The 72,089-nt window shown below is 30.7% G+C and overlaps 8 protein-coding genes across 10 annotated transcripts; 4 read left to right on the top strand and 4 right to left on the bottom strand.

The window, feature by feature from the left end:
• Positions 1-17,226: 17,226 nt before the first annotated feature.
• Positions 17,227-24,920, top strand: LOC107965127. Its single transcript, XM_016914641.2, has 3 exons — positions 17,227-17,452; positions 17,512-17,577; positions 24,772-24,920. The coding sequence occupies exons 1-3, from the start codon at positions 17,297-17,299 to the stop codon at positions 24,862-24,864; spliced, it is 315 nt and encodes a 104-aa protein (XP_016770130.1). The 5' UTR covers positions 17,227-17,296; the 3' UTR covers positions 24,865-24,920.
• Positions 17,732-19,260, bottom strand: LOC102654242 (shematrin-like protein 1). The gene is made up of 3 exons (XM_026443345.1): positions 18,886-19,260; positions 18,526-18,737; positions 17,732-18,117 (listed from the first exon to the last, which is right to left on the bottom strand). The coding sequence occupies exons 1-3, from the start codon at positions 18,895-18,897 to the stop codon at positions 17,982-17,984; spliced, it is 360 nt and encodes a 119-aa protein (XP_026299130.1). The 5' UTR covers positions 18,898-19,260; the 3' UTR covers positions 17,732-17,981.
• Positions 19,381-24,254, top strand: LOC102654286 (trichohyalin-like). The gene has a single exon (XM_016914640.2). It carries the CDS (start codon positions 21,413-21,415, stop codon positions 24,194-24,196), a length of 2,784 nt encoding a protein of 927 aa, XP_016770129.1. The 5' UTR covers positions 19,381-21,412; the 3' UTR covers positions 24,197-24,254.
• Positions 24,921-25,272: 352 nt separating the features above from the next.
• Positions 25,273-26,826, top strand: LOC100576565 (zinc finger protein 511). Its single transcript, XM_006560435.3, has 3 exons — positions 25,273-25,624; positions 25,793-25,994; positions 26,058-26,826. Exons 1-3 carry the CDS (start codon positions 25,485-25,487, stop codon positions 26,499-26,501), a joined length of 786 nt encoding a protein of 261 aa, XP_006560498.1. The 5' UTR covers positions 25,273-25,484; the 3' UTR covers positions 26,502-26,826.
• Positions 26,827-26,927: 101 nt separating this feature from the next.
• Positions 26,928-30,759, bottom strand: LOC725191 (protein giant). 3 transcript variants are annotated; one of them, XM_006560436.3, is made up of 2 exons: positions 30,551-30,759; positions 26,928-28,132 (listed from the first exon to the last, which is right to left on the bottom strand). In XM_006560436.3, exons 1-2 carry the CDS (start codon positions 30,652-30,654, stop codon positions 27,181-27,183), a joined length of 1,056 nt encoding a protein of 351 aa, XP_006560499.1. In that variant the 5' UTR covers positions 30,655-30,759; the 3' UTR covers positions 26,928-27,180. The 3 variants fall into 3 exon arrangements, with proteins under 3 accessions (XP_006560499.1, XP_003249690.1, XP_001121066.2); XM_003249642.4 differs by lacking the exon at positions 30,551-30,759 and adding an exon at positions 28,446-29,147 and having other exon boundaries at positions 26,939-28,132; XM_001121066.5 differs by lacking the exon at positions 30,551-30,759 and adding an exon at positions 28,637-29,146 and having other exon boundaries at positions 26,941-28,132.
• Positions 30,760-36,316: 5,557 nt separating this feature from the next.
• LOC409723 (40S ribosomal protein S12, mitochondrial) lies at positions 36,317-41,023 on the bottom strand. The gene is made up of 5 exons (XM_006560434.3): positions 40,867-41,023; positions 40,488-40,535; positions 40,359-40,406; positions 36,742-36,963; positions 36,317-36,628 (listed from the first exon to the last, which is right to left on the bottom strand). The coding sequence occupies exons 1-5, from the start codon at positions 40,928-40,930 to the stop codon at positions 36,495-36,497; spliced, it is 516 nt and encodes a 171-aa protein (XP_006560497.1). The 5' UTR covers positions 40,931-41,023; the 3' UTR covers positions 36,317-36,494.
• Positions 41,024-41,481: 458 nt separating this feature from the next.
• LOC102653988 (cuticle protein 64-like) lies at positions 41,482-42,516 on the bottom strand. Its single transcript, XM_006560433.2, has 3 exons — positions 42,407-42,516; positions 41,972-42,089; positions 41,482-41,682 (listed from the first exon to the last, which is right to left on the bottom strand). Exons 1-3 carry the CDS (start codon positions 42,491-42,493, stop codon positions 41,555-41,557), a joined length of 333 nt encoding a protein of 110 aa, XP_006560496.2. The 5' UTR covers positions 42,494-42,516; the 3' UTR covers positions 41,482-41,554.
• A 2,587-nt stretch (positions 42,517-45,103) lies between these two features.
• On the top strand, positions 45,104-46,607 carry LOC725107 (mitochondrial genome maintenance exonuclease 1). Its single transcript, XM_006560432.3, has 4 exons — positions 45,104-45,799; positions 45,877-46,084; positions 46,235-46,367; positions 46,438-46,607. Exons 1-4 carry the CDS (start codon positions 45,259-45,261, stop codon positions 46,582-46,584), a joined length of 1,029 nt encoding a protein of 342 aa, XP_006560495.3. The 5' UTR covers positions 45,104-45,258; the 3' UTR covers positions 46,585-46,607.
• The last annotated feature ends 25,482 nt before the right edge of the window (positions 46,608-72,089 follow it).

Raw genomic sequence — 72,089 nt, 5'->3', positions numbered from 1 at the left:
AGTCGACTGATAATTAATTAAATTCCAACAAAACTAAACAGAATATTAAAAAAATAATTAAAAGAAAAATAATGTAAAATTAAAAAAAGGATTAAAGAAAATTTTCGAGAAATAATATTTATACAAAAGATTACTTTCAACGATTTCCAAAGAAGAAAGAAGGACAGAAAGAGGCAACGAGAGTAACGAGAGTTCCGAGTAGCCGTTCTCGAGCAAACTTTCGCTTGAAACGACTTGTCTACAAGGGTCCAAGAAGGACTTTGTCGAACAACGGCTTAACGAAACACGTTCCGATGACAGAATTTTTTTCCTCCTTTCCTTTTCCCTATAACACGGTCCACGGAAAATACGACACGGTCTAACTCGAGCCACTAATGCCAAAGTATATTCAGCCGGTCTAAGTCCAAAGGCTATTTGCATAGGCGATATTATATCTTCGCCCGGGAACTCTCCTCGGCCACCCCCACCTCAGTCCCTCCCTTCCTCTCCCTCCCACGCTTTCCCTCCCCTTTCTCTCACTCGTTTCACCCTCTGTCTATACATCGCCTACACCCCCTCCCCCACGTCTCTTTCTCTTTCGTCCACCACCCGCCCACCCACGGCCAGAACGTCTTGAGATCTCTGGAATTGGATTAGTAGTGGTTCACCCGAGTAAGACTTGGACTATACTCAATTTGAACTAAGATCGCGCCACTACGGAATGGGCAAATTGCTAAATCAGTTTTACGTGATCACCTATTCAGAAAGTTATCCGTGATCGAATGGAGGATACGTTCCACGCCAAGGCGAAGAGGACCATCGGCCATCGGCGATGGATTTAACGAGCAGGGTATAGAAAGAGGGGAGGGAAATAGGGGAACTGGCCGATTTCCGCCGATTGATAGGGATTTTCGGCCACTTAGGATTACACACGGGGTAGCAAGATATCTCGACGAGTCGGAGAGCTTCGTGGAATCGTCAAACAATTTCATCCGTCTTTCCGGGGGGGAGGGTGTCTTATATAATTGATCGTGACCGGAGGGGAAAGAGAAGAAATTGAGATATCGTTCTTGAATTTGGAATCGTTCTGTCTCCCCGATAAAGATATAGATGTTGGTAGAAGTTCCAACTTTGTAATAAAATATAAAGTCGAATTAATTGGAAAATTTAAAAAGAAAATGAAGATTTTGCACTGTATCTTATCGATTGGTAATATTAAAAAATTGTTTTACGATTTTTAGACGTGAAATAGAACACATATTTTTCATTTAGTGTTCTGTTATTTGGAAATGGATTAAAGGACCCCAGATTTATCAAGCTTTTATCAACCTCGATCGAACCTTGGCCAGTTCTCGTCTCCTTCTCTTTAAAACGTCTCGAACAAAGATTTTGCAAACATTAGCGATTCGATTAAGCCGGTGCCGAGAGCCGTCTTGGACGTTCGCCTTTAAAGTCTCGTCGCGTGGAAGTTTCCTAGTGAAATCGTTACTTAAGTTTCTCGCATTATGCACTTTCACCGCCTTCGAAAAAGTTCACGGCGAAGTCTCGAGGCCGGAAACGCGAAACCAGACCGCCGTGTAACGAAATAATTAAAGTTAAACGAGTCGAGAGATGAACGCAAACATTTTTTCGCCTCGTTCTCGAGGATTTCATCCCTTATTCACGCGTTTCCTTTCTCTTTTCACTCCGTTATTTCTTTAACGAATTATTCCACGAATTATTATAATAAAATATAACGAATAAAATTTTGAAAATAGACGGATTACCGTTTCTTTTAACTTTCTATGCGATAGATTTGATTACACATCGAAAAATAATTTCCCATATATACATAATTTAAACGTATCGTATTAAATAATATACGATAAAATTCGTAATAAAATTCTCCAAGGATTAATCAAGCGTTGGAAACGAGAAGCTAAAAGGAGCCCGGAACCGTTGGACGGGAGTAAAAAGGGTGGCCAAAAGGGACGAGCAGTTTACGTAGAAAAATACAGCGTAAAATGGCCGGTCGTAGGTCGAGGAAAGCGTAAAGAATTCCGGGGTCCCGATCTAACGCAGTTAATTTGGCGAATGGGGCTGTCCCTCCACCCCTAACATGGCTACTGCCATCGCGTATACGGGCACACATTCACACGAGTATACCGGGTGATCCTGGCGGAGTCTAATAAAAAGCATCCCCGTGAGCCGTGGGATGGTTGGGTCAGAAGTCCATTCGGAAAATGGAGGGACCCGGTCGTCCAACTAAATCTACCCGATAACGTTCACGTATTGTCCATATCGGTATTCGTTTGAAAATCGTTTGCGTTCCCGTATCGGACGAATTAAGAAAGGAAATCCGGGTTAAAAAATCCATTGGAATACAATTTGCTCGGATACGCGAGGAAAATTGTGACAGATCTGTCGGTTAATTTTAAAGGATTTTTTGTTCGAACGAGAAACGAGACGAAACCTATCCGGTCTGTTAGCAAGACGTATGGGATACGGCTAGTCCTGGCCAGGGTTCGACTCGACTTCCGACTTTCCCTAGCAGAAAACATTGAGTCTGAGGGGTGGCCGCCTCATCCCTACCCGCCGGGATCGCAAAAGACGCTATAAATTCTGGCCATCCTATCCCCCCTTGTCGACTTCCGAGGATAGTGGCCAAAAGTAAGAAGAGTAGCTATATCGATACTTTCTCCCTTGGAAGTCGCAGTTCTTCGGCACACAAAGTGCTGCCGTGACGCTTTCATCCTTGTTGAGACGATAGTTCGTACAGTAAACCGGATTGATTCATGGGAAATGATAGAAAGAATAATTCAATGTGATCTCAATTGTTCGAGTTAAAATTCTACGCTTAATTGAGAGGATTGAAAATTCAATTTCGTTTCCTTTTTTCTTTTTTTAAATATCTTATTAATTTTATACATTCGTAAAAATATTTTTCAAAAAATTCGAAAATTGATGTAATATGGTTTTGAAAAAAATAATTAATAAAAAATTATTTAAACGAAACGAAATGGAAGGAAAGAGAAAAGGTGATGGTGCAATGGAAAACCATGGACAAACCCATCTTACTGTCTCTTCCGGACAGGAAATCTGCTCCCGCCACGGACCGTCAACCAATCGAATCTCACAGGGAATTTAACACCCTTCTAGATGGACGGAAAAAAGCCGAAATTTCCAATTTTATCGAATCTCCGGTCGTCTGTCTCTTAAACAAATATTACCGCGGATGCTGACTGATCGACGGGAAATCGGAATAAAATTTATTACATTTTCGATTCTATCACGCGATAGTTATGTTAACAAAAAAAAAAAAAAGTAATCGATTTTTTCAATATTCCGATTGAAAGAAAAATTATACGCTATCTAATATATAATATAAACTATCTTCTTATTTGTTTAATTTTTCTATAGAAATATAACGATCGTTATTTTTAAACGATTATGCAATTCTCTCCGTTCAAAATTGACTCCTCGAAAATGAAGGGACACTGCTTTTACATAATGAAAAGAAACAAGAGAATATTTTTCAATATCCAATGAATCTTTTCATTATTTCGTTTCTATTTTTAAATATCTATCTTTAAAGATAGTAGTTAGGAATAATTTTTGCAAGAGAAATTTCAGGATAATAGATAATTCTATTATCCTACTATGCGATCGTAATATTTATCAAATAAATTCCATACCTTCGAGACGTATATTATTTTTATAGACATGTTTCTACTCATCGAATTCACTGGAGTTAAAGTTTCGTTTTATGCTTCAAGAAAGATCAACCCACGAGCCACGGACTTCGTTATAGTCAGCCATCGCGCGAGAATCGGAAGAAAAAGCCTGCAGAAAAAGAAGAAGAAAATGCAACAAAAGAATAAGAAGAATATCCATCCATCGGTGCAGGCGCAGCATCTGCGTGAACGACCTTATCGGAAAGACATAAATGCCTGAAATCCTGGCCGTAAATTAGGATCGACAGAGTGCTGGACTCTTCTTTCGTGTCCTTCTTTCGTTCTATCCCTCTCTCCTTCTCTCCTCTCTTTAAGATTTTTACATCTCTCTCGATATACATCATCTTCAAATTAGAGAATTCTTGTAATTAATTCCAAAAAGAATCAAATGATCTTTTCCTATCGTTTCGAGATCCGTCAAGTTTGTTCGAAATCGAGGGAACATCTTTACTCTCCTTGTCGCGTGACCATTACAGAACTCAAGAATTTTTACGACCGGGATAAGGATGGAAGGGTGGATGACGATCCTTCTGTCGATCCTGGTGATTCTAGCGCCGAGGAAAGAAGAGAGGCAGCGGGATGTGCAGAGGGAGGGAGGGTGATGGTGGTGTAGAGTCTATGCCATAACAAGGGTGGCACGATTTCAAGAATGCGGAGCACGTTCTCAACCAATGCCGGCAGCCAGGCAGTAAAACAAATACGCCCTCCCTATATACGGGGTGTTCTGGCAATACCGCGTACGTCTACACGAATACACCTGGTACTCCAACGAAATCCAGCGCCGTAGGTGGAGGCCTCGTTACCGATACGAATGGGGGTAATGCAGCGTGTACCTACGTAGCGAAACCTTTTCATACCCTCCTTGGAGGGGGGGACATACGTCTTTGCAGAGACGAAAGACAAATTAACTCGAGAAGGAGAGGCGAAGAGTGTGCAAGTATTCGTTTCTACGTGAAATCTTCCTTCTTCCTCTTCATTCTTGATAAGAATTGCTTCACTGTTTGTATTCGTTGTTTTATCTACTTCATTTTATCTACTCGAATATTAGCAGAGTTTCATCGATCGTTCGATAAATTAAAAGGAAATCCAGGTGACTTGAACGTGTAATCCTTTTATAATGGTGGTAATTTTTGAGTGATGGATCTCTTGAATCTTTTTCATTGAAGAATAATTATTTCTTTTTAATTTATTTCTTTTTTCTCATCAACTTTTACATTGTAAAATCTTTGAAAGATGTTAAAAAGATCATAATTTTGTTCATAATTAACATAATTGTTCATAATAAATTGAAATTTTTCCACTATCGAATCTTTATTTTCTATTTATTATCTCTTGTCAAATCGCCCAATATATTCGTAACATCGATTCGTATTAGGGCAAGGCATTTACCTCGTTCGTTTTCGATTCGAAATATTGAACTACGACTATCGCGCGATTACGCATCGTAGCTCGGGTCTGGAATCCGGAATAAAGCAGTCAATTACGATGGTAGGCTCCCTTTTCAAGTATTCCCCACGAGGAGCACACGAAATCCCCGGTAGAACGCGAAACGGCCGATAAAAGCGCACAATGACTGGTACGAGCACGGAAACGCAAATGTCCTCTTTCAGCGGTGGAGACGTCCTCTTTAGAGGGCAGTAACGAATGATGGACAGGTGAAAGAAGTGGCCAATGTGGGCTGGTTTCGGCGTCTCATGTGACACACACGTCACCGGCCTTTGTTTTTTTTTCACTTTTGATCGAGTGCTCTGGTTCCTTTGTCCGAACCCCCCTCATCTCTCTTTTTTTTAACCAGTTCGTTTAGTACCGACAAGAATTTTCTTTGGGGCAACCCGCGGAAATTGATCGAGACAAAGTCTAGAGAAGAACGGGATAAGAGATATAAACTTAGGTTTGTAAAGTGAAAAACAAAAGATCTGAAAGATAAGATAAGAATTTAATCTGAAAATTAAAAAAATTAGAAATTAGGAAGAAGGGACAACATAAAAGGAGGATTTAGCAGAAATATTGTCTAATCAGGGAAAACATTTATATAAAAGAATTTAAATTTTCTTTTTAATCTTTTTCCAAATTCAATTGACAATTAACAATTAATTTATGTTAAATTCATTTTTGGATCTTTGAAAATTTAGATTTTTTTTTAAGTTTGAGGTTAAATTCTTTTCTTAAGTTTCAATTCATTTTTATTTTATAATAGTTAATTTTTTAGATACATTCTATTCTTATGTTCTTATATTTGTTCATTATTTATATATTGCAATATTTAATCTTTATCTTTTTTTTATATTGCAACATATAAATTGCATAATAAATTAATTGAATTACAAATGTGCAACATATAAATAAAAGAAATTTTCAATATAGTTATATAATACAAAATTAATAAAAAAAAGAGGATATACTATAAATGAAATAAAATTGAAAGATAAGAGAAGAATTTAATCTCAAAAGTTAAAAAATCTGAAAGAAATATAACATAAAAAAAAAATTAAACAGAAATATTATACAAGTCAAGAAAACATTTAAATAAAACATCTAAATTAACAAATTAAAATGTTAATATTTTTCTATGTAAATTTTTTTTAAATTTAACTTACATTGAGATTTTCTTTGTTCATTTAGATTTTTAGGTTTAGATTCTTTTTTAAGTTTGAGATTAAATTCTTTTCTTTTCTTAAGTTTCAAATCATTTTTTTTTGTAATAGTTAACCTTTTTGTTACATTCTCTTCTTATGTTCTTATATTTGTTCATTACTCATATATTGCAACATTTTGTTCTTTTTTATATGTTGCAACATAACTAATTAATTAATTGAATGTAATAAAGCTGCAGCATATAAAAAAACAAATTTAACATTATGATATTATCATAAATAATGACTAAAACATAGAAAGAGAATATAAAACTTAAGTGTTGTAAAGTGGAAAACAAAAGATCTGAAAGATAAGATAAGAATTTAATCTGAAAATTAAAAAAATTAGAAAATTAGGAAGAAGGGACAACATAAAAGGAGGATTTAGCAGAAATATTGTCTAAATCAGGGAAAACATTTACATAAAAGAATTTAAATTTCCTTTTTAATTTAATTTTTCCAAATTCAATTGTCAATTAACAATTAATTTATGTTAAATTCATTTTTGGATCTTTGAAGACTTAGATTTTTTTTTAAAGTTTCAGATTAAATTCTTTTCTTAAGTTTCAATTCGTTTTTATTTTGTAATAGTTAACCTTTTTGTTACATTCTCTTCTTATGTTCTTATGTTTGTTCATTATTCATATATTGCAACATTTTGTTCTTTTTTATATGTTGCAACATAACTAATTAATTAATTGAATGTAATAAAGCTGCAGCATATAAAAAAACAAATTTAACATTATGACATTATCACAAATAATGACTAAAATGACATAAAAAGACAATGACTAAATAATGACATAAAAAGAGAATATAAAACTTAAGTATTGTAAAGTGAAAAACAAAAGATCTGAAAGATAAGATAAGAATTTAATCAGAAAATTTAATAATCAGAAAGAAGGGATAACATAAAAGAAGGATTTAGCAGAAATATTGTCTAAATCAGGGAAAACATTTACATAAAAGAATTTAAATTCAACAAATTTGGAATGATAAATTCTCTTTTTAGTCTAATCTTTCCTAATTCAATTGACAAGTAACAATTAATTTATGTTAAATTCATTTTTTGATCATTTAGATTTTTTTTTTAAGTTTGAGATTAAATTCTTTTCTTAAGTTTCAATTTATTTTTATTTTGTAATAGTTAACCTTTCTGATACATTCTCTTCTCAACATTTTATTCTTCTTTATATGTTGCAACATATAAATTGCATAATAAATTGATTGAATCTAGCAAATATGTCACATTTAAAAAAATAAATTTTCAACATGGTTATATAATACAAAATTAATAAAAAAAAAAGAGGATATATTGTAAGTGAAATAAAATTGAAAGATAGGAGAAAAATTTAATCTTAAAGTTAAAAAAATCTGAAGTAAATATAATATAAAACAAGGATCTAACAGAAATAATAAAAATATAAAATCTAATATTAGTAAAACTAAATCATGAGAGATATTTAAACAAAACAACTAGATTAGCAAATTTGTGTTATGTTGTTAAATTTCTTGTTATAAATATATTTCAAATTCAATTGATTAAAGTTAAATTGTTTCTTTGTTCTTTTTTAGATTATTAGATTTAGATTTTTTTCAACTTTGAGATTAAATTTTTATCTTATGTTTCAATACTTTATTATTTTATAGAAGTTAACCTTTATGTTATTTTCTCTTTTTGTGTTTTTATGTTTGTTCAATAGTTATATATATATATTGCAACATTTTATACTTTTTTGTTGCAACATAACTAATTTAATTAATTAAATGTAATAAAGCTGCAACATATGAAAAAAGGAATTCAACATTGTTATATATAAATAATGAATAAAACATAAAAAGTGAATATAATATAAGAGTTAAATATTTATAAAATAACATAAGTTTGAAAGATAGAAGAAATATCTTTAATCTCAATGTTAAAAAACTCAAAAAGAACTGAAACATAGGAGAAAGATTTAACAGATTTAACATATTATATAAATCAAAGAAAACATTTAAAGAAAACAAGTAAATTTAGCAAATTGTCAATGTTAAATTTTTTTATTTTTATATTTAATTTTCCAATTCAATCAGTAAATAAATGTATTAAATATTATTTATGTTATTTAAATTTGTTTATCTTTATATCATGCCTCCTTGATATTTGAATTCTGTTCAAATTTTGTTCATCTTAATATAAAATATCTTACTTAGGTTTCAATCTTTCAAATTATTATGTTAAATATCCTTTTGTGTTTTAGTTTTTTTCTATTTTGTTGATTTTTATATTTTTATATTTTGTTTTCTTATATTTTCTTAATTTGATCTCTTAATTTTATTTATTTTAAAATTAAATTCAATTCATGTGTTTTAATCATATTAAATTAAATTATTTTTATTTTCTTTTTTTATTCTATCATTCTTTTTATAAATTTATTTATTTTTTTTTATTAAATTTTTCTTTTGTGTTTTATTTTTATTTAAATTTCATTTAAACGAAATATAATTTTATTTAAATCTTTATATTAAAATCTTTCTTTATGGAATTATCTGTTTTATTTAATTTAATAATTTATCTTGTTGAATTAATAATTTTCTTATTATTATGTTTTTAATAAGTTAATATTTTTGCAGGATTCCAACAATATACATACATAATATTTTAATTTTTCGCGCGTTTTTGAATGGAAAAATAAGCATTATACGCCAGCCAATCAGAACGTCTGTTTAATTTTTGGCGCGAGACGAACCAGTGCGCATCACACTGCGCATCGTTCTGCGCATGGCGTCAGTCTACAGTTGAAAATTGTGTGGAGTGGACGTGTCGTCGCCGAATTGGGATTATTCGGTAAGTTATTTTACTCTTATTATTACGAAATTTATCAATCATTGCTAATTTAAGTTTCTAAATAATCCATTCAGTGTAGTGAAAACGAAATTAATCAGTCTTTTGTGTTTCTTTGCGTTTTTTCCTTCGATTGTTCATTTTGCGTTTATTGCGTCGTTAGCGTCTCGTCGAAATATCGAAATATTTCGAAAGAGAATTTGAAATGGTATATTGGTCTGTTTTTAATATAATTTTAATTAAATTCTTGATCTTTATTTCATATTATTTTAGTCGTATTAAAATAAAATAAATTTTTCATAGTTCGTTCGTATTATTCGAGTGTCGCATATATTTTCGATCGTACATATATATATGTATATATTGTGTGTAACGTCTCACGTTTCTGTTTGTTTACTTTTTTTGGTCGTTTATATCTTGCTCGAGGCTAGAAACAATCCTTATAACATTGTGTTTCCAAGAAATTGGATTCGTGTCCAAACATGTTTCGGCTTGTCGAATTGTCGAGCGTTATCCCCCTCTCCATGTTGTTATTCGATGCGCGAAATCGAAGCGCAGTGACATTCGTTGATTCGTCGTGAGAAATTAGACGTTTGAAATTTTCTCGAGACTTGTGTTCTATTTAATGCGTAATAATTTAATACTATTTTTCTTTTTTATAATTTGTGCGCGTTTTATTTAATTAATACATCTTTGCTCAATATTTTATACAAAATTATTAGAATCGATAATTCTTTGACAATTAAATCATTTTGAGTTCATTTCTCATTCTTCGTATAAATGGAGTGTCGAATTTAATAAGATAGCTTATATCGAGAATTTTTATTTGATTTGATTGTTGTGATACTTTATTGACATAATCTAATTTCTAATTTTTTATTTAATTGATTTATTTAGAAATTTTGATTTTTTTTCTGCGCAGGTGTAATTGGTAGCGTCATGGTGGTAGCTCTGTGATGGAAAGGCGGGAAAAATTCCAATATGGACGCCTTTCTTGATGTGGTAAAATTTTATATTTCGTATGTATAAATTTTTATTCTGTTTTATAGGATTGTTAGTGATTGTTGTTAAGCAATTCATAATAAAATTACGTTTTAATTAAAAGAAAGTGAAAAAATTAGAAATTTATGAAGCACTTTCATGATTTATACATAATTCGTAATTTTTACAATATTTTCAGGACAAATGTACGATAGAAAGAAGAAGAAAAATATCAAAAAGATATTGTTTCTTCTTTTATCTCTTTCCCATGCCACTAATTTAATATTAATTTCAGAAAATATATTTGTGACCGCGCGCAATGCGGTTAATAGAATCAGTGTTTGCTTCGTCATAGTATTTTTAATATTTTTTAGAGCACAATAGCTCTGATTAAATTTAATTAGAATAATGAAACGCGAAGGTAGAATCAGTGTTTGTTCGCCGATTATAATTTATACGGACGCGTTATTAGTTTGTTATTTTTATTTTTTTCTTTTTATAAATATTCGTTTTCGGTACAGAGTAGAGTCAGTGCTTCTCTCAAGAGAATACGGCGATCATCCATCACGCGAAGAGGTAAGAGAAATCATTAGATTCTCATTTTTTAGATTTTAATCTTTTATATTTTTATTATTATTAAAATTTATTAGAAACTTAACTTTTTATATCAAACTATTTTTATGTTTATTAAAGTTTTAAGTAGTTGAACATAGTTATATTTTTTGCTATTCCAAGATTTTAAATAACGAATATTATATTTTTAAGAAAAAAATTACATAGAATATTTTATATTTGATTGCAGATGCTGATGAAAGTTTTTCTTGGACTTTAATCTTAAAAAATATTTGCGACCACGCGCAATGTGGTTAAGTAGAATCAGTGTTTGCTTCGTCATAATATTTTTAATATTTTTTAAAGCACAATAGCTCTGATTAAATTTAATTAGAATAATGAAACGCGAAATTAGAATCAGTGCTTGTTCGCCGATTACAGAATATGTACGAACGCGTTAATAGTTTGTTATTTTTATTTTTTTATTTTGAATATTCGTTTTCGGTACAGGGTAGAATCAGTGCTTCTTTGAAGAAAATAAGGCGATCATCCATCACGCGAAGAGGTAATTATCTTTTTTTCTATCTAAATGTTTTATTCTTTTAAACAGAAATCAATCATAATTTCAATACGTATCATTATTACATATTGCAAATTTAATAGTTTCATATTTCAATTTGTTTGAATAACGAGAACCGTGTTTTAAATTGATGACGTTTTGTCACAGATTTCTTCCATCCTCCTACCTGATGACAGGCTTCTTCTCGATGACTTCTGGGGCTACAACACAGTGAAGGCGTTCGTCGCATCGTATGGTGAGTCGCATGCTTTTTGGTTCCTCCGGTCATTCAATCATGTCGTAGGATGAAAGATCCGAATCGACACGGATGACTGGTTGTATACGTAGAATTTTGCACGAGCACAATGACCGCGGATATTTGTTTATAATATCCGTGAGTAGTAACAATTATTTCTTTTGTGTTTTATTTATTAGTTCAGGCTAGGATCTTCTTGCGTTTCGCGTTTTTGATTAATATAAAATGTTTAGTAATTTTCTAATGTCAGTAATGCGTATAATAATTATTGTATTAATATAATACAATAATTAATTTGAATTTTTATTATTCAAAATTCTTGAGAATAACATTTTAAGTTATTGGATCAAATATATTTTATATATTTTATATATAATTTGATTATTGTGATATGATAAATAATAAATTTTATATAATAATAACTTTAATATGACTTACAACATTTGTAGACAGTAAAGTTGAAATTTTCTTCGTTTCGTAATTCAGAAATATGAATTAAATTTTGTGCAAGAAGATATTTCGCGACAGATAGATTTTAGAATCAGAGCAATAAGTTTTGAATACTATTTTTATGAAAATATAAAAAATATGCTCTGATGAAGGAATCGCCTGAGGATATTTCTATTAATATTTATGTTAAATTACAATGAATAATTCTAATTCTTTTTTAAATTCAATATTAAGAATTAAAATTTCAATAACTTGTTCAATTAATGAAATATATAAATATAGAGTAGAGTCACAAATATAATTATTTGAAATATAATAAGAATATAATGCAAAGTGAAAGAATATTAAGAATTAAAATTTCAATAACTTGTTCAATTAATAAAATAAAATAATATAAAGTAGAATCACAAATAATTTGAAATATAATAAGAATATAATGCAAAGTGAAAGAATATTAGCCCGTTAGATACAAAACTGGATATATTAATATTTCTTTTTAGCTCAGGATTTTCAGATTTAACCCTTTCCGTGTTCACTGCCAGGAACTCACTCACGTGCCCAGGTGTTACTTGAGTGAGGGAGAGGCAATGGGTATGATGACCTAGTTCATAAGTTAATACAAATTTTTTAGCGACTGGCGATGCGTTAGTGTATCGTGCACGAGGTAGTTTCCACATTGTGTGTGTGTGGTTAGGCTGTGGAATTGCGTCGTTTCAATTATTATTTCTTGCACTGTTCAATCCCTTTTTAGAATCACATTCGCAATTAATGAATTAAATATTGCGAATAATTAATAAATAACAAGATTATTAATCTTTATTCTCAATTTACAATAATGGTACAATTTTGATTCACAATAATGATACCGTTTAGTCTGGTGACTAGTATTTTAGTAGAAAATATTACATATTTATAAATATTCAGAATTAAAATGTAGATTTCTTACACGCATTTTTGTCGCGTTTCACGCAATGGTCGCTAGCCATCGTCAGTCGATTTCAGGAAAATGGTACGTAAAGTTAGAGTGTGCGAGTAGTGTGCCAAGCCCGGGTGTCGGAGGCGTCCCGGGACGTTTTCCCTAGTGTAGGCTTTTGCGCCCGGGTGTTATGCGTGAGAATCGTGGAATGAGTGTGTTGGTGTGCCTGTTTTGCCATTTTTTAAATATAGGGTTAGGTAGGATAGGTAGTATACTTCTGGCATGTCTGTTAATTATAAGTAGGTAGGGCCGGGCAGGTTGTCACAGTCTCTGATCGGGTAGGCGCGTTTTTCGCGTGACAACCTGTTTCAGGAAATAAAATTTGATAAATCGAGGGAAAAGCTGCGATAAATGGACGATTATGCCATTCGTCTCTGGCTTTGCTCATCGATTTTTCGAATTTCGCGGTCGCGGTCGTGATTTGCTTTCGAAACGAACGTTGCGCTCGAGATTCTGTGCATGTACGGAGAATGATCATTGCGATCGTTGGTCGTCCATGTGCACTTAGCTTCCGCGACTTAGTCCCTTTTTTTTTCCTTTTTTTCTTTGATTTGCGATTAGTGAATCTCGAGCCTAGATTTAAGTTTCAGCGGGCATTGCGCCCGAAGGAGGAAGACCGAAGAGGCCTCGACAAACTGTCACGAAGAGGGGCTGCAACGAATGGTTTCTCATTTTTTGGATCTTGTCTGGGTCCAAAGAATGGGAAGTCATTGTTACTACTTTGTCATTGTGCTCGTTTAGTAATACGTAGTATATGTTGTATCGTCTTGGCCAATTTGCATGCTGGCCCATCGTTCATCCAGTCATCATGGGCAAATCGCGGGCAAATTTGCATTAGTGTTGCGATTGATTAATAACGGGTTGAATTAGAGTTGCGTTGAAAAAATTATCGCGATTGCTTTTAATTATTTTCATTATGAATTAGTTTATTTTTTATTTATTTATTTATTTATTTATTTATTTTTTTGAATATTTGAACTTGAATTTATTCTTTCTTATTATATCAATTTATGATATCGTGATATTTCAAATAGCTTTTTAGATTTATAGAATAATAATATTAAATTCATTAAATTTTGTTTATTAATTAAATTCATTTGAAGAATTAGTGTTGCGTTGATGAATGATCGCGTTTTTTATAGTAGTGTTGCGTTTATTTGTCCAAATTGCCCATATTTCTTCCACTTGGATTGTGGAAATACGTTCCAGCTCGTTCCTGAATCACCTATTACAGTCAAAAAGGCTGTACAAAGGGTGATTGTACGACGGCAGTCTCTGAGTATGGCTGCAATCTTCCGCATTTAGTGTTGCGTCTACAATAAAATAATGAGTGCATAAATTATTTTATCAGAGTTTCGTATATGTTTTCGCGAATTTTTTATCTTTCTTTCTTTCTTTCTTTTTTTTTATCTTTCTTTTCTTGATAAAGAATTGCATTTGAAGTATAATAAAGCACTCTTCGCGTTTTCTTTTGAGATTTTAGTATAATAGTGTTGCGAAATAAAAAGAAAATTCCACTCACGGTTTGTTCGGGTTCACATTGAGTGGATAATTATTTTGGTAACCCTTCTGGTTACCTTTTCGTCGTTTTTCTCTTTTCAGCGCCCCCTTATCAAGTGCGTTTGTTATTGAAAATACTGTTAAAAATTGCATTTCTTTCTTATCAATAAATATCTTTCATTTAAAATCATGAATTGCTTAACAACATTTTGATAATTTGATTTTTTTTTTTTAATTAATAATTATTTTTTAATTACTAATCTGGTAATTGAGTTTGTTACAGGTATGAATTGAAGAAAATAAACAGGAAAAAATAGATAGGAAATAACGTGTGATCTCTTCATTTGTTGAAAATTAATTATTTTTGTTGTTTGAGTTTCACTAATTCTGTTGTATAGTCTGTTTCAGGTATCCTCCTCACTTTTCAACGAAATGGATTACATCTCATCATCAAATAAATATTCTAATTTTTATATTAGGTAGGGTAGGTTATAAAAAATATAGGATTTGTAAACCGTGTTTTGTTCTTCTTTTTATTAAAAAAGGCAATTTCGCCTTTCCTACTCTGTTTCGTTTTCCAAACCAATAGTTTTCCTATTTTTCAAGGCAATATGATCATCCTGTCATCCTTAACTTCCTCGTTATAAGCAAATATTTGATACTTGATAGCTACGTGACTTTGTTCACTAACTATCATTGATATATCCTGATTTGTATTTTCCTCTTGCCACATGTGGTTTATCTCGTATCAAATTTTTTGAAAATTGTGTGTCGTCAGTGTGAATGTAGATATGGTTATGAAGAGAATTTGTTAGATTTTCAATAAACAGAATTACAAACAAAATGTTTAACTAGGAAAGAGAGGGAGAAAAGCTTTTTAGAATAAGTAAAATGTTAATGTTATACTTTTAATTTAAATTTGTTTCAGGATTTTTTTACAAGGGAAAAAGATTTTGTTGAAAATGATATTGATTAAAGAAAACGTTTTTAAAATTAAGTACATGTACAATCAAGATACTACTTTATTAAATAAAGTAGTATATTGTAGAAAAGTAGATACTGTAGATAAGTAGATGGGTGTAGTGCTTTCTGGGATGCTTATTTCGCTTGTTTTTTCTTTTTCTTTTTTTTTTGCCTGCCCTTTTTCTATCAATCATTTTTCATTTTCATGTCGATGGAAATGTAAAATATTGATAGAAATTCTCTTGATTTAAATTTTATTTTCAGGTTTAGTCTTCCGCGCCGGTTTCTTTTCTTACGGCTCCTTTTGTTGCTCGTGTTGCACAACGATCAAAAGTTTGGACGTTTTGCAAACATACATCAAATGGAGAATTTATTTATGAATTAATAAATTTTCGTGCAAATGGAGGGTGGATGGGACGTCGTGGTTAGGGTGGGTCTCCAATACGCAGCAACCTCCACGCGGTGAGACCCGGGAAATCATATTTATTTAATGTACAATATATAATTATATCATTTTGAAGCTAAATCGGTGTTACAATTATATATTTTATAAGAAATAATATGAGCTAATTGGCTGCGATCGCGGTTACATATTTGGTAAATATAATTTTTTATTTATTCGAGATTGTTATGTGTAACATTCTTGTTTCATTATTTAATATTAAAAATTATAAGATTTTTTATATTTGTATCTTTAAAGATATATTTTTTATATATATCTTTATAAGATAATATTGTGTACGTAAGTGGTTTGTAGTATTTTAGATGGCGTAGCTGTAGTGTTTGTTTGCTGCTTTTCATTTCCTTATTTTAGGGAATTCCGTAAGATGGCGCATTAATTTGTATGTTGTCGGTATTTATTTTCTGCGTTCTTCTAACAATCTTATGATGGCGCTACTTTCCGAATTTGTATCATGTTTGGGAAATGTTCATTCTTTCTGCTTTCTGTGTATGAATATATTTTATTTTATTTTTATATTTTTATCTTTGTAATTATTAATATTTTATGTTTTAATAATAATAATTGTATGTAATATTGATATATGTACGAAATGATATATCTATGTCTCATATTGTTAGATGCAATTTGATTGCGATTATCGCATGTTAAGTTTTTCGTGCTATTTTTTGTTTTTTGATTTTCTTGGCATCAATAGTTAAATGTTTTGTAGCTTTAATATTAAGCAAAATTCATGAGAAATGTTTTTTCATGTCTTTAATTGTTATATTAATAATAAAGAGCATATATTGCATATATACTCTTTATTATAGAAAGTATATTGCATATATTGTATGTATCTATTGTCTGTTTATGTCTACATTAATTTCTTAGCTTATTTATTATTGAATAAGACATCAAATTTTTTTTTAGAATCTTAATCAATGAAAATTCGTAGTGTGTTTAAGTATTTTTTATTTTTATCTTTCGATGATGAGGTAAATGTAGTTTCTATGTAAATTCTAATAAATCGTACGGACTATGATAGATAATTTTTTTTTCGAAAATTTTCTAAATGTGTGATATGAAGTACATCATGTTTTTCTTCTATCATGGATTACATATGGAAATTTTTTATTTGTAGTCTTTGCATCCCGTCTGTAGTAACAAAATATCAAATTTCTCCTTGTCGATAAAATAGATTATCCATTATATATTACAGATTTCTTCAATGCAACAGATGTTAAAAATGAAAAGTATGAAATAAATTACAATTACAATTACATACTTTGTATTTTTACATATTAATAGGTTAAAAAAATTCAGTTATTTCTAAATCAAAAATTATCCAAAATCCAAATTATATAAAATCATTATAGAGAAATCCAATAAAGTCTTTGTTGTTTCTTTTGTATCTAAGCAACACTATGCTGCATATCAGGTACATGTAAAATATTCGATTGCACAAATGCTATGGATTACGAACGCGAAAGTGAAAAAAGTGATACGTTTTCTGTTGCGTTTTGAGATGTACGCAATTAATTCACAACGAGTGTGCAATAATTTATCTGAGCAACAACAAGCTAAACTACAGAAGATCAAAGAGCTGACAACTATTTTAAAGGTTGATTGCAAGCATTAAAAAATTGTTTTTCAAATCTATTATAATTATTTGTTCTACAGGATACAGATAAAAATTTGACTATTTGTGAAGAAATATTGTCAACTTATATAAAGAAACGTTTAAGGGTATGTATAAATTATTTCATTCCTTCTGTAATCCCATTTTTTTTTTTTTTTTACAAATATGAATAATAATTATATCGTGTAATAATTGAATCGTGAATAATAATTGTACAGTTAATACGATTAATAATTTAAAGAACAAAATTGAATGATAAAATCGGACAAATATTGAGTGAAATTATTTTACTATGTAAATCATATATATTTTATTTATTTATATTATTTGGATATCCAAAGTTGTGTTATTTCAGTCTTAAAATTGTAACATTCAATGTACATAATGCTTAATGTACAATTATAAATTTAAATTAAGCTAATGTATACTTGATTGGTGCAAAAACTTAAGTGATAAGAAGAATTGTGTATTATAAGATTATGGAAACATTTTAAATGATTTTTTTTCCAATTTACCATCCTTTGTACCATCCGCCGTATCCACGATATCCAATATATCCACCATATCCACCATATCCATGTCCATATCCACCATAACCAAATCCATGACCATAATATGGCCAACTTGGATACCATCCTATGGCGTACCTAAAATGATATTTTGTATATATTTTCATACAAAAAACATTATTATTTTCATTTTTTCATAGATTTCAGATATTCTTGTAAAAAAATGAAAATATATGTATTAAAAATAATAATTTTATTATTTCAAAATATTTTAAAATTAAAATTTTTTATTATTTGTACAAACATACAGTTGTACAGATTTTCAAAAGTTTTTTTATTAAAACAAACATTTTTTTTTTATTATAGTCTCAAATGATTATTAGAAATTAAATTAAAATACACAAATATTTTTAAAATAGCAGGAAATTAATATCATGCAAAATATTCTTAACTTCCTGTTACAAAATCTGCAAGAATCTTTGAAGCAAACGGTTATTTTTTCCGCAAAACTTAAGATTGCAAAATTTCTTGCGAAAATCTACGTACCAGGGCCAGCCATAACTATAATAATTCCACGGACTCCAACCGTAACTTCTTTTCGTCACTTTTTTTTCGCCAATTTCATCCTGAGAATTCGGTTGCGCTTGATTATCGGCAATTATCTTTTGCGCTATGTCGCTCGTCGATTTTTCAGAGATGCTAGTTGGAGGTACGATAGTAGCTACCCCCAAAGCAAGAATGGTCAAAAACAGCAACGACTAAAATGTTTATCAAATATCACCAAAGCATTCTTTCGAATGAATTAAGAAACACTGATACATTAATTCAATGAAACAAATTTGAAATAAAATGAAATAGATTTCTAAATTTTTTAAATTTTCTCGACAAAATTAAAATTATCCTTACCAGAAAATTCATGTTAAGCTTGACTGACAACTAACTGTGTGATCCATAGAATGAACAGTACTTTTATACCCAATACACTTTGGAATTTGCTTGTCAGGTTATATATACTCAATTCTGGATCCACATTTTCTAACGAACAAACTAGTCTCTGATACGCTTTCCATCTATGGAATCATTGCATCTCGTAACGAGTTGCATCGATAATAGATTCATCTGGATTGAGAAACGAAAGCACAGAATTCCAATAGAAATATCATGTAATCGAAATCTGGTTTTATTGTTTTGGTCATTGATTATGGAGATTACCATTGAATTTCAGAAAAAAATTTTAGTTTCTTGTGGAAAATATTTATTTACAGGCTATTCGATTCTTATTTATTTATTTTATATATTCATTAGAAATATTTGGAATAGAAGAAATATAATTCAAAGAATTCTAATTTCATTTATATAAACATTGTTCAGAAAGGAAGATTTTTCTTCTCCCTTAAAATCAATTAAATCAATTTCTTTCATAAGTTGATAAAAAAAAACATATATTTCTATTCACTAAAATATATCTTTTCCAAAGTTAAAAGTATCTTTATCTAACTAATAATCAAGCGCAATCTAAACAATCATCATCGCATGTATCCTAACAATTTCACGGTAATTTCGTCGATTGTAAAATGCACTAGCTACTATAATGTTTGTCATCCGCTATTGTTTACGAAAGAATCGAGATAATGAGACGAATATTCAATACCTGAGAACGTTCTCGAAAGATGTATATGTGTATATCTCATTAATCTGATGAGATGATTAAATTATTAACTTAATTAATAAATGCGATGGTCGATCGAAAACGCATTTGAAGCGAATCGACTATTCGAGGAGTCGAACGAAACAACAGGAACTCGATTACATAAAGATTTGAACCTTCTACCACCAATTCTTATTCCGTTGAAAACTCATGTCGTTAATTTTTTCCTCTTCCTTGGTATAATAGGCTCTATAAGGTGATTTTATCACACCGGTCCAGGAAATCGAATAGCGACACCGTTTGCTCGAACTTTCTCCGAGTGGAGAACAAGTGACATAATCGACATACTTAAGAAAGTGTGGTCAAGCAAATATCTAAACTTAGATTATTGAACAGTGATATAATCGTTATCTATTGTAATATAATATTTGATAAGTATAAAACATACTGGATCCAATGACTGTAAATGAGCTTAGGTTACACGCGGAACCATTTCATTTTTCTGAATCGATTGATTTAGAATATTTTTATTATAATAACTTTCGTTCGAATAGTTTCATTACTTACTGTAAGTTGATTTATTTTATTTTGCGAAACAGGAATTTTGTATATAAGAAATAGTTTTATTTTTATTTGCTCTATAGAAATCAATTGAGTTGGTCTGTATTTTTTAATTAATTGGTTTTCTATGTTACATGATAGATAGTAAATAATATATAATAAAACAGAAAAGGTGAAAAAGAACTTGGTTCAAAAGAAATTGATTTCTATCGTTTTCAATCTTCAAAGAAAGATAATATTAAGATAATATCATATGATTCAGTGCATATGCAAAATATCATAAATCATTTTGTTAGAAGAATTAGCTAGTTTAGTTAAATAATTTTAAGAATATTTTCCAATATGCATTAAATGCAGATACACAAATCGACGAGCATTAACTATACGTGTAAAGGATAAATGATGAGTTTGATGATTTGGTGTAAATGAAAATATAATTTTAGACACCTAAATTTTTAGAATTTTAAAATTATAAAATTTGAGGATTTTAGAACTTTTAGAATTTTAGAATTTAAAATTTTTACCTGTATATATCCTCAAATCCATTATATCTCCTCTTCCTTTCTTCCTCTTATTCTTTCAAGCTCAAAAATATTATATTTTCTTTTATCAAAAGAATTCAGCTCATATTTATTTATTTATAATTATCTCGTGTCCGCATCAAATTTATTGCAACTCATCCTATTTATCATCCGATTTCTGTGCAATACTTCCTTTCCCATTACGACGTATCGCTTCAGTTGTCTCAAATCAACGAGCGGTTCTGTGCAATTGAGGTGAAACTCGACATTTCTTTCCGATGTTATGCAAAAATCTATCCCCGCCAGCTAACGTTTCGTTTAACGACTCTTAGCTTCGACACTGGTCGTCCAGTTCTCGCGGGCTCTCGTGATACAAAAGTACTCTTCTTTAACTTTAGTCTTTTCATCACACGATGAAACACGTCTTCCTATTTTATATGTTCCTCCTCGTTGAAATTTAATTCCAAATCCAATAATAATTTAATTGCGAATCATATCAAATTTTGATCATATTCAAAAGAAACCGATATTAGAATTAAAAGAAGAATTTGCCAATAAGATCGAGAAGGGTCTCAACGTAATATGTAAGGTTCGTTTCAAAGAAACTATTGAAAATGTCACGGTATCCAACTTCGCTACCTCGTTATCATTCGATGCATAAAGTGTAACTTCCTAGCAGAAAGTGGCCAAGGAGGCATCGACAATGAAGCTTAGCATGTTTCACGTTCTATGCTACCTGTGCGTGTTGACCGCACTCGTTTTGTCGGCGAAGAGTGACTGGAAAAATCAGCCTGTTTCGAACCCATCATCAAGCATCCAAGAAACGAGGGAGAAGAAACCTTTAGATGCAAGTAATCCGCGGGACAAACGAGCATTAGGTCTGATTCTTTCAGGCCTGGCCCAGGTTTTTGGTTATACGGTAAACCCTGTTCAAATAGCTTCGTTGCCCAATCCGGCTACCGAGTCGGACGAGACAAGGGGAGGTACTCAGTCATCCGGTACTCAAGCGAATTCCACTCAATCGAATGGGTCATCATCAACTACCGCAGCTCCCAGACAACGAGAAACTATCAGATTCACCGGTGTAGTGAACTTCGGGAATGGAACTGGCGTGCTGACCCAATTACAACAGTACGAGACATTGTTCCACGGAGGAAATAATAATTCGACATCTGCAACAACGTCGGCAACATCATCGGCAACACAGTCACCCCAGGTAGATCCAAGAATTCCTCTGGTAGTCAAAATTCCTCTACCGGTTGTCCCACAGCCAGATTTGCAGCCTGTACCTCAACCACCTCTGCCTGAGATCCCTCCTCAAGATATTATGCTGTCGTATCCTGCGCCAATCGTCCCTGTTCGCAAGGAACAACAGACGAGAAGGAAAAATTTGACAGAGAAAGTAACCGTGCAAAATCAAACGATTCAAAATGGAATGGATGTTCGATCGCAGCCTCCTTCGACTACTGTCGTAGTTCAGACGGAAAATCCACGATGGAAGAAGGAGTATGAGGATAGATTAGCGGAATTAGAACGTAAGCAAGAGGAACAGGCTAAAAAATTGAGGGAACAAGAATGGTATAGAAATCGACAGAAAGAGGATAATTATAATTATAAAGAGAAAGGAAAAGAATATGATGAACGAGGAAAGCAAATAGGAGGACAACATTCTGAATGTAGAAGAGAAGAGGAAGAAAGTGATAAGGGAAAGCAGTCGGAAGAGGAGGAAGATGATCAATCAAGAGAGAATGAAGAGAAGATTCGTGAATATTCCACGAGTGAAAAAACAAAGAAGCCTGAAGAAAGCGAAGAGGAAGAGGAAGAAGGATACCAAAATTATGAAAATGATGATGTTTATAAAAAAGATATGCCTCAATTAAATGAAAATTATACTAGCATACAATACAATGAACCATTGCCGTTGAGTGAAGATGACGAGCAAAGACGACCCGAAGATTTGCGTAATAGTTACGGAGAGCCTTTGTACAATCGTGAATTGTTTGATGATGGGTTCGTGAATTTTTTTGGAAATCAGCCATTGAGAGATATTTATAACTCTCCATTTCCAAATTCAAAAGAGAAAATCTCGGAAGAGGAGGAAGATCCGCGTGAAAATCGGAAACATGAAGACAGAAGTGATGAAAGAGAAGAGGAGAATATTCCAGCAAGAAATAAATATGAAGAGTATAGTCTAGAGGAAGATACGAATACCAAGAGGAAGGATGAAAACGATTTTGAACCATCGAAAAAATATTTTACTAATGTTGAAACGAATAACAAAAATCAATTCGAAGAACGAGGAACGATCGAAGAAATGGAATTTGGTAAATATATGCCTTTAATTGTTCCTGTTCGATATTTAACTGCTCCTGAAGAATTGAGAAAAGCGAAAGAGAAATCGTCATCGATGGAAAAATCAAAAAAAGATAATAATGTATTGGAGACAGGAATAACGAAGAAGATTTCAAAATGGCGATCAAAAAAGGAGAATTTAAAACCAATAATAAGTCTTCCGGAAAAGCCGAAACAGCTTCACGAAGGCGAACAAAAGGATCTACAAATATGGCCACCACCATTCGATTTTGTTCTAGATAGTACGATTCATACCAATGTTGTTCAAGCAAAATTTAACCATAATGATAGTACAGAAATTCCTAATATTCGTCAAAAACCTGAATCTTTTAGTAAAAAGAAGGAAGAAAGACAAGAAAGAAACAGAATTCTTAGTAATTCGACTCAAAAATCTTATGACTCTCCCGAAGATATTTATTATCAAAGATTTAAGAATGATCATAAACATAAAATTGTTTCTGAGAAACAATTGAATAAACCAATAAATATTGAGAGATCGAATCGTACACATTTTAAAACTGAAGTAAAAGAAGTAAAGAAATTTGAACAAAATGACGATGGAAAAGAATCACCACAATTTCACGAACATTATAAATATATTTCCAACAATAATTATAAAAATACAGAACGACCAAATATCGATATACAACATTCTTCGAAACAGCAAATTCCAAATTCATTGCCTTTTCAAAATTTTGAATCTTTGAAGCATAATATTGAAAAAAATGAGCCTTTTGTAGAGGATAAAAACAGAATAAATAATAAAAATCAAATAATGCAAGATGTTCAACAAAAATTTGATCCACCAATTATTTTTGACCCTAGAGAGAATTATAGTTTCTTTGATTTTAATGAAAATATACATGGTTTTAATCATGGAAGAGAAAACGATAGATTGTCCGAAGTTTTTGAAAGTAACAAAAGAATTGAGAATAAAAGAGCAATTGGTTTGACTATACCGCAACAGGACGTGTATTATTATGACGAAAGTTTGACGAAATTTTCCAATGAACCGGAAAGCAAAAGCGTGAAAGTCAGAGAGAATAATTATTCGAATGGTGCTATGAAAATGCACCAAGAACAAATTGGTCCCAGCGAATCGATAAGTTATATCAATTATCCTAGTATTTTATAATAATTTGATATTTTTAAATTTATGCAATATGTTTATTTGTAATTAAAATCAATATCAATATTTTAATTAAAATCAAAAGTTATTTCAAGTGGATTTTGATATAATTTTATGAAATTTTTTTATAAAGTTATATTTAACATACATTTTCTAAAATACTTTATAGAAAAAAATATGAGTACTTAGGTAAATTTAATCATATTTCATACCTTATAATCTGGATGGAAAAATTAAAATGATATTTTTATTATAAAATTAATCAAGAAAGATATGAAGTATCAAAAACATGGAAATTTTGATAATTGAATATTCGAATTATTTATTAAAAATACAAATATATAAAAATATATTGGATTTTTTCAGTGATATAAATTAATTAAATAATGTATAAAAAATTATGAGTAAATTAAACATTGAATTTTAATGAGAAAATGAAAATAAAAATTCGTTATAAAATAAAAAAAAATTTTAATTTTGTTAATATGAAATCTAATATATTTTTTTTAATATGCTTTTTCTATTTATAATCTACAATATATGACAATAATGAAAATATTCTATAACATGATATGTTACAGGATAAACGAGAAGAAATGCAAAGGAGTAAAGATTTGGAAAACAAAATGACAGAAATTTTAGAAAATTTGAAGACTCGTCTATTGGTAGAATAATATTTATTATTATATAATGTATTCTTATACATTTCTTTCCTTATTTTTGTAAAAATTATTGATTTATTTAATGGATATTATGCAGATATTTTATCTTAAATTATTAATAAAAGAATGGATTGCTGTATAAGATGTAAAATTCAAAGATATATATCTTACTTGCCAATTCCTTTTTTTCTGAATTTGTGTTTCTTTGTCATCCCATATCATCCTCTGTGAAATTATTTATTTATTTACATACAATATATATAAATAAGTTAAAATTATATATATGTGTGTGGCAAATAAATAAGTAATATTTTAATGTTCATTTTGCAATATTTTGAAATATTATTTTATTGTATTTAAAAATTGAACACTTATTTTTTTTTATTAATATCTTTGAAAAAATGTTTCAAGAATAAGTGTAATTGCACAATCATGATTCGAATATTGACTATTGTCAAAGTAATTAGATATTTCACCACTAGAGTGCAGATATATCACGATGTTAGTGTTATTAGAGATGTGTTTACATTTATAAAAAATAATTTATGAAATGTATAATGTGAAATAACATTACATTAATGTGAAATAACATTATATTTTTTATAAAATTCAATAATTATAATGTTATAAAAATGGAAGAATTTTTACGAAACATAGGTGTAGGGTTAAGACCTATTAACGATTCATTTTTTGAGGATTCGTATAATGCTTGTAAAATATTTCAACGAAAAGGTGTTACTGTTGAAGATGATGAGGAATTGTGTCATGAAGTGTAATTAAAAATTTATTAAATATATTATTTATTGTTCTTTCTAACCTAGAATATGTATAAAACTAACCTTATAAATATATAGGTAGAATTGTAGAATGTAAGAATTAAAAAGAAAAATTGAAGAATGAAAAAATAATTAAGTTTAATAAAATGCTTTATTAATTTCAGAATAAGAGAATTCCCCTGTTACGTTACTGGTTGTAAAGCTATATTTCATACATTGATTGATTTTGAAATGCATTATAATAGCAATCATCGATATGTCTGTATAGAATGTAAAAAATCTTTGCCAAATCCTAGATTATTAGATATTCATATTCAAGAAACACATGATAGTTTCTTTCAAGTTTTATCCATGAAGAAACCAATGGTAATTATAAATTATTATACATTATTTTTATTAAAATATTTAAAAATATTTGCATTTTTTCAGTATCAATGTTATGTTTCGGAATGTGATTTGAAATTTAATAATTCACTTGAAAGAAAGGATCATTGTATCAATGTACATAAATTTCCAAAGAATTTCAGATTTGATAATATTTCACATTGTATAAAAGATAAATCAAAAGATAAAATGGATATTGATGAACTCGAATATGAAAAGAAAGAACGAAAATCCAAAAAAATACAATTAAATAAAAATCAAAAGACTAAAATGTTTGCAGCTGCAGCAAAGAATATACCACCAACAAATTCTAGTATTAGTTCATTAAATTCTTCAAGTATTATTACAAAAGCGAACTCATTACATTTTATTCCTAGACAAGTTCAAAAATCATATACGAAAGCACTTACTAAAAATCAAACTAATGAGAAAAATGTATTAGAAACAGCTAGCATGTTGGATTTGGTTGATTCATTACCAGCTTCATGAGTATATTAGTGTATATATATATATATATACATAAATATTTTATAATAATTAATATTTTTTTATTATAAGTATATTTTAAATATCACAATAATCTTTGTATATACAATCAAACTTACAAATAATGTCTATTTTATATCTAATTTTATCATTTATTTACATATTTATGATTTGCTATATTACAATAGAATTATGTACACTAAACTTTAAGTTTAGTTTAGTCCTGAGTTGTTTCTAATATATTGAACATATTTATAGAGTACGTATAAAATTTATTTAAAATTGTTTAATTTTAAGTATTACTAATTATTAATTTTCAATAAAAAAATAAGTCAAATACAATAATGTTTGTTACTTTATAAACTTACTAATGAATTTAATTAATAATAATATCGTATATTGAATGACACAAAAATTGAAGGCTTTTAAATCTTAATAGTATATTAGGAAAATATTTTTTTACATAATATATATACATACGTATATATATGTATATATATAATATACATTTGGTATTGACATTTTGAAAAACTAAAAAATTACAAAAAATATAACATATTATATGATACAAATATTTTGTACTTTTAAAAAAAAGTCAATTTTCAATATTAGTATTTTAAGAACTTAAGTCTTAAATACTAATAAAATATTAACTATAAATTTGTATAAAGTATATCTAAACTTACGTTGAATAAACCATACATCTAAGTTTAGCTGTTTCGTTTCTAAGAGCAACAAGTTCATATTTAAGTTTAATATTTTCTTGCTCTAAGAAAGCTGCTCTGATAGCAATTTCATCTTCTTTTGCTCTTCGAGCGTCCCTAGAGCGTTTCGCTGCCTCGTTATTTCTTCTTCTTCTTTCCCAGTAAGCTGCATCTTTTTCATCAACCGTACTCGTTGGTAATCCAGGACTCTTTGTAACTCTTCTCATTTTCACATTAGTCCCTTCGTTTGATTTTTTAACCGATTCTAACATTCGTTTTCGAAATTCGGAATAAGCCTCATTAGAATTTTGATCATATATCATTTCGACTGCTCCTACAGTGAGCGACAACGGGTCTTTTGGATAAGCCTTAAATGGTCTTGCTGCTTTTTTGCTTTCTTTATCCGTAGACGTATTGGATAATGCAAATTCATTGGAACAAGTTAACGATGAAGGGGAACTATTAATTATGTCCGTCGATTTAACTGTGCCACTGTTTTGATTAAGAAATGTCGATAACATAGTTGGAATTGGAATATTCATTGGTAAATTGGACAAATCACTGTGTCGATTTTTGATATTATTCTCCGACGTGTCCGTATGATCGTAAATTGGTTCATACTTGATTTTTGTCGGAGAATTAGATTCTGAAGGTGGTGTCACCATGAACGTACGAACTTCAAAAGGACTATTCCTTTCGGTTTCGGATTCCGAAACATGATTAGTTTGATCTTGTTTCGTACTACTCGCGGGCGAATTTAAATACGAATCCAATGAATTTGGTTGGCTCGAAGTCGAAGTTCTTCGTTTCTTGAAAGAAAGATCCAGAATTGCATCGGCAAAAAATGTTTCAGTATTCAATTCTTGAGTATTAAATTCCATTTTTACGTTGTTTATTGACGGCATGGAGAAAGATTCCATTTTCCAATATCTAAAACAGAGAAATATGAATAAATTAAAATATTATTTTAATTATCAAATCATTTTCAAAATAAAATGATACAAATATTTTTAAATTCATTTAATGAAGAATATCTCGATCGAGATATTAATAATATATATGTATACAATTATATATTATAATTATATATACATATTATTCATATCAATCGTGATAAATTAGCAAATAAATAAAACGTATTCACGCGTATACATAATAACAATTAAAATTGTTAACGTAACCAACAATAAATAAATTTACATATTCTTGAAAAAAACTTATTACATTAATTAAAACAACTTACAATTAGTTATTAAACAAATAACACTGAGTTCTACCGTGTTGTTTGATGTCGTATCATTCAATGAAAATTACACAGAAACCGTTTTACTGCAGGTAATCGAATAGACATTAGCGTCCGCATTAATTACGCAAGTTTGAAATTCTTTTATGTTTATCGAGCAACTATCGTGGTAAACGACTAATGTCTCTTACCTAATGATTAATCCAAGGTTATACACTGGTCACTGATATCACAACACACTGTCTCTAGTTTGGAAACGTACGTGTTTTTAGGAAGATTTTCGAAAGATAACTGTTTGAAAGAAAATCGGTTTTTAACGAACACACACAATCGGTTTTTCGAAAACGTCTTTGTAGTATGAGTCGTTAAAATCGTTTAGAACGAATGAGGGTGTAGTTTCGCTTATATAGTAGTGGACAACCCTTGTAAGGTTCAAAGGGAGGAGACTTCCTTAGAAAATGGTGGGGAGAGGCCGATCCTGATGACTGTGGGGGTCGAACTGGCACGCGTTTACCACTTCCTATTCCCAAAATGTTTATAGGGCACACGCTCACGTGATTATACACAGACGCAATCATGAACACGGGAAAATTAGTAATATTTGTGATCGCGCAATTGGAATAACAATTTCGTCAGTATCTGTGAAGGTTGTTTGATAAAGGTAGTAGAATTTAATATACATATTTATGTAATACATGTATATACATATTTATGTAATTTTAAAATAGATATTAAATTTAATAACTTTGATTAATTGTTGAAATTTATATTTCACTCGTTTAAAATACATATATCTATAAAAAAAAAACTGATATTCTATTCATTAATAAACAATAAAGAAAACAATAAAAGGATTGAATTTTAAAATTTTAAAATTCAATTCTTTCAAAATTCTTTCAATTCTTCGGTAAAAATTTTCCTTCGGTATATCTTTCTTTGATTAGAAACATTTATTAAAACATTTTATTTATCATTTTGATTTTATGCCAACCGGCACGGGATTCAAAAGACAAAAATATTACGATATATTGTAGCCAATGATGATCTTGCCACTGAACTACCTGTCGTGGCATCCTGAGGCGAAACAAATTGCAGCATTTTCTTGATCTCGTATAACAATCGAATCCCGCTAAATTAATCCTTGCAATCGTAGTTATTATTTGTTTCAGTATTGTCGAAAAATCCAGTTACCGGTTGGCATAAAATCCTTTTTCTTAGGAAACCCTATCTAAAGCCAGTGGCAATTGCCCTGTCAAACGATTGTACGTTTTACCCCCTACCGAGGTGTAATACTAACAATATAGACATAGTGCATAAAATTACTCTGCATAACCTTTTCGTACAACCCTTATTTTCACAAAATAGTGTTTCACGAAGTTAAAGGGTTCTGTGTCGCAATGATTTACGATGTCAAAAAGAAAATCGCGAGATTTTGCTCATAAATTAACCGGCGAAAGCGTTGCGGCCAAGAGAAATTTGCAAGATTTTTAGGGCAAAGAGAAAGTTATTTATAACTTTTGAACTTTGACCATTTGATATATGATGAATCCCTTTTTTGCGTTTGCGCTCGTTAGGACAGCATATGGCAGTTTTCATTGCTCGGCACCGGAAGATACACCCGCTGTTTTCTTCTACTCAATGACTAATGATTCATTTTCAAGGAGTGGCTAAATTCAATAGTTAATCATTGGTCCAGCTAGTTTTGTCCCAGACGGCATGACGCTCCTTTATTTCACGGTAGTCAAAAGGTTTCTTTATCTTCACAGTAATTTCCGTACTTTTCTTATCCTTTTTGTACAAATCCTTTAATTGTACAAATTTTGTTCAAAAGTTTATTTCAAACTTTTACTACTTGCAATACTGATTCCATTTGATTCAATCAGTCCTTTTGATCCTGAAAAATTCTCTCGAGAATTCTCTCGGAAGCTCGAGTGTGAGAAAAATAGGGAAAAAATGACGGACGACGATGGAGTCCAGTTATGCTCGATATAGCGTACTCATTATGTCTTCGTCCCAAGATCACGCCAAATTTAGTCCTTTTCGATGCCCCGTTAAAATGCCGTGTCATCCATAGAAAAGTATCCCGGCGCTCAATTCAACCGCACCGCCTTCTTTCTGGTATACAAATTTTTGCTCCTTTGGCCACATAACCCACATTTCTATGGTGCAGGGCCAACCCGTTATTTGCGATTTTTCCCGTGGTCGTCATTCTGACGACAGATGAATAGATGCACGTATTTGCATCTGCTCCTACCACATCGAAACATATATAAACGATATAACGGTACGTCCATGCGAATCTTCGCGACGATTCGACGTGGAAAATGTCTCAATTCATCGATATCGTTGACATTTTTTAAATTGCTCCGCTGTGAGTAATCAGTTTTCGTATAAAGAGAATCGAACGAAGTGTGAAATGGGATACAAATTTTTGTGTTGGATCGTTCATTAAGTTGTGTAGATTCTTCACTTTACGATATTTATTAAATTGCACTTTTTAGTTGGTTGTCTGTTATTTCAAAAAGTTTTCTTCATCTTCGAAATATTTAATTTCTCAAATCTTGTTTTAGTCTTATCAGTTAGTTTTTTAATACATCGTTTAAATTCATGTATTGTTTTCGTAAGAAATCATTAATTTATCATTAATTTGTCTATTTTGGTATTACGTGTCTGTCTAATGTAAACTTTCTATAAATAAGCTAGTTATAAATATCATAGCAACATTCAAAGAGTTACAAATTTTTTAAAAATTTAGTAATTTTTATTTTATATAAATATAATTATAGCGATATATTAGATCTCTGAGATTTGTAGATACTGTTAATTTTAAATCGAATAAATTCATGATTGTTAAACGGCTATGACTAATATGTAGAAGACATTCGAAAGGATATAATTTACAAACATATGGTCGTGACTTTTTTTAGATCTTCTGAATATGTATTCAAAAACCATAATATTTTGTAACGATATATTTCGTGGAATTGACTTGACGCAATGTTTCCAACTATCTTCTGTTATTAGGGATTAATTCAGATATTGAATGATCTTGAAACTTTCGAATATTAATAGCGATCTCTGTTGTCTTCCTTTATTTCTATCTTCATCTAAAGCAAGCTTAAATTGCTTGTAATTTAAATAAGTTAAGTTTTTCAATTGTTTTTTTCCATAACATTCTTTAACTTAAATAGAAAAAATAAAAAATATTTTTATTTATGCAAACAAGAGCAAAATTTAATTATAATAAAAGCCATTTCATATTCATACAATAAAATTTTTAATACACGTAAAAATAATTTATTTTTATTTAAACCTTACGGTAAAGTTTCAATATTTTGAAATAGGTATAGTCATAACATACCAATGTATTGTGCGGTGTTGAAAACATAGAATGGTATTGTATTATGCAGGAATATTTACAAACATAAAATTAAGCAGGTAAAAGGTGTAACTGCTTGATAATCTACAGTAAAATCTTGTATAATCATTTCATATTTCGGATATACCGATCGTTAAATTTACTTTAATCCTCCAGGTCCCAGTGCAATATTATACAAAGGCACATTCATTACGGCAAATTCATTTACATTAGTTTAATTAAGTTCTCTCGTAAATTGATAGAAAATTAAATTTATTAATCATTAAGTAATTAATAAAAAAATTAATAATTCTACTCTATAAAAATAAAAATAGTAATGAACTTTATTATTGTTGCAAATTGCCTATATAGATCATTATCCAATATATTATCTTTATAATTATTCAAAACGATAAATTTCCAATTGTTGCAAGTTAATTTATTTAATTTAAAAAAAGTATAAGGCAATATTTGCAACAATTTTAGAAAACAATTTGTAAAATTTTATATGATCCCCTATATTTTTATAAAACAATTTCTTTCCTCATTTTTCCAATTTTCATACAGAGAATAAATTTTAAGTTACGAACAATTTTGAAAAGAAAGAAATTTACTATTCCCTCAGTAGGAGATCTCAGAGTATGATTTCATTTTCGAACAGGTATTAGCTCTTTTATTAGAATTCAATACCAAGGCTTTTTCAAAAAAAAAAAAAGATAGAATATAATAGCTAGAGAAGCATTTAGACGTAATTATTTTTCAATTTATCTTACGGCTAGACCACCGGCCAAGTTTTGCCAACAGACATTCGAGATTTGCTTATTTCCGGTCCTCACGCATGCCTTACTTTCCCGCAGGAAAAACCCTTTTCTTTCCACGGAAACTTTCTTATTTCATTCGTTATATCGCGATGACACGTCTTGGACAGATTTTTTAAAAAGAATTTTATTCCTCCAATAATTTTTTTTTTCTGGGATAATTTTAAGGGAATACCTTATGGTATAAACATCTTACCGATACGATCTTATTTGCAATTGCTGAGATTTGAGGAAATTTCTGAAAAAATAACTTGTTAATGAAGGAAAACTTTTGTCGTGGGTAATAAAAGGTTTAGGTAATAAAAGATATTAAGAGTAATATAATAAAGAAAATATTATTTCTAATTTGAGTTAAAATGGATCTTTGAAATGTTATCCAATTGCTATTTTTTTTTATTTAATATAAGAATTTTTTATTTAATATAAATAATAAACTGATAAAGTAAAAAATTTTATTATTATAAAATTAAAGAATAAAAATTAAAAAAAAATAAAGAGAAATAAATATGAAAAAATAATAAATTTTTTCGAAAAGCATACGCTTCCGATTGACAATTTTTCAATTTCATTCTTCATCTCAGTTTTCGAGATTTTAATTAATAAATAATTTAATATAATACATTGAAATTCTATAAAAACATAATTGCCTTTGTATCAATAATCGATCTTTGAGTGTCAAATAGCTGATGAGGTTTTAACCCTACCATTAATAAGCATGTTTCACATAAGATACTGACCATATAATATTGCTCTAACTGGTCGCTTGTTTGTGGTAAGAAAAATATATAACCTAAACTATCAATTACCAGATTTTTCTATCTTTATTCAATAATACAGTTACAGTCTTAAATACCTGCTGCATAATAAAGAAATATCTTAACTTGAAAATAATAAGTTAGTTACTTTTATTACTTTTATGTACTATAATAAATATGTTATTTATAGAAAGTGTATGTAAGTATGTATTACTAGAAATTCTTATACCGAATTGATTTTCAATAAAACATTCTTCGGGCTAATAGTTATAACAACGGATTTAAAACTGTAACTGGTTTTAAGACATAAACTGGTATTCTATTATTAATTACCATATTCTACTTGATGATATAATGGTATGGGCAATATTCATTTACCGAAAATTTTAATTTACATTTCGAAAACTAATAAATATCTAAAGCTAAAATTTTATTAAATTTCTAATCTCTCTTTTCTAATTCCTTCCAAATTTTATATCAATTTTGCTTTTCGAAAGTAAATTTTAAAATAAAAAATTTATAAATTCTTTCAATTTCTTCTATTTTTGATTTTAATAATTTTTTCATAGAATTTTAAAATAAAAAAAAATATATATATAAAATAATGAAATAAGAATTGGAAAAGTCTAACTTAAGAAGAATTATACATTATTATTAGAATATATATATAAAAATTTAAATATTCATCGATCGTAAGATTTTTCCAAAGAACTGGAAGCATGTGAAAATTGAAAATAAACGAACTATGATGACAAAAGGACAAAAACTTTTGAGAACAGATCGTTCGGTGTCCGATTACTAAGCCCTACGGTAAAGAGTTGAAAATTTCTTTCTCAAAGAAAGTGAACACCAAAAAGCATTTACAAATTTTTTGAAAAATTTTTTTTGAAATGCAAAGAGATTTTTCTATTTTGTTCATTTTTATTTTGTCGACGACCTTCAACTACTTTCTTTTCTCTCCATATCTCACTTTCGATTATTTTTTTTTATTTTTTTTTCTCCCCCATTTCAGAAACAAAAAAACATTTTCATACCTACACTAAGGTCAGTTCCTTTTCTTAATCTTTTTTTTTTTTTTTGTACTTTTGCAATTTTTTTACGCTATCATTCCTATGCTTGATCGATTAAATATACAAAAATTAATTCCCGCAAATAAGATCGTAATTTCTCTGAGAAAAAAGTTGCGAATGATGAATGAAATTTATCAGGATGCAATGCGATCGAAAGAAAGAAGACATGATTATTGCGGAAGACCGTAATAAAGCGGTACTTTTTATTTCGGTTGCAGATACGACGGTATTAAAGAAAGGGCAAAGACGGTCATAAATATAATGGTCATAAACATAATGGTTCTTTCTCTTATTTTTCCCTTACTTATACCAGGTACATACACATAATGCAATAAATGCTAAATAGTTGAATTTTCTGTGTACTTTTCATAACTAATAAAAATACTGTCACTTGGTTTTATTACGTGCGTTTTGTCAAGGATGCTTTATACTGGGCGAGGTAAGAGAGAGAATAGGGAAGATTTACCGGTAAACTCCATTATGGCGCAACGGATTAACTTCGTCTGACTTTGGAAATTATAGTTGCAAAAAAATTTCTTGCTTATCCTCAATCTCTCTTGGCATACAAATTGAAGTAATTCCCATCCGCCTTTTTTTTTTTGGCTTGTTGATTTTTTTCTTCTTTTTACGACAGCTTCCAAATTTTCTCTGTTAATTTTGATGACTTCGAAAATTTCTTCAAATAGGATATTTGTACCGATTACTGTATTTTTGATTTATTTTTATCATATAATAAATCATAATGCTACCAAATTGAAAATAATAATTTTTCAAATTTATAATGCTCAATTTGGCATGATTGTTTTATAAATCTCGTCTAATAGATTTGTTTCTTCTTTTGTTTATTTTGACAAAAATTCTAAAAATGATATTAAAGAATACAATAATCTATTTCCAAAATTTTCGTGTGATTACACTTTCATCACGGATCCTACGAATATGGGAACTTAATGAATCTAGATCCCATAGATTCTGCGCAAGTCTGATAACATTCCGCGTCATCCCCCGCAAGAGCTGACTGTTGTTTCAGGTTCTCATTTCATTCATCCTTCTATTCTCTTCATATTTTTTCCTCAGTACAATTCTATTTCCCAAAAAATAACTCAAATTTATATCGAATAGCATTGTCGAATACTTGCATTCATAGGCGTGCAACGCCCACCACTTGGATGCATCGACAAGGTGAAGAGAAGAATACATTTTTTTGAAGATTGGTCCAGGCGAGGTAAGGTTGAGAGCCGGTCTTTTGAAAACATCGGGATGTTGGTCAGCATGTCATATGGCCAATAGCCAGTGGCCGTGTGGGTGGATGCAGGGTTGCAGATGCAGGAGCAGGAGCAGGCCAACCCTTCCGTAATAACGTCGAAAGAGGGGGCTGCACGACCCTTTCTGCATTGTGACATCTCGATATAGTAGAATACACATTGTGTCCACGTTTGCTCGTCTCGGAGGAGGACGCATGGCCTAGCTAACGGTAAACGCACGGTGGGGGAAATAGCGTTTCGAAAATGTGTGTCAAAAGGCCGCAATTTGTGGGCCGCTAAATCCGAAAAGCGTGACCTCGAGGAGGAACCCCTTGCATTGGTCGTTGATCGAATTCATGACGGTATCCTGAAAGATTTCTTAAATATCTCGGATTAAAATAAGGTATTTGATTCTGAGTAATAATTTTAATGAAAATTGATTCGATATTGATTCGGTTGTATTTCGGTATTCGTGTGAATTGAAGCGTCATCTTTAATTTTTTATAAATGAAGTAAGAATATAAAATTTATCGTAATAAAAAGAATAAAATTAACGTGATATTGTAGAATAATATCATTTGAATCAATTTTTGCTAAAATTATTATTTTATACAAAATGGTTTTGGTTACGTATCTCACTTAGAATATTTATTAATATTAAAATTATAAATTGAGTTAATTCTTTTAATAATATCCTCTTTAGATCACTTCAGAGATTACAATATAATAATATTTAAAAAGAGGAACTTTATATAATAATATTTAATTATATCAACTTTAAAAGATTCGATATAAATTCTATAATTAAGTAATTTTCTTGATTACGTGAGGTAGGTCATATTTCCCACGAACACATCTGATTTTAACACCAGGAGTATCTTTCACTCTTCCCGGTTGGCATAGCACAACATTATGCTCTTGAAGATTGTGACCTTCCCCTAGAATATGATCAATAATTTTATTGTACTATGATACGTTAAGTATTTTTCTTTTTTTCTTTCTCTTTGTGCATCTTGTTTTCATTAAAACATTCATTATTAATTATACTCACCTGGGACAAAAGCAATTATTTCTCTGCCGGTTGATAGGCGAACGAGGACGCATTTTCTATTCGCAGAATTCGGTTTCTTCGGTTTTCTGATTAATGTTTTCATCACCACGCCTTTTGCGAATGGTTTCCCACTTAAGGGATTTTTCTTCTTCTTTTGCTTCTTGTATGATCCTTTCTCATGCAATCTCTTCAACGTTATTGCTAATCTTATTTGCATAAAACCTGATTTAAATAAATATATATGATAAAATAATAAAGTAATAAAAAGAATAATAAAAAGAATAATAACTTAATTATATTATTATTCACGAAAATAATTTAAAAAATTTCTCTAGGAAAAATTTTTATAGAGAAGAAATGAATTTTTCTTTCTTTTTGTTTCGATATAATTTCCTAAAAATTTTGATTTCTTCTGGAATAATTTTTCAAAAATCTTTTTACCTAATTTATTTATCTCAAATACATTTTTTTCTCCTCTTCTTCAAATAACTTTACTTTTTTTTTTAAACATTTTTTTTACATTTCCTTGTCAACTACTAAAGGCAAGAACGTCTACCAAAAGTTACCAAATAAAGGAGAATCATTATCATCTTAAATGATATACAGGAAGAAACATTTGATTCTCAAGAAGAGAGAAGTTTAGAGAGAATAAGAAGAAACAAAATAAGAGAAACATAAGAGAAACATTTTAATGGAATTAAAATCACGATACTTTCATTTTTGAGTCGTATATGTTCATAAAAGAGAAATAATAATCTAGTGAATGGAAATTCTTCGATTACCTAACGTTGATCCGATCTAATTGCTTTTCATACCTGAGACATGATTCTTTAACTAATTCGATTTCAATAAATTACTGGGATATTGAGTAATTTAAAATGGCATATATGAAATGAAAATGAGAAACAATTCTATTAAATTTACAATTCTATTAAATGCAATCAACAAAAAAACAAAGAATAAATTTTCGATGTTGTTTCTTAAAGAATAAATTTCTAAAAATTTTGACATAATTTCATTGGAAATAATTCTAAATAAAATTTAGAAAAATAATTCAAGAATAATACATTCAAAATTTAAATAAAATTTCTTCAGAAATAATTTCCCAAAAATTGTTGCATTGCTTCTTTCGAAGGAATACTTCGAAAACAGATTTCGATAGAATTCTTTTCAATTGCGTGAATAGCGTGAGAAAAAAAGATTGCAAGACATGACAGAAGTTCGATAAGAAAATAGTCCCCAAGGATGATGGTATTTTAGTCAAAACCATTATGAATGAGATCAAGAAAAATAGGAGACCTACTGCGTGGTAACGGTACGAAGAAACTGAAAACTCTTTCGCAAATAATCTTACGAACTGAAGGAAAAGAGGGTTTTTGGAATATCAAATATGATGGCCGCTTGACATCTGCAAACCGCTCGTCTAGTCCTTTTTCGCTCGAGCGTGTATAAGCTTATTTAGAAACATTGTTACGAACTAAGGTCCATCTTTGCACAAAAAGATTTCACGATCCATGAGATCGTGTGACTTGAAATTTGAACAGTGAAATTTATATAATTGCAGAAATTTGCAAAACATAGTAAACATAATAAACAAACATCTTTTCATTGCATTTGTTTAATTATTTTGAGATTAAAATTAGTTAATATGGGGGAAAAAAATAATCGGTTTCTTGAAAGTATATTCAGATTAGCTTTTAAAAATTGTATTAAAATTTTCCAATCGAAGAAACAATAAGCTTTAAATCTTTTGAAATCACCATAAATAGAAATAATCGATTGTGTGAAAGAGAATTGCGAATCCATAATCCGATGTATTCGACGAGTTCAAGTGAAATGTCGAGGATGACATGACAATTTCGTGATATTCCCTTGGTGGGTCATAGGAGGTCTAGGTTTGTTAGTCGAAACTCTGGCCATTGTTGTTCATTTTGAGATCTAACTGACCACTACTCGTCAATACGACAGATGTCCAAGCCTGTCGTTGTTAATCCTACCTAACTCGGACTTAACTAAGGCAGAGACCAGCAGAACCTATTATGCATGGAAGGCAACCCCTTTTTCTCGAAGATCAATACGCAAGATTACATTGCGAAAATTTTCGACGTGCCGGTTACGCCTTTACAGCGTAGACGTGCAGCTATGACACTAGCTCAGGATAAATCTGCGGCTTATCTTAAGTTGCAAGTATTGTATGAATAGAACGAAAATTTGACGTAATTAGGAGCTGATTAGCAGGTCTTGCTTGAAGAATAAACATTGCTGGTAATCTGGAATGGATAATGGTAGTACTATGAATGGATAACTTATCAGATTTACAATGGATTTTATAAAATTTATACTCGGTTGCGTAAAATGTGATATATATCACAGAATAGTTGGACAAACAGACAAAGAAAATTTTCCTATTAGAAAAAAGAAAAGAAAGAAAGAAAGCTAATCCAAGCTTGTCTTCTTTTTATTTTATTTTTTACATTTTTTATTATATTATTGTGAAACTTTTTAAATTAAAAATTTATTCTTAATTATTACATCAATTATATCAAATATATCTGAATTTTGAAATTTTTTTTTTAAAATAATTCATGAAATTTTAAATATATATCGTTTCCACAATAACATAATAATGAAGTGAATAAAAACATTTACTCTTTGAAATATAAGTTCAACAAATTTAGATAGATCTTCATTTAAATGAAAAAAAAAAAAAAAAGAAAACAAAACAAATGCAACGATATTATTATTATTGATGATCGACAATGAAACTGGTCCTACGAATGGTCTATTATGGTAACTGGTAACCATAATGAAAACTGAGAAAATTCGGATAACAGTCTTACTGCAGACTGTACCCTTCACTTCTGAATCACTTCTGACAACTGGTCAACCACAAATGGACACGTCACCCCTTCGATTCCCAGCGATTTTCGCTGTTGCTCGAGAAAAAGCCTGCTTTCTCCCCCATTCGTGTCCTTTCTTGCGAAGTAGCCGAAGATCCTTTTTTGCATTTTTGAGATCTCCTCCATTCTCTCTGTCTCTCTCTTTCTTTTTTTCTATTTTTGGGGATCAAAGAGGTAAAGCGCTGCATGCGCTTTTGCAAGCCATGTGCATTTTCGCGAACGAATAATGCAGAAGAAAATCATGGTCCTCTTTTAGAAGGCGACCACCCCTTTTTACTCTGTTGAGAAACGAGAGATACTGATCTGTCGGAAAAGGCTTACGGAAACTCGAGACGTCACTCGAATTCCTATGGAATTGTCCGGTCTTGTTACACTTATGGGAAACGCAAACAATGACCATCAAGGTTCGTGCGATTTCACGTAAATGGGTCATTGATGGTTCTTGTTTGTCAAGGCAGTCCTAGTTTTTTTCTTTTGGAAAACGTTCTGAATATATTGATTATTTTCAATTATATTTAGTAACTGTTTTTTAATATTTGGAAAAATCTTTTATAATGATATTACAATTGAATATTTTCTAATATTTCTAATATTTTATTTAAATTATAATTATACTTCTTACTTTTGTGTACGATGTGGTATAGATACGTTCCATTTTGTTTTTAATTTATAAAGAAATATATTAGTATAATATTGATATTAAAATATATATCTTACCTTGCATCAGATTTCTAATATAGGAATTAGTAGTGTTGAGTACAGTTCCTGTAAAAATATGAAAATAGTAATTTTTCAAGTGAATTTAATAATAATAATTGAAATTTTGTTATCAAGAAAAATAAATACCTTGAATTCCAGGATTTGCACATAATCTAGTTAATTGTGATTTGCTTGCTGTAAAATAAATATGTATCTTTTATTAGTTATAATTAATTATTTATTAAAAAAATTTGTTAAAATCGTGAATAAGAATCGAAATTATTTTACTAAATAATATCACAATAATTTAATGATTTATCACTGACAACAAAAATTATCTATTATAAATCAATTTTTATCAAATATGTATAGGATTGTAATTACAAAAAATGTAAATTATTGTTTATAAATAAAAAAAAATGACGATATTTTATACTTGTAGAGGTTAAATTATAGGTTAGGTACGATAGGATACAAACAATAATTTCATTTCATTTCATTTCATTAACATAATAATTAACTTTACCTTCAACTGAATTTGCAAGCCAAGATCTAGCTGCATTCGCTACACTTCTAGCCAAGAAATTCATAATTTGATTTAATTTTTTATTAATAAATAAATAAATTTACTGAATGCAACTAGACATTTTTTCGACTCTATCTAGCGACGAAATGTAGAACTTGGTAGTCATATGTGTAAATACGTTAGTGGATAAAGTTCATTTCTGCAGTATCTTTATATCAGACACAAACCAATTATTTATTAAAAAAATTAATAAAAATATTCCATTTTTTACGTACATTAGAACTTCAGAGACTTTTAAATTAGTTTCATTAGAATAAAAAATATTTTACATATTTAAATTTCTTAATTAATTAAGATTATTGCATATATTCATATAAGTAGAAAAGGAAATCAATAGTAATACTTATTAAAAAGTATAATTTCTTAATTAATTAAGATTATTGTATATATTCATATAAGTAGAAAAGGAAATCAATAGTAACACTTATTAAAAAGTATTTTTATTTAAGTAAATTTATTTTGCACATCATTAAAAACTCTTTTCAATATTACAAAAGTTTTACAATTATAATAATTTTATAATTACAATAGTTTTACAATTACAATAATGCAATATTATAATAATATATTACAAAGATATAATACCAATGGAAAATTTTAGAACAAAATTTAAAACAATTCAAATTTTTCACCATCCATATCCTCCAGAGTGTCCATATCCACCATATGCACTATATCCACCATATCCACCATATCCAAGTCGAACAGTAGGGATATGAATAGATTTGGTAATTATTGGTGCGCTATACGCTAAACCTATAATTAACAAAAAAATAAAATTAACATGAATCATGTTGACACAATGTTCTTGCTTTAATTATTTTTACGTTCTAATATTTAGACTTTGAAATAAAACATTAGCTATTTCTTGATTCCTTATGCATTTTTAGTTTTATTTTAAATTTCAATCAAATATATATCTACATATTGTAAAAATTGATAACTTTACAATAATTAAATAAATTCTACTATCTTAAAAATGAAAATTAGAATTATAAAAATTAAAATATGCAAAAATAGATATATAAGTTTTTCAATTAATTACCTCCTCCATGGCCTGCATAACCCAAACCAATGCCACTATATATACCTCTTTTCTCAATTACTTTTTCTTCGGATTGGGCATACAAGGGAGAAACCAGGGCAATGATAGCAAGAATTATCTGCAACCAATTTATAGCTATATGTCATAATAAAATAAAAATTCCTTATAAATTCGGTTTATCCATAAAAAATAAAATAATCGAATTATATTAAATAATAATGAAAATGTAGAATGAAACAAATTAAAGATACATATTTCAATTAATATTTGAAAATAAAATATAGGGGAAAAAAATTAAATAAATTTTGAATTAATTACATTATATCATTTTATATCTATCATTCAAAATATAAACATAATAAAACATAATAAACATAATATAATTAGAAGTAAATAATAGAAGCACGTAATATAGAATAATTATGAATTACTTACGAAGAATTTCATGTTGGTTGTAATATTACTGTATCGTAACGATGGGTTGTTCGCAATTGAAACTAATGCAGTCTGCACAGAACACATCCCCTTTTATACCACTGGAATCTTTTCCTTGCGGTATCGCATCCCGGTGAAGTTAGATTACGTGCATGTATGCGTGTCTACGCGCCTTTCTAACGTGTTTACTGTCACTACCTTGTCATAAAATTTTTCACCGCGAATTTATCGTTATGGTAATATTAATATTGCTGTTAATTCAGTTGGAAAAAATATACGAATTGTAAAGATTAATAATAGATATAATAAAATCAAATGTTACTTGTACGAAAAAAAGAAATAATAATTTATATGTTCTTTCTGATTTTATCAATTGAAATCAAAGCAATCGTTTCATCAAATATGGAAATAATATTTTTTTACAGGCAAATTTTTAAGTAGGGCGATTGTTACAACAATTATTTTTCTTTCTCAATATACACAGATGTGATGTAAGGTTGTAACATATTTCTTTTAACTTTATATTTATATACAGAGAAAATATAACTTCTTAAAAAGAAAAGAAGATAAGAATCTTTTAGATCTTTTGAATGTCTTAGGATTTGAAAAATTAAAAATAATCAATTTGTTCGAGATCGATCTAAACAATCTATATTTGCTTAATAAAAACTTCTTCATATATGATGTAGTATCAATTAAATTGGGCCAGAATTTGCATAATGCAAAAGATACATCGTTGGTTAATTTATTCAGGTCTAATATTATTATATATATTATAAATAATTAATAATTTTTATAGATATACTTTTTTGGTTATAGTTTTATTTTATAATTTGTAACATTTTTTACATTTAAATTCATAAAATATTGCGCTAATATTGCTTTTCATGGTATTTGCAGCTAATTGCTTATAGATGTATCAAAAGCGGATGCGCTTCTTTCACATGTTATCATAGTGATTTTTTTCCTCTTGATTAAATTGATACGATAACTGACAATCAATAAGAGATGTTAGATCGTATTTTCCATACTTCTCAAATTTCACTGTGTAACTTTCACCGTTACAACGTATTATAGGGATAGTTTTCAGTTGCATTATTACGTAAAAATAAGATTATATTTTGTGCATTTCCTCCCATAATTATATTCTAAATAACAAAAATATATCTATATAAACATGCTATTTATCAAAAATATTTAAATAAACGATCGTACATGGTTAGATTAGGTTTTTACATAAATTTATATATTATTAAGTGATACATATTATTAAATTGACTTAAATAATGATGATATAAAATTATTCTCTGTAGATTAAAAAACAAAAGTTATATCGAGTTCAGTATAGTTCAGTAAAATCGAGAAAATAAAATATGTTCATACTATTTGTGGTAAGAACTATTTATTTGTTTGTACTGTTTGTACTCGTCTTTTCTAAATTGAAATTTGATCCTAGATATTATCTTCTTAGAGACATCCTACAATCTAATATGTAGGTCATTACCTGAAAGCATTATTAGATTTTTAAATACGATCAATTCTAGCATTTATAAGATTGATGAATAGATTTAATAAACTTTCAATATATCACCATTTGCAATCATAAATACTTTCCATTGTAATGCTGTAAGATAATTATTAAATCTATCATTTACCATATCTTCAATGTCTTCAAAATTTATCTCACAGAAGTCATTTATTAAAGAATATTTTAATAAATATGGTTTTTAAATATTTGATTAGATATAATACATATATTTTAAAATTTAGTAGAAAGATAATATATATATAATTTCATAAAAAACTTTTTATGCAATATATGCATTTCAATTATGCAATATTTTTTTAATTTATTGCTATTTTTTACAAATTATGCTCAGTTTTAATAAATGACTTGATGTTACCTAATGCCTAAGAATTTAAAAGTGAAAGATATAAATGGTTGATTTTATCAACTTTTTTTTTTTACGTAAATAATAATTACAACATTTTGATTGCGCAAATAGAATATAATCAAAAAAAGCGAACAAGTTTCTTAAAGTTTTGATATTATTAAATGTTCGATTGTGAAAGATAGTGAACGAGGTTATTGTGCAAAATCAATGAAGAGGGTAGTATACTTCACATCATTAGAATGATGTCTTGTAACTTGATAAGTGGTTAACTCTGAAATTGCAACCGTGAGTTAAAACGAACTGAACCGTGTAAAACCTGATAAATTACGGTCACGTTTTACATTCATTGGCGGTAATATGTGGTTATTGGGATTCTGTGATGGTTCTTCTTCCCAAAGTACGCATATTATTCATTCAAAAAATTTAAAATTATAGTATTTCAATTGAAATAAATAAATATAAATATATATATAATTTTGAAAAATATTTTTAAATTTAACTCAAGCAGAAAAAATAATTTATAGAATAAATGATGTGTCCTATATAACAATTACATATGTAAAATAAATAATATTTATTTATATATTTTTTTTAAGCTAGTTATGTTTTACATACATAGACTAATTAAAATAGAATAAATATAATTTTATTTTTAATACATAAATATTTTTTATTCTATAAAAAAAAGCTTCTATTAGGCATGTAGGAAATGAATTTTTATTGGCAATTTTTAAATATAAAATTTTATTATCGACTGAAAAAAATGTTAGATAGATAACAGGATTGTCAATAGATGGCATAACAAGTCAATGAAATTGAACTATATTGAAATCTTTATTTTCTTGGAAATGATTGTTTAATTATTAGGAAAACGTGATAATCGTAACAAAAGTGTTTTTGTTATATTTTTATTATAGATTTAATATTATATCAGTATTATAGATTTAATATTCAAGTATGATTAGATTAAGAATTAAACAAAGTGCAAAATATAGAATAGTTTTAAAATTTAACATTAAGAAAGAAAGATTTTCAACTAAACATGTGAATAATTTAAATATTAAGAAACAAAATGAAATAGTTGAAACAACAGAAGCTTCTAAGCTAGATAATAATTTTATATGTAAAACGCAGTCAAATCAAATATTTAAAAAGAATATTGTTCATAAAGTGCTTAAACAAAAAAAAGATAAGAAAATTGTACAAGTAAAAGAAAAAGAAGATTTGGAATTATCAGAAGAACCAAAAATAAATGAAGTAAAAACTATAAATAAGTTTAAAATTATGGAAAATTTAAAATCATTTTCTATTTTTGGTTCTGAAACAATAAAAAATTGTGGTATACAATGTGTTGAGAATAATATAAACTTGAAAATTCCAAGTGTAACGAATATTCTTAATGAAACTATGTCTTTGGAAGCCAAAGCTATGTTAGAAAGGTGGAAAAAAAATATAATTGATAAGTTTGGACAAACATATTTTGATACATATCGTAAAGGTGTAATATTTTTCATATAATCAAGATCTTTACATAATATATATAATGATACCATAATAATTGTTATATATTTATAGATTTATTGACTAATGGTAAATTATTTCATTCTGTTATCAAAAGTATATTGTCATATGAAGAAACTATAATTCCACCTTCTATTAAATCAGTATATTATAGTGTAGAATCAATATTAAATGATATACAAATAACTTATGCACTTGAAAAAAATATAATGCATCCAACGTTACGATACAAGGGCATTGTAGATTGTATTGCTTCTTATAGGTACGATAAAAATTTGCTTTGCCATTATAAGAGAAATATAATTTGCTACAGGATTTTAATCTAGTATACTTACTATTATGTTACATTGATTCTTGAATGTGTAGATTTAGAATATGTATAATTTTATTATTTAAAATAACCTTTATTTAGGGATGAGATATATTTAATTGATTGGAAAAAATCAGATAAAAAAAAGGCATCACTTGCTGCAACTTTTGACGCACCTGTACAAGTTGCTGCTTATATTGGAGCTGTAAATGCTTCAAATAAGTATTCATTTAAGGTAATTATTTAGAAATTATTACTAGAAATAATGTATAAAATTATATAATTACACACAATTGCATTGATAGATACATAAAGGATTAGTTATTGTTGGTTATACAAATGGAGAACCTGGAAGTGTTCATGAATTGAAAGAGGATACTTTACAATTAGCATGGGAAAATTGGTTGGAAAGATTGGAAAAATTTTATATAAACATGAACAAAAGTAATTAATTTTTTATATAAAGAAATATTTTATATTATTTTTATATAAATATATATATATAATATATATGTATATATTTTTATATAATATATTATAATATATTATGTTTATATAAAGTTGAAAATCATAAAAATAATAAAAAATATAATTTAATTTAATAGAAAATATTTTTTGAGATGGAAAAAAAAAGATTTTGTTGTTCAAAAATACTCTATAAAATAAAATAAAAAAATATTGTAAAAGTATATTACGTTACATATTTTGTTCAATTACAAATTTTCTTTAATTTTCATACTTATAATTTTAATTTAACTTATCAGTGATAAGTAAAATATCAAGAAATACGTATATATATCACGTATATATGGAGGGACGTTTCCCTATCTACTTACCTTCCCTACCAGCCTTCCTTCCCTACCAACCTACCTTTCCTACTAGTCTACCTTCCCTACTGTTGGTTAACATATAGCAATTATAACTTGAAGCTAGCTACTCTTCATAGCGCGACATTGTGCAATTCTCTGTTAGCCCTTATAAGTGCGATGCGCAACCCTTCGTAACCCTTTGGGAACTATACACTAATGGTGAAGCTATGTAGCGAAAACGTATCTTTCCTTGTATTTCACCTTGTATTTGAATTTCTTGAATGAAGTCTTGATCATCTAAATTATTGCGAATGGAGAAAGTTAGCAATGAAAATCTTACTTACAAATAAGATCATAACTTGATACTTTCGTGTTATTTGTAATTTAATTAACACTTATTTGTTAGTATCGTTTCATAACAAATTTTATTTTGAGGTAAACAATATTAATTAAATATAATTTGTTTTAAAATGAAAATTTGTATCGAAACTAATTCGATGCATTTCTTTAATTATATTGAGATATTGATAAATATAATTTATTATAAAACGAAAATTAAATGAAATAAATATAACATGAAATAAATTTCATTTCGAGAATAAAGAATATTAACAAATGTAATTTACTAGAAAATAGAATGAAAATATAATGTAAAAAATCTATCTATTTATCTGTATGGATACTATCGTAGGATTTTATCAAAGTAATATAATATTTTTTATTGCACAGGTATTATTATACAATATAAATCCATTCATTCGTTTGATTTAATGTTAAAAAGGTATTACATAAAAAGTTTGTTTTCTTTGAATTTAAGAGGACAACTTTTTAAATTAATCAAAAGAAGTTTTTATCTGACAATTTTATTCTTTACGAAACATTAGAGTTTTTCAACCAAAATTATGAAAAACTTTTTTATTAGATTTACGTAGTCGTTGTTAGCTGCTCTTTTAAACTTGTCCAAATTCATAATGAGTTGAAGTATTATTTCATACCTTATACAATGATATTAATTTGAAATTAATTAATCTAGTCATGTTTTTATATTATATTGCCAAAATTATAATATTGTCATTTTCATATTGCCAAAACATTAATTTTTTTCTTTTGGCTTATTGAATGTTTTCGATTTTTGGATTTAGTAAAAATATATTAATAAAAGAATATAGGAATATATGTAATATTAACAAATATATAATATTTGAAATTAATATTTATTATTAATATTTATTATATTTATTAATATTATATTTGAAATTATTATAATGCTGCATTTCTTGCGAACAGTTCTGATCATAGGTATTACTATTGTTGTGTCCTAAGAGATATTTGTAATTAGAATTGCAGCGGATGTTATGGTTAGTGACTCTTATGGAAATAAACCATGCGACCGTCATTGTACAGCTTAAGAATGCGATAAGAACAATTCCAAGTAACTGCATGCATTCAGAATTTCATAATTTCATTCTCTTAAATTTTTATATTTTATTAATATTGATATTAAAAATTATATTAAAAATAAATTATGAAAATGAAACGAATAGTAATTTTATAGAAAATATAAAAGTAGAAAATATAACAAGTTGCCTATGATCAGAATATATCCAAAGCAAGACTCTTACATTTAGTAAGTTTTAATATTATGTAAAATGTTTAAAAATTCTAATAATATCTCTATTCGACGAGTGAGATATCAGTTAATACTTCCCTTTATTTTTTGAATAATATATGATGCATAAAAATAAATTGTGAAATGAAACGAAAACTTTCTACCGTAAACAGCAGCGATATGGGATGAAATTAAATTTCCTCATGAATGAAAATACAAGGAAAATATAGAAATTGTTCTTGTTTTTTTTATGTTTTACAGTATAAAAAAAAACAATTTTTAAGAAAAATTAATAATAATGAATAAATATTTATAATAATAAAATATAATAATAATAAAATGAAAAAAATATTATTATTATATGGAACTAATATTTCCATAGAAAGATAATCATATCTTCGGATTAGATGTTTAGTGAGCATTGGCCAGGAGACAATTCTAAATCTTCCAGTTAATCCTTGTTGATCCTCTCGTAACAGGGACATATTTTCATTGGTCGGTCAACCCCTAGTGTGAACCACCCTCTTTGAACAGGATGAGTTATGAAAACGATAACTTTTGCAGAGGGAAATTCTCACGGACGTATATATTGAGAAAGCAACGAGCTATGATTCTGCAAATTAACAAATTTATATAAAATATTTGAGATAAAAGATTTTTTAGTTTTTAATATTTGAGAGGATTTTTTATTTACAATTTATTAATAAGAAGATAACGAGGATAAGAAGATATAATAAAGAATTATAGATAATAATTATGTATTTTATTAACAGAATAATGAGAAAAACAAATAGTTTAAGTATTGTGAAAAGTAATAATAAGAAATTTCAATCAAAGATAAGATTAATAGGAAGTAATTAAGGATGTGTCAAGTTAAAATATTATAAATGATCAATCTCGTCATTATTCTAGATTTTCAGAAATCAGGAAAATATTTTAAAGAAAATATACATAATAATTTTATGTATTTAATTCTATTTAAATTTCATTTTTCAAAATTTCATTTAGCATTTATAAAAGTTTAAGTTTAATTTTAAGAAAATTTAAAATTAAATTGCTAATTGATTTAATTTATGTTTGTGCATTATATTTTGATATATTATCTCGTATTTTCTTCAATTTCTGGAGCATCTTGATAATAATCTTCTTAAACCAGCGAACCTAAACCATAAAATTGATTAGTTAGTTAAAAACTTTCTAGCATTTAGATTTTAGATTACTTCATCGCTATATAGACGCTATATTGAAGATTTATTTCTTCATTCTATACATATCCTATTGTTTTAAATCATTCGAAATGAATGAATTAAAAATTTAAAACAATCATGATGATAAATTATGTTTTCACACGTTCTTCAAATTTAAAAAAAATTGTATAGTTACATTTTATTTTCCAGTCACTAAAAATGTTATAAATTGGATAATATTTCAATCTAGTAATTTGTTTTTAACCAAATCAAAATCATTTTTCTATTTAATCCTAAAAAACACGACTTGAATTTGATCATTTTTAAACATTTAATTAAAAATTTTACATTTTATCGTTTTTCTTTATTTAGTTTCGCGATTTTCCCCTGTATATATTTATAATCAATTTTTCGATATCGATTTTTCTTCTATTGTTCTTTCATTTCCCTTTTATATTCGTCTGAAAAAAATATAACTATTTTAAAATTTCACCGATAGAAATCGATAGAAATAGTTTTAACGCATTTCAAAAAATAAAAACACAAAATTTATCTGTTTGAAATCCAAGACAAATCCAGCGACGTATTATCATCGATAAATCGAATCGATCCACGATCGATCATGGTTGATTACGATCTTCCATCATTCAACCCCTCGATCGAAACTTAATTACAACGTCACTTATCCGCCGATAAGCGGAGCTCATTCACCGGGCCAAAACGAGCCGATAGGATTTCTCGGCGTGGTCCCGGGGGCGATTCTCGGTTCACGGTAAATTAGCCGGAAGCCGGTGCCCCGCGGCGGTGGGTAATAAAATCATAGTCACGCGATACGTTCTCCCGCGTCGGCTGTTTTCCGTCCAGGCGACGATCACGAATAAATCACCTCTCTCGACCATTTCGGGTGAACTTGTTTCCCCGATTACGACAGCGCACCGGGGACCAAATGTGCATTTATCCTCGTGACTTGCAAGGGTTGTATTTTAAACACGTGACCCTTTGATTTGAATGAAATTTGGCGCATCGACACACAGTATTTGTTTTATCTTGAAGTGAAAGAGTGTTAATACGTTCAAATAAAATTTCGATTGCACGTTTAATTTCATCACGATTGGAAAGTATGCAGAGACTCACATGTCTATTGTATCTTTCGTTATCCTTTCGAGTTGCCAGCCGAGGAACGGAGGATGGCCGCCATTAATGGCCAGTTGAGTGTGAAACGGAACTTTTCCCCTTTTACTTCGTAATAACGTGCACGTATATAAGAGGTTCATGAGAGAAAGAGAGTCTATGCCTGGGCCAATCACGGCAAAGCTAGCCTCTCTTATCCGGAAACTGGAACAGGCTTGGAATTAAGAAGTTTTCATCGCGTCCGCTTTTCACGGCGATGGCCCTTCCTTCCGCGAATATCTCGCGAGTTGGGAGGGAGAGGCTGACCTGTCGGCCACTCAACCCGTCTTCCTCGACTTTGGAAACTTTATAAATACGTCGGTGAGTTGGATGGACGAACAGAGAAAGGGGGGATGGTGGTTGGAAAGACGACAATGGATGTAGAGAGGTCCATAGACGATTTGTCGAGGGTTTCTGTGTACCTGAAATAATCCTTTTCGAACGCGAGACACACTTAGTCGCGCGTGAATTATCGATCGTCCGCAAATACGCTACATTTACCTTTCGATGATAGTTAATAATCTGATGGCCGGCGTACAAAGGACCGAATTACTGGCTGGATGGGAAACGATCGTAGCTAGATCCCGGGTTATACAGGGTGTTAATGAATTATCTGGTATCTATCTATCTAAGAGAAACTCGTTGAATTTGATAGGGATATTTAGCCACTTGTGAAAGAGGAGTAAATTTTCCGCGAACATATTTAATTCGAGATATGAGATATTAGAATTTATTAGAATTATTATTAGAATTTTCGGTGTTTTGATAAATAAATATAAAAATATGTAGTTGCTGACGAATTTTTAAAGTAACTTTGTTTTTTTCGAATATTCTTCTTAATAAATACTTTCAATTATTCTAAATGTTTGGTAAAATTTTGCCATTAAATATGAATTAGAAAAATGACTAATAAACGAATAAGAAAATTTTGCAATTTTTGAATATCATTCATTTGATAAAATGAATTCTGTCCTCTATACAGAATTAATATGGTAAAATAATATTAATGGAAAAGAAAATTTTGTAATATTTAGATTTTTATACATTTTTAAAAATATTTTGCACAAGTAAAATAATATATCATTACTATATCCAACAAAATCCTTGCATTCGAATTATTTCATTAGTTGAAAAGATACTTTTAATTCATTCCATTCGTACTTTCATTTAATTTATTCACGTCCTGTCCATTATCGTTCGTCGCTTTTTATACGTGTATCCAAAATTATCGGAAAGTTTTTCTTTCTCGCATGTTTCATTGGAACGTATCGTTACTCCTCTTTCACGGTGCATAATTTAGAGGAAATGTCGTATCGGCTTATTAGGGAGATGCATCTGTCGTTCAAATTTATTATTAGCCGAGTATCGATTAGATTATTCAGTTGTCTCGGTGCACGGTGTTACCACTATGGTGGAAATTAGTTGGCTGGGCAGGCGTGACGATAATGAAAATGTTCCTCTTTTGTAGGCGAATATTGACGTCTTTCAAAAGTTAGCTAATAAAGTTCTTTGTAAGGTTAATTTACGTTGAAAGACTATCGAAAGATGTCAAGTTTAGATTAGAAAAGCTGTCATTTCAAACGATGTACGTACTTATTCATTAACGATTTGAGAAATCATCCTTTTATCATAATAATAAAAAATTAAACATCTTTCTTTTTGAAAAAATTATTTTAGAATATTCTCTATCGTAAAACTCTTTTTCAAAATCTTTTTTTATTTTTATCCTCTTATTTTTATCCGTAAAAATAAGAATACGTGTTTTCGAAATAATATCCTTCGAGAAGAAATTGCAAAAAGAGAATCTATACATCTATTCTCTTTTTTAAAAATTTTCAATAAAATATACTGTTACAAAGGAAAAGAAATACGAAAGGAAAATTACGCGATGATTTTCGTTTAAAACAAAGGTTACAGAAACGTTTAGAAATCCATAGAGGTTTGATCTTGAAACGGATATTGCTCTTCCTTTCACTTTGAACGAAATTGCGAATTGTTGGGAATGACTTCCTTCCATGATATACGCTTCACGTCAACCCAGACTGATCATTTTCTGCATTTGTTTCGTCGTAGAAATACTGTCATCACGTAGCACGTAGAGTAGAGTCTATTTACCCGAACGGCAATAAGTCATTCGAAATAAATTACCCTTCCGTTTTTTCGAGTGGAGATAGAGAAAAATGGTGGGAGAAAAAGTTAAGTAGTTTCAAGAAATAGCGAGTTGAACGTTGGGGCGTACCTTTTCCACCGGGCCAATAATTCATCCTTCGTCCTTTTCTTCAAACAAAACTTGTGTATTCTTCGCCATCGGAGTCCTCTTATCGTTTTGCGTTCGAAATTATTAGAACACGCTGGAATGAGAATACTTCGCAAAGTATTTCAACCATGAAGGGAATGAAGAAACGATGCGTAGAATGTCTTGGGTAGTTATGAAACATTCTGGGACTTAATAAATTTACGGGGAGGATATATTAATGGATTAAATCGTAATTAGAGAATTAGAGAATTGTTTACGAAATAGCATAATTTTTTGAAATTTAAAAATCTTGAGTTGGAATTTACTTGTTTTGAATTTAACTTTTCGAAGATATAAATTCAAAGCAACAAAATTAAATTTATGAATTTAAAATTGAAAATAAAATTCGTTTTTAATAAAATACTTTTTATAAACTATCGAAATATCATAAATGTTATTAACTTTGATCTCTTATTTTCGTGATGATAAAAAATAAATTCGTTCAATACTATTAAATCATTAAAAAATTATTTGCCACGTTAACTATCAAGCCTTGAATGCCAGGAATTAATTGACCCAATACTTCATACGCAATTTAATAGCTTGAAATTACGACCTCGAGGGACAAAAAACATAAATGGAAACAGCCTTTGTAAAATATTTCATTCCGTCCTTTTGATGACGCATGGTTTAAACGGAAAAGGGTCTATATCTAGAAGTATCCAGCGAAAAAGAACTCAACTTCACGCGTCGTTTGCTACAGCAATTAAACTCTGTGCACAATAAACTCCGTTGAAGATTACACGGTATCTTATTCTATATAATTATTCTTTTCTCAACGTAACGAATATTTACGTGAATTAAGTATAGGGATCAAAATTAAAAAAATAATCAGAAGACGAATATTTTTGATGTTACGAAAGCATTGATATAAATTTAAAAAAAAATCGATGACTTTTTTAATATATATATATATATATTTAAATGAAAAATATTTAAAAGCTTCAGCTTTTTTATCGAAAGTTATAATACGAAACGTGTAACAGGAGGAATAAAAAGAAAATTAAAATCAAGAGAGATGGATTAAATTAAAATTATTTCATTTCCATTCTTTGTTCTTTGTTAAACAAAGCTATTATTAACGATTTATTATCAGCAATGTTCATTTCATCTAATTATAAGCTGTTAAGCTGCTCATGCTTCACTAATACCAACAACAATAATATAATCTAACGATGTCCACGAATCAATGTTGGAACAATCGCCATACGAACGTATATCCCGCATGAAACAAAAGCGGGGGAGAGAAAAGAAAAGAAAAAGAAAGAAAAAAAAAAAAGAAAGGAAGGATCAATTCCTCCTGAACGCGCGGTATAACCCATCACACGCTATCGCGCCCCTACGGGATCTTTTCATCGCGAACAATTTTTCCATGCATCCCCGCACGCAGACAATCCTATCAGTCGCTTTATAAGAATCAGCCTGTGATACGAGCAGGCAATACGGGGGCTCAGCCTTGCTACGAGCAATTTGATGGCGAGCTATATATTACAAAGAAAGCTCCCGTGGCGTGTATATCGCGAAATCGGCGGGATCCGCGCCCTGCTTGAAAATATAACCCCCCCGAACGCGGTCGCGCACTTTAAATTCCCCGATGCCAGGCTTCGAGTTCGTGTACAGGATTCCAATAGATGTGGGGAACGTCCACGTTTGCGTCTTGAGAAATCGCATTTCCTTTCTTTCCACCGTTTCTCGCTTCTCTCGCATCCATCGCTTTTATATTTCACGGACGTTCACCCCTTCCGACCCATCCCTCCTCCTCTCCTCCAACCTTCGCCCTTTTTCTTTCTCCGCTGTTTTTGGTAAAGACTCGTGCGTCAGCCTCGTTATTAATAAAACGCAACGTCGTTCGCGTAAATATTTGCGGCGGGAAAAGCGAAATCGAAGAAAAAAACGCCACCTCAAAGGGGAGGTTCTTACGTCTCTGTGTTTCGTTATTTATCGAGCGGGAGACAGGGAGGCGACCTCGAATCGGGCTGAATTATTAACCGGGATCTCTGGTTCGATCTTGGAGCGATCCGTTTGTCGCGGTGAAGCCTGTTAGATGGGCGAGGGAAACCGAGGGGGAGAATCGAGGATAGTTAATCGGCGGAGATTAATTTGAGAGTAACGAGTTTCGGTTATTAAAGTCTGGCAGGTTCTTTGAGTGGAATTGAGTTGGGGATACTTAATCGGAGGAAATATGTGGGTGTATGTAAAAAAGTATTGGAAGTATCGAACGGTTTGTGCAACGTCGAGACGATTTTAAGGTTTTAGGTGAAAAATTAGTTAGATGGAAATATGATATTTTTGATATTTATTTATTTTAATGGAAAATGATCGGTTTATCTTAGTTTCTTTGATATAATTCCGGAATAAATTTCAATAGGTTTTGAAATCGGAAGCGTTTAGTTTCGTTTGTATAGAGAGTTCAGCAGCTAATAAGCGCAGGCCACATTCTCTGAAAATGATTTATCCACAGTTCAAGAATCTCTTCGTCGTTTAAACTTTCAGTTTAACAAACTAATTAAGTCACTACCGAACTTGTCATCTGAAAGTTTAAAGAGATTCTTGAAACTGTATAATCATTTTCACACACTGATTGCCTCCCGAATCCTTCGTACAATCTTGCGACAATGTTTAACAACGTTTAATTCAATTAATAACAACTATATAAACGAGAACTGTTTTCTTAAACAATTCGAAGCAACTATAATTTTATTACAAATCCTCAACACTTTTCATAATCGAAAAGATGATTCCTCCTATATTTTCTCGCAAACGTCTTCCAATAAACTTACATCGTATTAAACCGGCGTTAAACGTACAACCAATAACCCCATGAACTCGGCGAAAATTTATCTCTCGACGACAGAGAAGGTTTCAAAAATCGATTTAAACGCTCGATGCGTTCCGCTGGAAGCTCATTATCGATCGGAGGCGCGCTTCCACGAGGAGGAGTCCCCAACCCTGGCCGAGGATTCCGCGGAATGGTGGAGGGTGGGACCCGCGACGAAACGGAGAAAGAACCGGGGAAAACGCTCGATTTCACAGTCATTGGCTCGCGAAAATGCGAGTACGGGGCAGTCATGTGCGTTGGAACGTGTACGGGAGAGGAGCGCAAGTGGTCGGTTTACGTGTGCACTCCTGCCGAATGGGGATGCACTTGCGACTTGCACGGTTTTTCTTCACACGTGCGGTTGAACAAACTCACAGGATGTTCCAAGATTGGAGGATTCGGGCAGGAAAAAGATTTTTCAAAAGCGAATCGAGAAAAAAAGATTTTTCTTTTAGTATTTCTTTGAGACTCGGGTTTTAAGAAAATTGGAAATTCCATATATTAAATAATTGATAATATGTTATTCTAAAATTTTGATTACATATATATATATATATGATTATATCTCAGATCATGTAATTTTTTTTCAAAACTTAAACAAACAAATTTTATTCTAAATTTTTTTCTGTGAAAAATAATCTTTACTAATGATTCATTCGAGTCCAATTAGAATTTCAGAGCTAATTAAAATTTGCCTCCAATATTTGTTAATATACTTTAAGAAATAGAAATATTCGTTTTTAATCGTCTATTCCTTGCCTAACCGAGCTTAATTAATTTTTCAATTTACTCGACAACGAAAACTTAAACGAGAAAATATTCTTTTTTTTCTTTTCGATTTATTTTTATATACAGAATCACGCATCCTGAAATATCGTATATACATGTATGTCACATAGGCATATATACAGTTATATGCGAGGATACATTTAAAAGTGTGGATGGCGCGCTTCTTTTAAACTTCGCTACTTAGCGGAAGCCCCTCGAGCGCGATTCTTAAAGAGACACTTCGGAGCGAGACACCTGTTCTGAATTCCGAAGCCTTCCTTTTCACAAGTTTTTACGATGGAACGTTTCGTGGTGAAAACTATGACACCTGTTCGGGGTAAGTAGGTCCCTTATCTGAAGAATTTTTTTCATGTCGACGCGAGTGGTTTCGATTTGCGAGGTTGGTAGATGTTAAAGTCTGTTGGTAGGATGTTCAAGCTTCTCGTGTGCGCAAGGAGATATCTCGTGAAAAGATGTCGTTCGTGCAAAGCTTTGGATAAGATATCTTACGTGTTTGGTTTTCGATGTATACTCTGGAAAATATTGGGAATATTTGTATTTCAGAAACAGTTTATCTTTGCATTTTAAATATTTAAAATATTTATAATCGTAAAGATTAATATATAAGTATATTTTTAATTTCATATGAAACAATAATTCATTTGTCGCTTTAGATTCTTATGATTATTTTAAAAATAACATTGTATCGAGACATATCTTCATCTGTTTCTCTTCCTGGGATTAATTTTGGTTAATTTTCGGTATGATCATTTCAATATTAATAAAGAGGGTAAATAAAAATATAAAGAAACATGGATTAAAATAAATTAAATTAACTTAATTTATTTAACTTAAAATACTTAACTTTCAATTAAAATCGAAATATTAAAGGTGATTTATTCTCGAATATTCAGTATTTAATTAGAAACGTATTTCATTCATGTTTACATCTTTATAAGATCAGAATTTTACTTTATATTTTATATTCAAATATTTTAAAAATGATAAAATCTTTTAATAAAAGAGAATTGATTTTGTACTTGTAAATATTTAAATTAGGAAAAATAATACTGATTTATACTACTTTTCCACTAAAGATAATATTTATTTGTAGATATTTCATTTACAAATGTGTTATTCATTAAAAAATAAAATTGATTGAAGTATTTTTTTGATTGATACATGTTTATTGCAATCTGGGAATTATAGATTTAGATTAGAAGCTTGAAAATGTATCGAATTTGCGTGTTTTACAGCTGTCACCTATTTAATGTACACCTGCTCTTGTCATGCATCATTAATCAACAATCGTGTTCAACATGGCAGGTGCATCAGATTGTGCCATGTATAATTAACCATAATAGTGCATTAAACTATTATGATATATTAAAGCTCCTGTTCAATAAAATTAGCCAATTGAGAAATTCATCGAATAGATATTTTATAATGTAGAAAAATATTTCAAAAATTGATATATTGGTTCAATTTCATTTCAATATTTTACGAATATTAACATTTAATTTAAAAATGTTATTTACAATTTTTGCTCCATTTATTAATTCCAATTTCTCCATAGATTTAATGAATACTTGGTGAAAATTTAAAAATTTTTGAATAATTTGAAAATATTTTTTAATTGTTATTTACATCAAAGAGGTAATTTAATTATTTCATGTTTCTTTTCCAATTTTTGAAATCAGATTTTTTTATCCTATTCTTTCTTCCATTTATTAATTCCAATTCTAGACTTCCATATATCGTAAATATTGAAAGACGCAATAAATAATACACAAAATTTAATAATTTAATAACCAACAATTATTTTTGCAATATTTTCCACCAAGTTTCATTAATTTCCCTCGATTTCAATAAGTCTTTGATATTTGCATCATTGGCTGTCCCAGATTTAGCTCGAAGCATTTATTAACGTCGTGCACAATCGAACAAATAAAACTGTCATCGGAATATGGATGACGTGACAGTCAACGTATTCGTCAACGAATTTCTCGTTGAATTTATCGTTTTTTCCTTCGTTGCACACGATGTTATTTTTTTTCCACGCGAAAATAAGAAAGGTAGAAATTGTTTAATAACTTTAATGTTATTTCACAGCGCTATTTTTAAATTGTAGAGGTAGTATTCTTCTCAGTCAAGTTAAAATTCAAACGTAATTTTCGAATACAAAGCATCGTTGTCTGATGGTATAAGAAAACTAATTAGTTGAAGAGAATAGGTGTTGTTTCTGCGAGAGCAACAGAACTATCCATTCCGAAAATTAACCAAATCCTTTACTTCTTTACAACGAGTTGCCATCTAATTTTTAGTTGGAAATTCTGTAAATCTATATTTCTTTATTCTTTTTTCTTGTAAAATCATTTAAAACGTATATTATTCTTCAATATTTATAAAAGAATAATTATCGAAATTGGCCAATTTTTAATCTAACGAATTGAATTCGTTAGATTAATAAATGAATTAATAAATGAAATTCTAGTTTTATGGAAATTTTTGAATTAGAAAGATTTAGAATTAGAAAGATTCGATTAAATATTTAAATATTTAAATATTTAAAAGTAATGAAAAATATATAAAATGTGCGAAAAATATTATGTATATAAATTAATTTAATGTAATTTTAAAAAAAATATTTTTATTCACGATAATTAAATTTAGTTAGCAAAAAATAATCTTCATTATTATTTTGCTGTCTCATAAATTTATAAAATTACATCCTACAAAAAAATGTTTTTGGTGACAAAATAAAAAATTTGCTAATTTTTATTATTGTCATTTTGCTAAAAGAAGAATAGGAAAAAGCTATACAACTATTGCAGCTTTTTCATTAATAAGTCCATTTCTTTATTAGAGATATAAAATTCTCGATGTATTAATAAAAGTAAAAGCTTGTCTTTTTAAAATCAACGACCGCGATAAAATATTCGATGTTCCTTAATTAGTAAAATTATTAGAAGTTTCATCACCGTTTAAAAAAGAATTAATCTCATAGATGAGTGAAGATTAATTAAACGTATTTCAAAATGTACAAAGTTCAGATCAGAACCGCAGAACCGATATGAAGCTTCGTTGGAAATTAATTAAAAAAAAATTGGAATCTCTCGCAAAATATTGCGCTCTAATTGCTTATCCGCTTATTCATCGGTAAGAATAATCAATCTTGTATAATAATATTCTTTCTCTTCTTATCTTAAACATTATTAAAAATTATTGAATAATTAATCTTCAAACATAGAATTTCTAGCATCAGATACAAGTTTTTCCACAAAAAGATGCATTAAAATATCGTGTTTAATTTCACTTTTTCTCTAAAGAAATAATTATTAAATCGATGTTTTCCATTTCATTATCAATGCGTGTAATCTCACAATTATTTATCAATCAATGCAATTTAAATTAAACTTCCATCTCGAAGAGCCAACAAAAATAAACTAATAATTTCTAATAATTTCTAAAAGAAAAAAATCTCTCTCCAACACCTCTCTCTCTCTCTCAACGGCATCAAAGTTGCGCAGTTTCGATCGTTTTGTCCCGCTGCGCGTCGTAGGAACCACGAAAAGGCCAAGAAGGGAGCGAGGGAGAGGGTAGTATCGTACGCACGACTCGGCGAGGGGGAGGGTTCTCGGTTAAATGAGGCTAACTCACCCTCTCGGCCTGGTGTTTCCCTCCCTGTTTCCACCGTTCTCTGTTTCCCTCGACTCTTGCGTTCCCTCCCTCCGAGTCAGTTCCAGTCGAATTCGGTGTATAGTCGTGGTGGGCGCGGCCCCGCGCCCGAAATCGATTTTGGAAAGACGAAGAACGAGAGAAACTCGAACGGTTACCGGACGAAGAAGCACGCGGCACAGAGATTACGGACTTACAGGCTTCCTCTGATCTAGCCGCGTATCGGGGGTGTAGGAACGATCCCTCTGTTCTTCGATGAGAGGTCATAGATACCAGAGAGAGAGAGAGAGAGAGAGAGACAGCCTCGGCTCCTCGTTCTTTCGTTTCCCTCTCGTTTATTTTGGATAGGTGAAGGCCTACAGCGACGCAAGTTACAGCACTCTTCGTTCCACGAACGAAGACAACCGTCGGCCTGTGTTTTAATCATTAAGGTGCTTGTAAGGCTGCTCGCAGCTGGGATCTTTGATCTACACTCGTCGCGCTCGGTAAAGCTACTTACAAGGAGGCTCGTGCCTCCGTCGACGACATGGAAACAGAGAGAGAGAGAGATAGAAGACGAGAGTCAGATAGGAGAATCTTGTACGTAGACAGTATACCGTGTGTCGAGTATTTTTATCAGTTCCTCCTCCTCCCCAAATTTATCAGTTCCTTCTCTCCCCCAAATTCCTCCTCCTCCCCAAATTTATCAGTTCCTCCTCCTCCTTATTTGAGAGAGTGGGTGGGCAAGGATGGCGCAGTCTGGCTAACTCGATAACACCCTGTGCGTGCACCCACTTGTACCGTCGCCGATTTTCAAAGGGGTTGATATAATGTTCGAAGGTTCCGGCGAATTCGAAAAGGCCATTAATCGCGAATGAAAGTTTGATCGCGGAGCGGAGGCTCCGCTTTTAACTCGCAGAAACGTTCAACTTGATCCGCGTTATTAATTCAATATCGAGCACGCGTACCGCGAATTAACCGGCGCTCGTTTTCGCGTCACGTTCCCTCGCCGCGAGCCTTTTAATTAACCCCCCGCGTTATCGATGTTTCTTCTCGTTTTCTCCTTTTTCTCCCCATTCTTTTCTTTCTCTTTTCTTTCTCTTTTTTTTTCCGCGTGCTTATTTTCTCTTATTGCCGTCCGTTGTCTGCCACGGTACATCGATTCCATCGATTCCAGGGAAAATACGCGTAATGCAGATTGTGGAAGGCGCCGCACGTACCGATTTTCCCTCTGATCTTGTATACCCGAAGGGTGGTGTTTTTCAGCGGGTGGACTATCCTCCTCCTCCTCCTTCTCTTCCTCCCTGAAGGAGAGAGCGAGCGTGGTTTAAGCACCCTACACACGATGATACTTGCCTAGCCACATGACTCCAGGACTCCAGGTCTCGTGCGAAACAGTTTCAAATATCACGTTGTCTATTCATAGGTGTTGGTACGTTGCCTCAGGTGCATGCGTAGTTTGGAAATTCAGTATTTTAAACCCATAGTTACCCTCTAGAAAATGAGACAATAATTTAGAGAGATGTTCTTGGGATAATGTTTAAATTTTCAAATTGTATATAAATATTTATAATTAATAACTCTGTAAGAGTTAATGAAATGTGGATAAAAAATGGAACAACGTCTTTTTATCAGAAAAAAATTATTTCCAAGATCCAATTATCGCATTTGTTATATTTAACGAGCTTTTCAAATTTCTCAATTTTTCTTTTAAAATTTCTATCTCCTGAATGAAGCAAACTTCAGACCATGATCTTGTACAACCTGGTATTAACTGTTTGCTACAATTCCCATCATTTCATGTTTATGGATGTTACATATCTAACATATAAACTCACTATAATCGTTTCGACGATGTAGCGTGCATTCTCGAGCAACCCGCCTATTGCCTATTGCCTATTGCCTTGCTAACTGTTAGAAACTGTAATTTCCACCGTTTCGTGTAACTGTCCATAAACATAAACATCTAACATAAATAAACGTAACATCAGTTTTCGCTCCGTTATTCCTCCGTTCCTACTGAACACGGTAGAACACGAAAGTGGAATTCCTTGAATGAATCCTCTCTCTTGCCAATTGGCTGCCGAGAATTGAATCTGGTCAGTTAGCGAGAAATTTCTGTACCATCCTGTACGTAACATTTGTATGTTGCGCCTTGTTATATCAGCTATGGTTTCACCGTGTGCAGGGAACTTAACTCGCACGAGGAACGCGAGTCGGCCGCCGCACGTACGAGCATTCGGTCGCGAGAGCAACGAGGACAATTGAATTTTGCCCGAGGGCCGTGCCTTCGTTTCAGGATTAGGCTTTAAGCTACGGCACTTGCACGTATTCGTTTATTGGAGATTCAATTTGCCTGTCAAAGGGCTCCTCCGTGCTTTTTCTCCTTGCTGAGTTTTAATACGACACGTGGAGAATCGGCTTTGATCGATCCTGGAGGAATCAAAGCCTCTGTTTTTTTTTTTTTTTTTACTTCCCTTGAAGAAACTTGTTGATTATTGGCAAAGATTATATATTCTTTCTCTGTGAAAAAGATCGTTGGATCGATCATTCTAATTCCTGAAAGAGACTCGTCGAGTATCCCATTGGTAGGGATTACGTATTCTTATTTTGTGAAAAAGATTGGTAAGTTGATAATTCTAATCCCTTAAAAGGACTTGATCATTTGGTCAAGGATTACGTATTCTTCCTTTGTGAAAAAGATTATTAATAATACTAGGATTTCTTGAAGGAATCAATTAGTCTTCTTGATCTTCTTTATCTCATTGTATATGTAAAAGTAATTGCACATGTAGGTTGTTTCTATCTTCTGCGAATTTTTAAGCAAATATAAAAAAAAGAAATGATAACGTGAATAATATTTTGCGATCAAATATGGAAGATTATGCATATGCAATTTTGTAAAGTATGCGTATGTATGTGTGTATTGTTGATCACGAGATGAAATAGCGTGCTAGGAGGAATGAGATGGTTCTTTTTCTTAGATTCTCGTTCATGTAAAGTGTGTTCTTTGCAAGATAGAGTGAACTTTTTAGAAAATCAGTAGAAAGAAAGCTTTTAGTCCAGATTTTGTTTAAAATTAATTTGAATCTCTGAAAATACAAGTCTCTTTCTTTAATTATAATTAAATAATTTAATTCGTGAATGTATTCTCAAAGAATTTTTACTCTTTCAATTTAGAAAATATTTCGATAAAATATTTCTGGAATAGGTATTCGCCATTTTGAAATACCTTCTAAATTCTAAATCCTAATGTATTTTAATTAAATTCTAGCATATTTTATTCAATTTTGAGAATGTTTCGACAAAAATTTATAGAATTTATTCTAGGCTGGATAATTTCACTTTAAATTTTTAATTTTCAATTTAAAACTTGCGTTTTTTGGAAATAATATTACCGGTGTTGTGTACCATCTGTAAGAGAAACCGCAAAATGTATATTTTAAAATAATGCGATGTTGGAAATATCGAAGGAAAGAAAAAAATAGAAGTTGCAACTTTTGCATCTTGCAAACTGCTTTCCATTGCAACGCGCAATGTTTAAATTTGACTTTTGAGATCGTATATATTTTACAAATTCATTCAAGCGTAGATAGGATGGAAATTCAAATATGATAAATAAATAAATTAAATAAATATACGTTGGAAAAATAATATGGAAAAAAATATATATATCTATTAAAAAATTATATTTGTGGTATTTTCGTCAAAATTAATCATTATTGAAATTTGTTCCAAATTAACTACGTATCATTATTTATCATATTATTCCATCATATTCTATCTTTATTTATTGAAAAATATCCACTGAAATAAATCTTGTTATCATTCTTCAATAAAAATTTCCTTCCAATTAATTAAACGTTATTTCATCTTTTATTGATACATCTTCGCTAGAATAAATCAATTAAATTTTTTTTTTCTTTTTTGTCATATATCTAAATATTTTATCCTCTATATTCTCTTCGAAAAACAAGAAATTTGTTTGCAATTAATTAGAGAAACCTTAATATTTTATCTTATCTTGTTTATTGAAAAATCTTCGTTAGAATAAATCGTCGATAAATCTGCTTTCTATTATCGTTCTATATCTTCTATAATATCTTTTCTTAAATATTCTCTGTGAAAATATTTCACTCAAGATTATTTTCTAAATTTGCTAAAATTTGGAATCAACGAATCAATATTTCATCATTTTTCAAGAGATCTATTTTATATTTTAGGATCCTAAAATCCTAACTCTCCATTATCGTTCTGCGTTTCTTCTCTTATTTCCACCAAAAAAAAAAATATTTTCAGGGAAAATTCGATTTACACGATAAATTCACTTTACAAATTAATCAAACGGCGATATCTCTCCGATGTTATTCCACCGTTTATTCGAAAAATCTTGGCCAAGATAAATCTCGAATAAATTCAACTCGCGGCTCTTTGTCATCGGTCTGTATATATATCTCGATACTATTTTTCCTCAAAGAATTCCCCGAAAGGCGACTTATACCGTTCGACGTTCCGGTAAAAAGGGATCAATACCCGGTGGCTGCCCGGCCGAAGCTTCCTTTCATCCGGTATCGGGATACATTCACCAGCCGTTCCGGCCTTAACAACTGACCCAGAGCGGTCCATCGGAACCAGGGGATATTTTCAGTTATATTTTTTCACCGATAGTCACCCACCACGGAAACTCATTTTCCAGTTTCCCCGCGAGAAATTCGATCAAACTTTCTTGATCTCTCGCGGCTAGATCCTCCGCAGAGGATAACGTTATTTCTAACTTTGTGATGAGCCGAGCATCGACTCTGCTATTTCTTGATAATACAAGCATACATCGATGCTGAGAAAAAAAGAAAATTGGGAGTTAAAGAATAGTTTTTTTATCGAGAGGCACTCTATTGAAAACTGAATGAAATCCATAATTAATTGAAAGATATAGGATTATCCTGGCTAAGTAATTCACTTAACACATTCAATCCATTAAAAATTGAAACAGATTCTCATATATTTATAAAAAAACAATCAAAGTGCAACGAAATCCAAATCCTATACGTTTCAAGATTTTTTAATTCTATGATTATATGCAGCATCCCTAATATCTTTTTCACACATGATACGTTTTAACGGTCTTGTTTGAGGCTGTACACAGTGTCCCAGAACGAAGAGCAAAGATAGAGTCGCAACAGGAGCCTTCTAAACTTCCGGTAACCTCTGCCAAAAGTTGCTGCCGCCGCATAATCAGCAGACACGGTTCCCCTTCTTCTTCTTCTTATGAGAAACGTGTCTGGCATGAAATATTCCCGCGGGTAATTAGATTGCGTCGCGAATACTATGTATCCGTGTGCGCAATTCTGTTGGTAAGCGAGGTGTCGTCGGATTACGCGGGGATATCCGGGGGATCCCTTGTTCGGAATCAATTCACGCGGAGGTAGCCTAATTCGAGGCCGATTCGTTTCGCGATACACACCCTATTCTCCCGGTCGATCCTCTTCGACGTCTAATCCACCGTCTCCACGTTCCACCGCCGCCACAAGGAGAAATTATCCCCGGAGATTGGCAGCCTCGTGGCGATGCGCTCGATTCGAGTCGACAATCGACTCGCTTCGGGCCAAGGGATACTGAGATTCATTAGCTGAGGTTCGAACGTTCGAGGAATGTTTAAGAGCGTCACGAGTTCGTGAAAGGGATTGCCATTGTGTTTTGTGTTTGATTCAGGAAATATGTTTTTCAGGGGAAAATGGTTTAAATTCGGAAATTATTGGAATAAGTTGATGGGTACGTTTTGTAGCATGGTTTAATTTGTTCAATTTTGGATTGTCGATTTTAATTTTATGGGATAAGTTGATCTGACAGTCTGTGGATTAGTTTGTATAATTAATTTGTCAAATGTTTTGATTGTTTGAAATAAATATTAATCTCGAAATAGATGTTTCAACTTTGGATAATCGATCTTAATTTCACGATGTAAGTGGATTTAACTGTTTTTAGTTTTGATATTTTATGAGTGGGTAATTAATTTTTAAAATATTTCGCTTGTCACTTTGAAATGGATATTCTCAAAATGGAATAGGGTTATCGATTTATTTTCATGTATTTTATAAATATGGGCAATTAATTTAGTAAAAATATTTATTACTTTACTTGAAATAGATTTTTAGAAAAATAGAAACATTGATTTTTAATCCGGTAGTTTGATGCAATTATTGAGGTGTTTTTTTAAAATATTTACGTGATTTTAAAAATAAGATATGTTGTTCAATTATTTGAATTTTATAATAAAAGTCAATAAAATAAAATAAATGGCGGTACATGTCCTGTTCGTGATTTAATTTAACGAAAACAATTTAATTTAATAAAAACAATTTTTCTTACATTTGATACGCGAAATAAATTATCCATAAAAACACCAGATAAACAGATTATCCATAATTTATAATCTTGAACATATCGTGTCAAGTTTCAAAAAGATAATCATTCTTCTCTATAAATAAATCTAATATATCAAAATCCGAAAATCCTTCTTAAATAAAAATTCTACGCGAAAATCATCACAGGATCATAAAACAATTTTCACCGAGGAAAAATGAGAGCGAAAAGTAGCCTCGTCGCCTCGTGGAGAATCGTGCAAGTTCTCCGGGGGATGAGATTGGACCGAATGAAAATCGTTAAGATTCTGGTGGCGTCGTGTCGTTGGTACATTTGAGCCCGTGCTCTCTTTGTTGGTACGCGTCCAAAGGAGCCGAGGGGATCGATAGCCGCTCTCAATTTTCGTCTCTTTCCGCGAGGACCGTTTCCACGAAAAGGTCGGCACGAAAAGCATGGAAAGGAAGAGGGTTATCGAACGAAAACCGTGGCCACGGTGTAATTCGGTGTGTTTTAGGATCAGGGGTCAGCTCGTAAAGTTCCCTGGGACAGCCATAAAATCAGCCGCAAAACCGACGTGTACCCTCGCGGGGTAACACGCTCGAAAACTATCGACCGTACACGCGTCTCGACTTCATCCATTTCCAGTTTAATTTTACAAAGGTTCGTAGGAATATACATTTTCGCCAGATCGAATTAGTATCGACAGTTGCAAGCATTTACGTGATTAATCTATTTTTTTTAATCAATGTAGTGTATCTAGATGGGGTCTATTAATTTGGGAAGATATCTCTCTGTTGTGAACAGTTGATAGAAAGAAGAGTAGATTATATTTTTTAAGACACTATAATTTTCATCATACTACAAAATAAAAATTATATAACGTATTATATGAACGTTTGAATATTATAGTAAATCAAGCTATTTTTAATAACAAAATAACTTTTACAAACAACATAGAACAATAATATATAATAGAATCGAAAGTTTTGAGTTACGATTGATTGGAATTCGTATAATGAATATATTGTATTAAAACTTATTCCACGAGGATAATATAAATCATTCTCATACGTGGTCAGAATTAAGTAGTACGGATCAGAGACGTAGGTCAAGCAAGAAACAACGGTCCACGTATCATGTACAGAGCGTAGTTATGTCTCGAATTCCTCTTGTCAACAGGAATCTACGATCCTTTCGACACTCGAGATTCTCCATCCTGATTACGTTATACCCGATGCATACTGTTCCATTGGTGCTGATACGTACGCTAATTCGACAGACGGCAGGCTGATAATTCGATTCACGAGAAGCAGCGTGGAACTAGCTTTCAACGGTATTACAGAGAAAGATCCTGGTGTAACGATACCGCTAATTAGCATATATTGGCCTGATTATTAATCGAATATTGGATGGATGCGTTTGAGACGATACCGTGGGGAAGGGAAATTGGCGATAATCGAGACCAATAATTCCGTGTACTTGTTTAAGAAAAGAAGATAGATTTCTGCTTTGAAAACTATATATAGGAAGGAAAGTCTTATGATGGGAAATTTGCGCGATATAAAGGCGAGTGAAAATGCATAAGATGAGTGTTTAGTGAAGCGTAGTTACGTTGAAAGGGTTTTGTATGAAATTTCTGAAAATATTTGTGAACGAGCTTAATGTATATCGCGCGTATATTTTCAGCATAAGAGGTAATACTTTCCTGTTTTAATGTATAGTAAAATATTAACAGGGAATAACGAACGTTTATTTTATAATTATGAATACGTTTGGAGGGATTAAATGAATATTCTTAAATTATCATTATATATTTTTATATCCGAATAAAAATTTTTCCGTTATTTTCTTAAAGTTTAATCAAGAATTTCTAAAATATGTGACTTAAATTGCAACAAAGGATTAAAGTTAAATTTCAATTAAACATCTTGATACACGTAATCCTTTTGTACTTAACATCAATTGCAGATAGTTTGTGTGAAAAATATTTCAAAATAATTTAATCCTTTGAACTTGCTTATTATTATTCGAATTATTTCATTGTTATATAATTTACTTTTCTCGTTGAGAATTCAATTAACACTTCTAAATTATTTTCACGATACGAAATATACAATTTATATTATGCATACTATATTTGAATTATCGTTTCTAAATAATAATAATTCTAAATATTTCTTGAAAAATTGAACAGAACATTTTTCAACGTTAATAATAAATAATGTTACGTAATGTTATATCCACTTTTAAATTCGGATGTCGAACCATTGGCTCGTATCACTGAAATCGCGCCCGAAATTATTGACCGAACGAAAAACGTCGTTCCACAACTTCTCACCACACATTACACCGCAGATTCCCAATCACCTTCAACCCCATATACGGAACCACAGTTTCCACCCCCATTTAAAAGTATCGCGACACGGTGAAACAGGTCAAAGCAAAGAGAAATCAATTTCCTTCCGTAGTTCTCGTCGCTTTGCGATAGCGAAACACCATGGATATTGATTCCTTTTTTGTTTCCGCGATGGCGGAAGTCTCCCACAGGGATTTAACCGTGTGAAAGAGGATCGACACCTACTGTTCAAGGGATACTTCATTAATCACTCGTTTTCCCACGAGCACGCCCTTCCATCGTCGACATTTCTGTTCTTCCCTTGATAAAGACGTCGTACTCGTACATTGTAAATGTACTCGAGATAGCTATTCAATTATTATCATGAAATATTTTTTAATAGTTTTAAAAATAAGCGAGATATTAACATTCATAAAATTAGATATTATTTAAAAAAAATAATTAGGTTAGATAGATCCTCTTCAGTCTGAAAGAATAATTCTTCGTTTCTCTTTAATATATTTCGTGTTATAGTTGGTCAATTTCATTCATCCTTCGTGAACTCAGATAAGAAAACTCTTGGCGCCTGACCCGTCTCCAAGCTTATCGTTAAAGTAGAATAGGCAAAAGACACCTATTAGGAAAATCTTTGATATCTGACTCGTCTTCAAGTCTTTATCAACTGGATGTAATAAGCAGTAGACATCAGATAAATATCTTATTGTTAAGAAAATTCAGACTTTTGAGAACTGGCTCTCGATTCAATTATCAATTCGCACAGATTATTTTATTATACATAAAATAAAAAATATTAAATAAATTTAAATTAAATCTTTAACGATTAATTTAATTAAAGCAATGGTAATATTTAGCCAGAAAACTAGAGAGACTTTCTCTTTATCCATTTGATAATAATATATTTTATCAAACAGTTCTTAATTCCTTCTATTACATTTGTTCATTAGAATGAAATGCATAATACTTGAGGATCCAAAAAAGTACAGGCCTCGTACTAACTGGCCACATTTGTTTTTACAGGGGACGGAAGTACAAAAGCGACAGCCGTGAGGGTTGTTACGAGTTTGTTCCATTGGACAAGAGTTTGCGGAGCAATAATTAGATCAACCCCACGGAGAAAGCGTGGACGAAAGGGGGACAGGTTGGTGGGGATAATTAGGTAATTGGTCTTGCCATATCCGCGATCGATTCACCGGCTAATTTCATTTTAATCAAGCTGTTCGAATAGGTGTTCGAACTTCGGACAACATTTTTCTTACCGCCTAAAAGTATTCCGTCCTCGTGAATAATTCCGGAGAGTAACGGATTGGGAGGAGGAGTCTAGACAGTGGAATTAGACTCGAACAAGATCCCCCAGAGAGGAGCATAGTAATGAGCGCGAATTATTTTCTAGGATTCTCTGTAATCCGTCCTTACCCTCCTTGCCTTGTAATCCACGCCGATACTGCCGTGCAATTTGCATCTGTTTGATTTATTATTTCTTCTGAGATTCGCGAGAATGACTCGGAGTTGTGTACTTAGCCTTAGTTCCAGAAGCTTACCTTTGATAGGTAATTACGTTAATTTGAATGCATGCACTGGTGCACGTAGTAATTGAATTTCGAACGGGTTCTAGGAATAAAATAGATAGTTTCCAATAATGGGATATTGAAGATTGATTCGACGATCGATCCAAGAAAATTAATATAACAAGCGATATTCCATCGTATTCAATAAACGCCGTATACAAATATCGGGATCCAAATCAAACATCACAAGGCGTCACGTTTATTCAGTGAGACGAACAAAGATCCCACGGCCGGAAGACCTCTCTCTTCAGCGTCACTCGTGTCACGTCGAGGCCTCGTAAAATGTGGAACAACATGGAATCGGATTTCCCGTAAAATTCCGTCCTTGTATCCGTGCTTGTCATGGGGCGTATACCCCATATTACAAGGTTCCATTGATACTCTTCCAACTCAAGAGTATTCGAAAAGGATTTTCCATAGTTCTTTTGATGGTGAACATCATTGAATATCGTGGACAAAGAATAAGAGGAGCTGACAAGATTGAAATTTTTAGATTTGAAAAACAATGGATACGTAGTTTGATATGACTCTGATTAATTTTACTTTCGTAAATTTTTATAAATAGAAGAACTTTCTTGAAATAATGCAAAATCCAAGATAGGATAGAATTATTTATTTGATTAAAAATCTATTTCGATCACGTTCAACCTTGAATTCGCTACCTCGATTAAATAAGTTTATCATCCATCGATCTCTAAAGTTTCTCACACTATCCGTCTCGCGACAGGAGCGAATTTTCGAGTCTGGACACCTTCCTAATGGTGGCGCAAACGGTTGTAAAAGTAACGTAAGAGAGAGAAAGAGAAATGGAAGAGAGGGTGGCGTGAAAGGTGGCGCGGTTTAATCCGTGGTTCAACGAGCGCGGCTTGTCGAGTTCGAGTTCCGTTAATGGAAGGTTAAGCCAGCTGATCCTCGGCTAACTTTGTACACCTTATCGAGCAAGGAACCTATCGAACAATTCCCTCGTTTACCTTGCGTCCTGCTCTTCGCGCATCGATCAAACAGGTGTTTGTCTAAGGAATTTACGACACTGATCGCTCGCATCGTCCGCCAGGGTAATTGCACCCTCCTTCACTTTTTGATTCTTGGAAGTTTGTTCGGCCGACTTTAAAGCGGAAGAACATTGAAACGAGTCTTGGACAGTTTTTCCACTTTGGTCGGTGGTAAAAGGAGGTTGAATGATCTCGCCGGAGGAATTGCCGCTGCCAAGTTCTATTGATTTTCCTCGGAGGGACCCTCGGGAGATGATGTAAGAGAGATTTAATAGCGGAGATTTTCATCGAATTTCTGTCTTCGCCGATATGGCTGCATGGCGCCACTGAATGTGGGACTTTGTAAGCTTTCGTGGGACACTCTTTGGCC

This window comes from Apis mellifera, linkage group LG10 (assembly GCF_003254395.2).
Source record: "Apis mellifera strain DH4 linkage group LG10, Amel_HAv3.1, whole genome shotgun sequence".
NCBI lineage: Eukaryota > Metazoa > Arthropoda > Insecta > Hymenoptera > Apidae > Apis > Apis mellifera.
Note: the sequence above shows the minus strand (reverse complement) of the source record. Positions and strands in the feature narration are given on the sequence as shown.

Bases quoted from the DNA above. Each gene is read 5' to 3' on its own strand.
- LOC107965127 (XM_016914641.2), top strand. From the start codon at position 17,297: ATGCTATGGATTACGAACGCGAAAGTGAAAAAAGTGATACGTTTTCTG. The intron at 17,453-17,511 runs GTTGATTGCAAG...TTTGTTCTACAG, and splicing joins AGCTGACAACTATTTTAAAG to GATACAGATAAAAATTTGAC. The intron at 17,578-24,771 runs GTATGTATAAAT...GATATGTTACAG, and splicing joins ATATAAAGAAACGTTTAAGG to GATAAACGAGAAGAAATGCA.
- LOC102654242 (XM_026443345.1), bottom strand. The intron at 18,118-18,525 runs GTACGTAGATTT...ATATCATTTTAG, and splicing joins TATAGTTATGGCTGGCCCTG to GTACGCCATAGGATGGTATC.
- LOC102654286 (XM_016914640.2), top strand. From the start codon at position 21,413: ATGAAGCTTAGCATGTTTCACGTTCTATGCTACCTGTGCGTGTTGACC.
- LOC100576565 (XM_006560435.3), top strand. From the start codon at position 25,485: ATGGAAGAATTTTTACGAAACATAGGTGTAGGGTTAAGACCTATTAAC. The intron at 25,625-25,792 runs GTAATTAAAAAT...TATTAATTTCAG, and splicing joins GAGGAATTGTGTCATGAAGT to AATAAGAGAATTCCCCTGTT. The intron at 25,995-26,057 runs GTAATTATAAAT...GCATTTTTTCAG, and splicing joins TATCCATGAAGAAACCAATG to TATCAATGTTATGTTTCGGA.
- LOC725191 (XM_006560436.3), bottom strand. From the start codon at position 30,654: ATGACGACCACGGGAAAAATCGCAAATAACGGGTTGGCCCTGCACCAT. The intron at 28,133-30,550 runs GTGCGGTTGAAT...TCTCTGTTTTAG, and splicing joins TGTATACCAGAAAGAAGGCG to ATATTGGAAAATGGAATCTT.
- LOC409723 (XM_006560434.3), bottom strand. From the start codon at position 40,930: ATGAATTTCTTGGCTAGAAGTGTAGCGAATGCAGCTAGATCTTGGCTT. The intron at 40,536-40,866 runs GTAAAGTTAATT...TTTATTTTACAG, and splicing joins GCTTGCAAATTCAGTTGAAG to CAAGCAAATCACAATTAACT. The intron at 36,629-36,741 runs GTGAGTATAATT...ATCATATTCTAG, and splicing joins AATAATTGCTTTTGTCCCAG to GGGAAGGTCACAATCTTCAA.
- LOC102653988 (XM_006560433.2), bottom strand. From the start codon at position 42,493: ATGTGTTCTGTGCAGACTGCATTAGTTTCAATTGCGAACAACCCATCG. The intron at 42,090-42,406 runs GTAAGTAATTCA...AATTGGTTGCAG, and splicing joins CAACCAACATGAAATTCTTC to ATAATTCTTGCTATCATTGC. The intron at 41,683-41,971 runs GTAATTAATTGA...TGTTAATTATAG, and splicing joins TTATGCAGGCCATGGAGGAG to GTTTAGCGTATAGCGCACCA.
- LOC725107 (XM_006560432.3), top strand. From the start codon at position 45,259: ATGATTAGATTAAGAATTAAACAAAGTGCAAAATATAGAATAGTTTTA. The intron at 45,800-45,876 runs GTGTAATATTTT...ATATATTTATAG, and splicing joins TTTTGATACATATCGTAAAG to ATTTATTGACTAATGGTAAA. The intron at 46,085-46,234 runs GTACGATAAAAA...ACCTTTATTTAG, and splicing joins GATTGTATTGCTTCTTATAG to GGATGAGATATATTTAATTG.